The sequence below is a fragment of the Neovison vison genome, chromosome 8 (genome assembly GCF_020171115.1).
Source record: "Neovison vison isolate M4711 chromosome 8, ASM_NN_V1, whole genome shotgun sequence".
Lineage (NCBI taxonomy): Eukaryota > Metazoa > Chordata > Mammalia > Carnivora > Mustelidae > Neogale > Neogale vison.
Genome location: NC_058098.1, coordinates 26,494,869 through 26,564,563, shown reverse-complemented (window position 1 = coordinate 26,564,563; position 69,695 = coordinate 26,494,869). Strand labels below are relative to the sequence as shown.

Here is a 69,695-nt window from a genome sequence, read left to right as displayed (position 1 = left end):
AACCCAGGCCCCTGTCTCCCAGCCTAATGGCTTTCTGAAGATGGAAGACCATATGCTTTGTGAGCAGACAGCCCCAAACTCCCCAGCATAATCCTCAGGAGATTTTGTTGAAACTCTGGTTCACCGACCTCGTCCCAAACCTACCGAATCAGATCTTTGCCGGTGGGCTCAGGAATCTGCATTTTAACAAGCTCCCCCAGATAACCCTGATGCACAACTCAGACCCCTTACCTGGCCTTCAAGCCCCTTCCCAGCCTGTCTTCCCAGCCTCATTCTGCTCCCAGTATCAGTTACTAGCCTGTGAACTAACTCCTCAGAGCCAGGTCTCATTTATCTCTGACTCCCCTGGGACCCAGCACATGGTAGGACCAAAAGAAAAAGCGCTTAGCTTGAGACTAAACACAACTCTTCCTACCTTTATGTCCCCCTCTACCTGGCCCGCCTGACCCCGCCCCTCAGAGGGCCGCGCCTGCGCAGTGGTGTTCGACTGCAAATTCATCGAGACATCGGCCACGCTGCAGCACAACGTGGCCGAGCTCTTCGAGGGCGTGGTGCGCCAATTGCGCTTGCGCCGCCGGGACAGCGCGGCCCCCGAGACATCAGCCCCCAGAAGGCGGGCGAGCCTGGGCCAGCGGGCTCGTCGCTTCCTGGCCCGCCTGACGGCCCGCAGCGCCAGCCGTCGGGCACTCAAGGCCCGCTCCAAGTCTTGCCACAACCTGGCGGTGCTCTGAAGCCGCGTGCCCCTCGCCCCCAGAGCTAGCGGAACATTGGGCCGCAATCTGAGCTCCACCGATGCCATTGAGGGGCCACGACGTAATTGCCTGGAGTCTGCACAGTGGGCGGTGCCTGCCCGCTGCCCCGAGGGCTGGAGCATCTCCCCTAGCCGCAGCTTCAGGCACCCCTCCGCCCCGGGAAGCAGTGGACAGACTATGGGACCGAAGCCTCAAAGTGGACACAGAGTAGGTTTTTGTTTTTGTTTTTATGCGCCGCAAGCCTTTTTGTAAAAATCTTTGTGCCTGGGCTCTGGCCAACTCCCCACAATAAACCAGACCAGAAGGGTATCCAATCTGAATGCCCAGACCTCTTCTTTTGGGCTCTTCCAGGCATCTCCACGTCCCACTGTCCCATCTACACTGGCTGCAGACTGGGTTAGCCTGCTGACCTGGATTCAAGGTCAGTCAATCAAATCACTGGACGGGTTGCATGTTCAGGCCCTTCTCCCAACCACTGGGCATGGCCCCTGACGCCGGTCTTTGTGGGAGACCCAGTGGTGCACAGACAACCACAATTCAGTGTGATGGCCTCCTATTCTTTTCATCAACCCATTTCTTAGATTATAGGTTCATAAAATCTTATTTGGAAGGAATCTCAGCATTCATCCTCACATTAGAGTAGCTCTTGTTTGTTAGGAGCTGTGGTTTAAGCTGTCACAACTAGAAACTAGTCTTCACAAACCCTGTGTATTAATTAGAAAATTAGAGGCACAGGATGGTGAAGGTTCATACTCAAGATCATAGAGCTACTATAAGGGAAGTTGTCAGGATTCCAGCCCCAGCTTGTCAGGCTGGAGTCTGTGCCCTATCCACAGTCCTCTCAGAGAATGTGACAAAAAGCTATAGAATTCCAGGGAAATGAACTTTCAAACACAGGTTTGCTTGTAATTTAAAACAGAGGGGAATGCTAACCCCATGAAACTCAATCCACTAATCTCCAAGACAGCCACCCCATTTCACCCCTCTCACTCATTTTTCTGATGTGAAAACTGAAGCCCATCGAAGGGAAATGAGCATCCCACGGTCACCCAGCCAGTGAGAGTGAGGACTGGACCCCAGGGCCCAGCCTCCTCCTTTGTCTGCGCAGGAAGTACGAGGTAGTGAGGCATCTGGCCTGGCTGGGGCTGTGAGGCTCGGGCTGGGCCTTAGGGGTCAGGTCAGGAGTTTCCAGCTGAAGGGGAAAAGGGGTGTCACTGCTTTGAGAGAACAAGATGCAAATGGTTTGGACCATCATGTCCCTGAGGCCTGACACCCCTGCCCCCAACCAGCTGTCCGCCCACATGCCTCAGCCACCAGGAACACGGTGCCAAACAAGACGGGAGCCTGGGCAGATGGGCCATACCCTCTGTCCTCAAGCCCCCAGGCTTGCCACCTGGGCACTGCTGGCATTATTTACCCATCCAAACTCCAGTTTGGGGAAGGGAGGAGGAGGGGAGGTCTTCCCCCACCCCAAGCTGTCCCTGGCCTGCAGTCGTGGGGGAGGGGCTATGGTTGTGGAAAGTTGGCAGAGGCAGCCGGCAGCAGCCGGGGAGTGGAAAAAATGATATCAAACCCGGAAAAATGCAGGCCGGATGAGGGCCTGAGTCGGCCCTGGGAGGTGAGAGGGAGGGAGGCAGGGAGGGAGGGGGCCCCACAGGCTGAGAAAGGAAGAGGGGCCAGGGAGAGAGCACAGGAGCTGGTTTGGAGAAAACTGCAAGTAATTGCTGTCATCCCTTCCTTTCTTCATCCACAAATATTTATTGAGGGCCTACTAAGTGCAGGGCACAGTGCCAGGCTCTAGGGAGACAGATGGGAATGGAAGCAGTAGGATGCTCTCCCTGGAGCCACCCACCCCCCAATCTGGTGGGGAAAGCAGACTGGGAAACAGATGAATAAAATAATTACAAACTGATAAAGGGGCTGAAAATCAGGGTAGTCATGGAAGGGCCAGAGGATTATCCAGTGCAATCCTCAACGTCTACAAATGGGGAAACTGAGAGCCGGGGTGGGGCACTTACCCCAGGCCACTCAGAGTGTGGAAGAAGTCCTTGAGACCAGGACTGGGGGTAGCAGGGGAGGAAAGAAAGAAGGAAAAAGCGCAGACCAGGGTCAAGGGGAAGGAAGAGCAATGCAGCCAGGACGGCAGGAGAGCTCAGGGGTTGAGGCAGGTCATGGGCCCTGAACCAGAGGGTCTGTGCTCAGTGCTCCATCTCTCTGTTTCTTAGCTTTTCCATCTATAAGACAGGATTCACGGCAATTCCCTCCCTCAGAGTCAGTGTGAGGATTAAATGACTTAAAATGTTGGGCACCTGCGTGGCTCAGTCAGTTTAGGTGCCTGCCCCTTTGGCTCAGGTCATAATCTCAGGGTCCTTGGATCTAGCCCCAGGTTGGAGTCCCTGCTTAGTGGGGAGTCTGCTTCTCCCTTTCCCTCTCACCCTCCCTGCCTCTCTCCCTGTGCTAGCTTGCTCTCTCATAAATAAATAAAAACTTTTAAAAAATAAAAATAAGGGGCACCTGGGTGGCTCAGTTGTTTGGGCATCTGCCTTCTGCTCAGGTCATGATCCCTAGGACCTGGGATCAAGCCCCGTGTCTGGTTCCCTGCTTAGTGGGGAGTCTACTTCTCCCTCTCCCTCTGCCCCTCCCCTCACGTGCATGCTCTTTCTCTCTCGGATAAATAAAATCTTTTAAAATTAAAAAAAAAAATGACTTAAGATGTGTAACGTACTTAAAACGGTTCCTGTGTCTAGAAAGATTCAGTACATATTGATTCCCACTAGCGTATCTTAAGACCTTGGAGAAACCAGCCTTGTTAAGGGTAGGATATTCTGGGACTGAGAACACTTGCTTAGAAGTCTTTGCCCTGCTATTACCCCACAGGACTTTAGGAAAATCTCTTCCCCTCTTGGGCCTCAGTTTTTCTATCTGTAAAATAAAGGGATTGAATGTAAACTTGTATCCTATGTTCATGAACTCACCCATTTACTGCCTGTCTCCCCCATAGGACTAAAAGCCCCATGAAGGTAGGGCCCTCAGTGTTGCTCTCTCCCCGGCACCAACAACAGTGCCTGGCTCATAGTAGGTAATCAATCAGTAAATATCTGTTGAATGGATTGATGAACTGATCTGTAAAATGGCCCTCCCAATCCTGACCTCTCTAATGCCAGGAGTCTGTGACTAAGGCATGGCTAGAAAAACATATGACAAAACCACAATAGTCCTCCCAGGGACATGGCCCATTAGAGTTTAGAAAGCTCTTTCTCATCCATTTAAAAAAAAAAAAAATGCTGTTTTAGCTCTTCCTATGTGCTAGGCCCGTGGCTACATACTTGGTACACATTTTCTCATCTAATTATCACCACACCCATCTACTTAATAAGTGTCATTTAACAGATGAGCCGATTAACAGATCGAAGCTAAGAAAACCCAAGAAATTTGCCCGAGAAAGGTTTGCCAGGACTTGTACTCGGGTCAGGTTGCAACTGCTTTCTTCTTGTACAGTTGGGGAAACTGAGGCCCAGAGAAAGGAGATGAATTGTCCAAAGGCATGTAATAACAGCAAAGCAATTGCATCACTCTTCTGGTGTATTGGGTGCTGTCCTAAGTGCTCTTCAGATATTAAATCCTCAAGAGTGGTCATTGCCAGTTTTCGGATAGAGAACCATAACACAGAAATGTGCAGGACCCCACCAAGGCTGCACAGTTAGCAAATAGCAGAGTCAGGGTTTGAACCAGGGACGTCTAGAGGTCTGTGGTTTGTTAAAGGCTTGCCTACATTCCACCGGCTGTCAGGACAGCAAGTCCGGAGCAGGCTGGGATAAAAGAGGAGGTGGCTTTGCCCAGCACCCCACTGCCTGGACTGGGGACAGGGCAGAAAACAAAAGCACATTGACAGTATCCTCACCGCCAGCTGGGACTTTCCACCTTGAAGGGAGAGTACTGTTATGGAAAAAATGATAAAGCTCTAGAAAGATGAATGTCTCCCGAGGGGCCCCCAGTCTCTTCAGAGTCCCTCCTCTCCTTGCAGGGGGAGAGGGCCACAAAGTGTGTCAGCCGGATCCAGATGAGATGAGGGCCACCTGGAATCCGACACACCCCAGACAGGCTGCTTGAATACTGAGGATCACTGGCCTTGATGGAAAGTTCCAGTTTCCCAGCCAAAGGGCACGAAGCTTCCACTTGGGGACCCTCCTCCCCCATCCGTGTCTCTTCCCTCCCGCCCCAGCCAAGTAATCAAGATCAGGCTGACACTGCTTGTCCTTGGATGGTGGGAAATTCCCATCTCCCAGGGGCGGTTCAAGCCTCCTTAATTCGGCAAACTTTGAAAAGGGTGCGCGCTCTGAAGGAGGGTAATAGAGTAAAGAGTGTCAGAACCGGCGGCTTTATAAAGACTAAAAATCTCTCAATTCTGCCATGACCATGTGGCTTTAAGCAAATCAAAATATACAGAGTTGAAGGCATTAGGGTAGAATTCTCTACTTGACTCTCTCTGTCTCAAGAATATTTGAATATTCTATCTGGTTCAACAGCTTGAAAAAATATACTTGTTCAGTTTCAATTTCAGCAGTGTTCCCTTCTGTTCGAACCAGGGTTCAGTTAAAAATAATACTAATGATGGGATGGGAGTTTTGGGCTCAGCAATGTGTGCAATTTTCCCCAGTTCCATGTGGTTCAAGTTCAAGGTTAGGATAGGTCGCCATTCCAGTTACTAGGCTGCCTCACCAACCAGCCCAAAGCTTAGTGGCATAAAAACAATCATTTTATTATGCTTCTAGGTTTTGTGAGTCAGGAATTCGGGCAGGACAGAGCGGGTTCAGCCCCTCTCTGGGGCTGCAGCTGGGAAACTTGAAGACTGGAGTGACTGGAATCACCTCGCAAGTCTGGAGGTTGAGCTGGGATCTCACCTCCCCGTGGCCCCTCCAAGTGGCCCGGTATCTTTACTTCCTGTTGTTACTGTAAGGAAATCACCGCAAACGCAGTGTCCTAACACAGCACAAATCTATCTTCTTACGGTTCTTTATGGTAGAAGTCCAACGTGGATCTCACTGGGCTAAAATCAAGGTGTCAGCAAGGCTGCATTCTTCTCTGGAGGCTCTAGAGGAGAATCTGTTTCCTGGCCTCCCCAGCTTCTAGAGGCTGACCACTTCCCTGATTCATGACCCTCCCTCCATCATCAAAGCCAACAAATTTCAGGCCAAGTCCATCTCTTAGTTCCATCCCTCTGATTCTCCCTCGTCGGCCTCCCTCCCCACCCTTGTGGTCACATTCAGCTCACCTGGATAATCCAGGATAATTTCCCTGGGTTAAAGTCAGCAGATTAGCAAACAATTCTATCTGCGACCTTACCAGGATAACTTCCTATTTTAAAGTCAGCGTGGGGGACACCTGGATGGCTCAGTTGGTTAAGCGTCTGCCTTTGACTTAGATCATGATCCCAGGGTCCAGGCATGGAGCCCTGCATTCCCTCTCCCCCTCCCCCTGCTTGTGTTCTCTCTCTTGCTGTTGTCTCTCTCTGTCAAATAAATAAAATCTTTTTAAAATTAAAAAATAATAAAATCAGCATATTAGCAAATAATTCCATCCGTGACCTTAATTTCCTTTTGCTAACATAACATATTCACAGGTTCCAGAGAATAGGATATGGACGTTTTGGGGAACTGGTTTTCTGCCTATCGCAGCAGGATAGAATGGAGGATATAGCAAGGTAGTGGTTGGGTCTGCGCTCTCCCCCAACACACACATATTACACACACTCAGTCTTGGTCCAGTGAATAAATAGAGAAAACTGTAACCTGAAGGGCTTCCCTCCTAGGGAGGTGTTGGGGGCAGTAGAATACCATTCCTAGAATCTGACCTCGCCTCCCTTCCTCGGGTTCCTGCTTCTATCCAGGAATACCAGCTTCTTCAGACCTCCACTGGGCAAAAGAGTAAGGTTTCAGAAAACCTTACTCTTTAGTCATAGATGGCGGTCTTGCCTCAGAATTACCCCTCTTCCCCAGCACTGCATCTTCAGAAGTCTGGGTTAGGACCCCAAGTGACGCAGCAGGGCAGTTAAGGGTGCCCTTAGCTCTTCTAGTTTTACAGAACAGCCTAGAGAACAGCCTTCTCGAAATCCAGCCTTCTTCAAGATGTGCCCACCTATGTGAACGAGGATACATACCTTGTACATGGCCAGTTGCCTAGGAAGCAATTGTTGAATCTTTTTTTTTTTTTTAAGATTTTATTTATTTATTTGACATAGAGAGACAGTGAGAGAGAGCATGAGCGAGGAGAAGGTCAGAGGGAGAAGCAGACTCCCCGTGGAGCTGGGAGCCTGATGCGGGACTCGATCCCAGGACTCCGGGATCATGACCTGAGCCGAAGGCAGTCGTCCAACCAACTGAGCCACTACATATTGTGCCTTAATTCTAAACCCCAAACCCAGGGGTCACTAACACAAATGCTCACAGAGTCAGCTAGGTAATATACATCAGTGAAATTGACTGGAGAAGCAGACATTAGGGAGCACCAAGGTCTGCAGTCTGTGGGGAGGACCTGCCTTGTGTAAAGGGAGCGACAGATCGAAGCTGGCAATTACTTGCAGCTTGAAAATGAACCCAGCATTGCCTGAAACTTCAGTTTTTCCAAGAAAGCCAGCAAGCCAGATATGTATGTGAAGTATCCTAATTCTTAAATACTGATTGCTAATTTTATTTTGTTCTTTTTAATTTTTTTAAAGATTTAATGTATTTATTTGATAGAGACAGTGAGAGAGGGAACACAGCAGGGAGAGTGGGAAAGGAAGAAGCAGGCTTCCCTCTGAGCAGGGAGCCTGATGAGGGGCTCGATCCCAGAACCCTGGGATCATGACCTGAGCTGAAAGCAGACACTTAACGACTGAGCCACCCAGGCGCCTCTAATTGCTAATTTTAATTTTTAAAAATCCTGGGCAATATAAGCAAAACATGTCCACCAACCAGATTCTGACCAGAGGCCCACAGTTTGTAACCTCTGGTCTAAACCCAAACAGTGATAGAGAAATGTATTCTCAGCCATTCCCCCAATCTGCAAGGTCAACTCTCAGACCACGAAGCTCATACTTAATTATAAGGAACAGCTTGTTCCCTTTGTTTAACTCCTCCCGCCCCTCCTTTCCAAGAGTGACTCTTCAAGCCTATTGGGATACCAAAGGTGCCCAATGCCAAGTAGTATATTTTTTAAAGTGAACTTTGAGTTACAAAAATAATGCCTCTTAATGATAAGAATAAATCAAAACAACAGAAAATATATGGTAAAAAGTAAAGATGCATTTATCTGCTAAGCTGCCCTCTGCTACCCAGGACAGAACTCCTTATAAGGATATTTTCTAACAAGATGTCCGGAGGCCTTAAAAATGCCAGGACACTGGGTCTGCATCTCCATAATTATCTCAGCATTTCTTTCATGGTTACCATATGGCTGCAACAACTCCAAACATTACATCTTCACACCTGTATCCCAAGCAAGAATGGAAGGGGAAAGGTCGGAAAGAGGGTTTTTTTTTACCGAAGGGGAATTCTTTCTCCCAGCGGTTTCCCTTCATATCTCACTGGCCAAACTGTGTCTCATGACCACCACTAGCTGTAGCGGAGCTGAGAGAGACTCTGTGGAAAGAGGTTGCCACAGTGGGTTTGCGCCAGTCATGAGTCATCCCTTTGCTGTCCTGACAAAATGGCTTTTGTGAAGAAAGGAGAAGTGGGGAAAGTCGCTGGAGAGGCAACGTTAGGATTTGCCACTGAATTCCTTTCTCCCCCAGTCCCACTTCTCTCCCCCGGGGGTTCCCACCATGAAAAGTTCAGGACTCCTTATGGATTTTTCAGCCCATATACATATATAGCAGACATTTGCCCATCTTTCTTTTCTTTCACACTGTAAGAGCCACGATTTTGCTTGGTTATTCTCTTTTTGAAGGGATCAAAAATAAATCTCAATTGCTGTAAACCAGAGACTGGTTTAAAGATGGACTTACAACCCAGCTATGGCCAATAAGATGTGAAGGAAGTTTTGCAGGAAGGTTCTAGAAAAAAAAGTTTATTTTCTCTTAAAAAGGAGCTGGAAAATAAACAGAGCTACATCATGAAGAAACCGTCCTTTTCCTTCTCTTGGTCATTGTAATGTATCGATGGGATGCCTGGAACTATAGGCCCATTTCCCAGTTGCTACAGGATCTAATTAAGAGGACGGCAAGCTAGAAAGATCCTTCATGATGAAGTCAAGTCACTGAATTACCCATCACTGAATCAAGCCGCTCCACCTCTGGACTTATTGTTATGTAAGATAATATGTCTTCAGTCCGGAAGCAAATTGTCTTGGGGGTTTCTGTACCAAAGTTAAAACCATCTATTTGATCTACATATATAGGTTTGTTTGCTATTTTTCACATAAGTGGAATCATAGTTAAACATGTGGGCACTAAGTTCATTGGCAAGGAATGAAACCTTGCCAGTGATGGAAATATGTTTCTCCATCATTGTAAAGGAAGTTCAGAAGCAGGCAGCCCAAAGCTGATGTGACAGGGACGACGACTCCTTCTATCTTGTGGTTCCACCGTCTTAAGTCAGTAAGGCTGCTCAAGCTTTTAACAGTCACATCCACAATCCCGCCAGCAGGAAGTGGGAGGGAGCAAGAAGAGAGGGAGGGGCACAGCCTCTCAGAAGGTACGCACACACCTGACTTCTGATTACATCTCATTGGCCAGTGCTCAGTCACATCTTCACAGTTGATTGCAAAGGGGTCTCGGGACGCCTGGGTGGCTCAGTTGGTTAAGCAGCTGCCTTCGGCTCAGGTCATGATCCCAGCGTCTTAGGATCGGGTCCCACATCAGGCTCCTTGCTCGGTGGGGATCCTGCTTCTCCCTCTGCCTCTGCTTGTGCTTGATCTCTCTCCCTCTCTCTCTGACAAATAAATAAATAAAATCTTTTTAAAAAATAAATAAATAAAAGAAAGATGCTTAACTAACTGAGCCACCCAAGGACCCCTTTTTACTAGCTTCTTAAGGTAGGAAATTACATCATTTATTTGATAACTCTCTCTTCTAATATGAGCCTTTAAAGCTATTTTAGGAAAAAAGCTATATAATTTATATAAAGCTGTAAATTTCCCTCTATGCACTGCTGTAGGTGCAGCCCAGAATTTTGGATTGTTGCGTTTTCACAATCATTCAGTTCAAAATATTTTCTCATAGCCTCTGTGATTTCTTCTCCCATAGGTTATTCAAAAGTATGTTGTTTAATGCCCAAATATGGCGGGGGGGGGCTCTACATATCTTCATGGTCATTATTTCTAATTCAATTTGATTGCAAATTTGAGGCTTGTTTTATAGCTCACCATCTGGCCTACCACAATCCATGTTCCCTAGTGTACTTGAAAAGAATATTCATTCTGGGGGCACCTGGTTGTCTCAGTGGGTTAAGCCTCTGCCTTTGGCTCAGGTCATGATCTCAGGGTTCTGGGATCGAGCCCTCCATCGGGCTCTCTGCTCAGGGGGGAACCTGCTTCCTCCTCTCTCTCTGCCTGCCTCTCTGCCTACTTGTGATCTCTGTCTGTCAAATAAATAAATAAAATCTTTAAAAAAGAAAAAGAGGGGCGCCTGGGTGGCTCAGTGGGTTAAGCCGCTGCCTTCGGCTCAGGTCATGATCTCGGGGTCCTGGGATCGAGTCCCGCATCGGGCTCCCTGCTCGGCAGGGAGCCTGCTTCCCTTCCTCTCTCTCTGCCTGCCTCTCTGCCTGCTTGTGATCTCTCACTGTCAAATAAATAAATAAAATCTTTTAAAAAAAATAAAAGAAAAAAGAAAAAGAGTATTCATTCTGCCATTACTGGATATAGTGTTAAAACTGTCAATTAGGTCAAGGTAATTACCAATGATGTTCAAATATTCCATGTGCTTAATGATTTTACCCCTACTGTTTCACCAACTGCTGAGAAAGGCACATTGAAATCCTGATTATAATCGTATTGTATCTATTCTGCTTTCTGTCTGTCTTGTTGTTGTTTTTTTTACCTTGTTCTTTTTCGTGGGTATAAAATATTCCACATTACAGATGTACACAGTATACCCTTTGAAGGACATTATGTTACCGTAAATGTTTTGCCCTTGCAAACAGTGTGGCAGTGACTATTTTTGGATGAAGAGGGAAAATTACCAAATGCAAATCTACTAGGTCAAAGAACAAGCACATTTTATATTTCATCAGACACTGCCAAATTGCCCTCCAAAAGGGCTGCTTTTTTGTATATTCAGACCAACAGTGCCCAATTCCTCACACCATGACCACATTGGATGTAACTAGTTTTTTCTCATTTGACATTTTCTTGGGCACAGGCAGAGGGAAGGTTGGAAACGAAGGTGCCTCATTGCTTACTTTGTAAGAAAGTTTAGCAATATTCCTCTCAATGGCTGTGCCCCTTAGAGGCCCAAAACCCTAGCTGAAACTTTGAAATTACAGCTTGAAGGGCTGGATTAAAATCTCAGCCAAACCCATTCTCCTCTTCATTATCTGCCTGAAGCAAATAGGTGTCCTTTCTTCCAGTTATCAGAGCCTTGGTTAGAGAAGGCAATCTGGAATCAGTGAGATCTGAGTTTGAATCCCTCTGCTCAACCATTTGATATCTGGAACATGTTACTTAGCTTCTCTGAACCTTTGGACCCTCAGCTTTACAAAGGGCATAACAAACACTTTGCACAGGTGTTATATGGATTAGGAATCGGGTAGGTAAAGTCCTTGACATCTGGCACCAAGAAGGCTCCAATAACAATTAATTTTAAAAAACAGGTCTTCAGGGCGCCTGGGTGGCTCAGTGGGTTAAGCCTCTGCCTTCGGCTCAGGTCATGACCTCAGGGTCCTGGGATAGAGCCCCGAATTGGGCTTTCTGCTCAGCAGGGAGTCTGCTTCCCCGCCCCCTGCCTGCCTCTCTGCCTACTTGTAATCTCCATCTGTCAAATAAATAAATAAAATCTTTAAAAAAAAAAAAAAAGGTCTTCGTTGAGACTTGCCATGTGCAGGGCACTGAGCTAAACCCTTTCCGCAGTTTATTGCATTAATCCCCACAACAGTTAAAAGACAACACCATTTACAGATGGGGAAAACTGAGGCTCCAAGGTGTTGAGTATCTTGTCCAAAGTCACACAGTTAAGTTACCAGCTGAGCTAAGGATTAAATCAAAGAACATCTGACTCCCGGAATGCCTGGCTGGCTCCATTGGTAGAGCGTGCAATTCTTAATCTCCAGGTTCCAGCCCCATGTTGGGTGTACAGATTACTTAAGAATAAAATATTAGGGGTACCTGGGTGACTCAGTGGGTTTAGCCTCTGCCTTCAGCTCAGGTCATGATCTCAGGGTCCTGGGATCGAGCCCCACATCAGGCTCTCTACTCAGCAGGGAGCCTGCTTCCTGCCCCCCCTGCCTGCCCCTCTGCCTACTTGTGATCCCTCTCTCTATCAAATAAATAAAATTTTTAAAAAAAGAATAAAATATTTTTTTTTAATGACTGACTCCCAAGCCTGCTTCTCAGGGTAGCTACCCCTTTTCATAGATTCAGAAACTGAGGCCCAAGAAGATAAAATGACATACAAAATTAAGGGGTCAGAAAAAAAAAATTAAGGAGTCAGGAAGTAGCATCCAGCAGACCAAGTATCTCCCCTCCTTCTGGGTCCCGGTGACCAGCTGGAGGAGAGGCTGGAGAGAGAGGAGGCAGGGACAGCTACCCAGCAGAGGAGTCAAGAGTATGGAAAATGTCTCTTTCAGCCAATTTTCCTGAGGAACCCTGGCCGAGGCTCAGGGCTGGGAATAGAAAGTGTGCAGGGAGGAGGCAGCAGCCGCGTCCTTCCGTCCATCCAGAGACGCTGTTTGCAAAGTCCTGCTGAGAGAGACAAGCGGGCTAGGAGTGCGTGGAAAGGAACAGATCCCAGAGGCCAAGGGTTTGGCATCTGCCCAGGGCCTGGTCTCCTGGGAGAGGAGGAGCAGGCGTCCCCCGAGCTCTCTGCTTCCTCTTTAGATTCCTCTGCTCTGCCAGTTCCTGCTGTGCCCTCCCCACTGGTCTGGGCACCAGCCATCCTGGAATCGAGACACTGGCAACTCTGACCCTCCAGGGAGCGTGCACAACCCAATGAGAAGGTTCGGAGACCAGGAAGAAGGGTTTTGTTCCTGCTCTCAGATGAGGGCAGGGTTTGAGAGCCACAGACTTCCTCCATGGCCTGATCACGTGGACATTAGCGTGGTCCCTCCACTCAGAACATCTCCCTTCGCTACTCACCGTGCCTGTAATTCCACTGTTATAGATACAGCAGAGGCTCGTGTTCAGCCAGAACGGGAAGTGACAGCCATACCAGTCGCCAAAATGTTTTGGTTATTTTTCTCCTCATTGTTCATAGCCCCTGCCCTGGGTGCCCTCCATGTACCCCTCAAGCATGCCAGCCCCTCTGGACTGTCCTCTGGGACTCGCCTGCCCTCCCCACCTCTGGCCACTAAACGGGTAACCCCTGCCTAGAGGGGCAGTCCCGGCCTGGGCGGGCAGGTCAGGGAGTGTCGGTCAGAACAGTTGTTAGAACTTTTCAGATCATTCCTGGAAGCAACGCTTTGGCTTGAAACTTTTTCTCCCACATAAAGGCAAATTGATAGGAATCTAGAGTGAGAGGGCCCTTGGGCAACCTCTTCATTTTCCAGATGTGGAAAAAGGCCCAGAGAGAAGCAAAGCCTTAGTTGAGGTTACACGGCTCGTCAGTAGAAAACAAAGCACTAAGATGCAGGTCCCTGGATCCTGACGCCTCTCTAGCCCCACAGATGCTGCATTTTAGGGAGATGGAAGGAGTGACAGGGAGGAAGCTGTCTCAAGGCAGAACTGATAACCAGTCAGTTGGCTCTTGGACCTCGTGACCATAGTCATGGCGACCGTGTCCTTGGTCACTGTCTCCACAGAGATAGTTGTCACAGCAACCACCACCTGGGGCCCCAACTCCCTGACACCAAGAGCTTTAAGATAAACCAGAAGCAACTCTTTTCCAGCGCACTGACCCAGGTCAGAGCTCCAAGGAGGAAAGAGACTTGCCCAACATCACACAGCACGTTGAGGGTGAAGCCAAGCTTCCTGAGTCCCCAGGCCAAGGCTCTCACAGCTGCCCCGCCCTTTGGCTGACAACCCCACCCCCCACCCCTGACCCATTTTTCTGCCTGCCTTGGTGCTTCCCACATTCCTCCAGGCCTCAGTCAGGATCTCCTTCCCACGGCATCTCACCCTTGGCTGCCTGTCAGCCAGATCGTCCTCCTGGGAACAGGCCGACATCAGCTTAGTGTAGGACTCCTCACTGGGCTTTTCATCATTAGTTGGGGCCCCCTAGAGACCAAAAAGTCTTCAACACCCCTTGCCCCCCAAAGGAAGTGATCTCCAATGACAGAATTTCAAGCACTATTAGAATTGAGGAGCTTTCTTTGGCGGGGGGGGGGGGTGGTGTCTGCGTAACACCAGAGTTGCTGCCCCATGGTGGAAAGGGCTCTGGACTGGGAGGCCAGGAGCCCAGAATCTAGCACACTTCTGAATCTGATCCCCTGCTTTGCTTTTACCAAGTCCCTTCTTCTCTCTGGGACTCTGCATCCCCACCAGAGAGATGGGCACGAGGACACTACTGGTCTTCCGGCCTCCTTCTGCACCGCCACCACCGTAAGGCTGCCGGAGACCAGACGCAATCCAGTGTTTTAGTATTACCCGGGAATGACGTGGCTTACAGACATGGCCTCCCTTCCCAGTTGCTCCTTGTAGAAGAATGGAATCTCAGGATTGGGAAGACGGTGCCAGCTCGAGTAAGAGTTTGAGCCAAAGCAGGGAAGCTAAAAGAATCTAGAAACCTAGCGTCATTGGTATGTTGACGTGTAGGATGATTCTGGGGATGAAGAGAGAAGAGGCAAGAAGGAGAGGCCAGATGTGACGAAAAATGATCAATCACCATTCTAAGGTGAGGACATGGCCTCAGGGACTCTCTGACACAGTCCCCTGCCTGGGTCTGACCCTTGTACTTCCAACCTTGTGGGACACAGCCGTGTAGGATGAGGGAAAGCCTAAAGGCCAGCGAGAATATTCCAGGAATCAGACCCTCAGGTGTTCGCTCATGAGTATTTATTAGGCAAGAACCAGGCTATGGGAACTTGGGCAAATGACTTAGCTTTTCTGTACCTCAGATTCCTCAATGTAAATTAGGACTATGAAGATGCCTGCCCACGGGGCGATGTGAGGATCAAAGGGGCTAGTTATTTCCACAAATGTCAGGCCCCATACATGGGAAGTAAGTGCCCCCCAGCATGTGCGCTATAATTACCGGGATGATGATTGAGCTTCTGCTCTACGGCCGGTGCTGTCTAGACAGTAAAGGTGCGGAGCGAACGCTGGTGAACTCAGTACGTCATTCTGGCATCAAGGGGCTCCCAGTCTAATGCAAAACACACACCAAAAAAGAAAACTTCATAAAAGCAGAATTTTTTTTAAAAATTACAGATTGTTGCATCATATCTAAATTTCAACCCCCAAACTCAGGTGTGCAAGAAATACTCATTTCTTTATTTTCTCAAAAACTGAATTAATTTCAGGGTGCCTGGCTGGCTCAGTCGGAAAACTATGCGACTCTTTTTTTTTTTTTTAAAGATTTTATTTATTTATTTGACAGACAGAGATCACAAGTAGGCAGAGAGGCAGGCAGAGAGAGAGAGAGGAAAGCAGGTTCCCTGCTGAGCAGAGAGCCTAATATGGGGCTCGATCCCAGGACCCTGAGATCATGACCTGAGCCGAAGGCAGAGGCTTTAACCCACTGAGCCACCCAGGCGCCCCAAACTATGCGACTCTTGATCTCAGGGTCTTGAGTTTTTGAGCCCCTTTAGGGGTTACTTAAAAGGAGGAGGAGGAGGAGGAGGAAAAGAAGGAGAAGAAGAGGAGGAGGAAGAAGAGGGGGAAAAAGGCATCTGCAGTGGGTTCAGGTCATGATCCCGGGGTCATAGGATCAAGCCCCATGTCAGGCTCACTGCTCAGCTCTCTCTCCCTCCGCCACTCCCCCTGCTTGTGCTCTCGCTCTCTCTCTTTCTCTCTCTCTCTCTCAATATAAATAAAGTAAGTAAATAAACACATCTTCCTCAAATAAATAAATAAAATCTTTAAACAAACAAATTAAATTACCTTCCTTTCCTCCTACAGCTCCTAGAGTTCCTTTGTGTCTGTCTCCCGCTGTCCTTGGCCTCAGAAGAAATGACCTACACTCTCTACAACAAGAATTTACAAACTCAACAACAACAAAAAAAAGTGTGAACCTTGGTAACTAGAAAACACACGCCGTACCTAGAGCGAGGAGCTCAGTTCAGCCCACAAAAGTGCTATCAGGCAGCATGGTCTAATGGTTAGGAGCCCACATTCTAGAGTTTTGCTCTCTGGGTTCACTTCTGGTGCGGCTGTTAACTGCCTGTGAGTTCTTAGGCAAGCCACTTAAATACACTGTGCCCGCTTCTGTAGCCACAAAAAAGAATAATACTTGTCCCTGGTTGAATGACAACCTCATGGAAGAAAGCGCTTTGAACAGGGCCTGGCATCAGTAGGTAGTCAATAAATATTAGTGCCCATCCCATGGAAATGCAAGCCTGAGATGGCCAAGATGAATGTCCAAGAGAAGCCAAATGTCCAAATTTTTGTTTTGAAATTGCTCTGTTTTAACTTTGGCCACAGAGCAAAAACAGTTGTTGAACCTGTGAAGGTAAAGTTCACACAAAACACATCTGTGAACAGGACCGGACCTAGGGAGCCCACAGTTTCCCTATCTGTTCCCCCTTGTTTAAATGTATAGAGAATGGAAGCCAGAAAAGAAAGAGTCTTGGAGCAACTTCTGCTTTGAACACAAACCTTCCCTAGGCAAGAAATACAGAAAGGGAAGGAGAAAATAGAGACAAAAAAACACAAGTTGATTTATCAAATTATCCTGGTACCTAGCATAGTGCCCACTGCTGTGTTCTGTGCTATGAGGATTTTTTTAAGACGCTGAAATAAAGACTTTAAGGTAATATTTAAGCTAAGACTCATGAGAGGTGTGCCTGGGTGTCTCCATCCAGTAAGCATTCAACTCTTGATCTCAGTTCAGAACTTGATCTTAGGGTCCTGAATTCAAGCCCTGTGTTGGGCTCTGTGCTGGGCAGGGAGCCTACTTTAAAAAATGTAGGGAGCAGAGGGGAGAAAAAGAAAATTGGAGAGAGAGAAGACCAGGAAGGGAGGAACAGCCTATGCAAAGGACCTGAGGCAGAAAAGAGCTAGATGCAAGAGGGGAGCAATAATGGATGAGCTAAATAAACATCTTGGCGGGGGCTGTGCATGCAAGGCCTTGAAGGCCATGGTAAGGAGCATGAGATTACCATGAGGGCAGAGGGAGCATTGAAAGGTTTCAAGCAAAGAGACAAGATGCAGAGGGGTCTCCAAGAGATAGATTAGAAAGCTATTGAAAGGGCGCCTGGGTGGCTCAGTGGGTTAAGCCGCTGCCTTCAGCTCAGGTCATGATCTCAGGGTCCTGGAATAGAGTTCCGCATCGGGCTCTCTGCTCGGCAGGGAGCCCGCTTCCTTCTCTCTCTGCCTGCCTCTCTGCCTGCTTGTGATCTCTCTCTGTCAAATAAATAAATAAATAAAATCTTTAAAAAAAAAAAAAAAAAAGAAAGCTATTGAAATAGCCCAGAAGAGATGACGTGGCCTGGATTGTCCAGGAGCTTTGGACAGGGACAGCCCTCGGATTTCTGTTTCTGGACTGGCCTCAAAGTCAAAGGCTGGATTTAAGCCTCAGAGCAGACCTAATGTTTTTCCATAAGCCAGGCAACCTCGTTCCTGTAGTCCGCGTCCCTAAGACCATCTGGGTTATCCTGGTACCACCAACTCTGTGCCCGTTCATTGACCTAGGCTGCCCTCTGCTGGCAGGAGAGGACATTAGCGCAAGGGAAGCCGCCGTCTCCCAAGGAAACAATACCAGGTTGAAAGAGAAGGATGGAAAACACCTGGCACACCCCCACCCCCATCTTCCCTCTCTCCATTAATGGCATCTTTGTCATCCAGTAGTTCAGTTTAGAAATTGAGGATTCAGTTTTTCCTCCTCCCTTACACCCCATCAGGGAGCCGTTCTGATTATATTTTCTAAATAAAATCCTAATTAAGAAATTTCCTGGGGCGCCTGGGTGTCTCAGTGTGTTAAAGCATCTGCCTTCAGCTCAGGTCATGGTCCCAGGGTCCTGGGATCGAGCCCCACCTGGAGCCCCACATGGGGCTCTCTGCTCTATGGGGAGCCTGCTTCCTCCTCTCTCTCTCTGCCTGCATCTCTGCCTACTTGTGATCTTTGTTAAATAAATAAGTAAAATCATTTTTAAAAAAGGAAGGAAGGAAGGTAGGTAGGTAGGTAGGAAGGAAGGAAGAAATTTCCTGAGTGTATCTTAATCACACCCACTTGTCTCCATCCCCACCAGCCCAGCCTAACCAAAGCCACTACCATCTCTTCTTTGGTCTATTTCTCTTATTCTGGGCAATCCATTTCCCACTCAGCAGCCAGAGCTCTCCTGTTATCCTCTGATTCCAAAATTCTTTCTCCCCAGTTGGTAGCCCGTCACTCCATTCAGTGTGGAGCTCATCGTGCCTGCTCTGGGTATTTTCCCCTCTCTCCACGTAGTGTCTCAGACTCAGGCCATTTCACTGGCTCCTCTCCTTCCTCCACTTGCTCCTTCATTTCTGCTTATCTCTTCCTCCCCATCCTGTTCATTTCTAAAGCAGAGCAAATTTGCCATTTCTGTTTCTTTTTTTTTTTTTTTAAGATTTTATTTATTTATTTGACAGAGAGAGATCACAGTAGGCAGAGAGGCAGGCAGAGAGAGGGGAAGGGAAGCAGGCCCCTGCTGAGCAGAGAGCCCGATGCGGGACTCGATCCCAGGACCCTGAGATCATGACCCGAGCCGAAGGCAGCGGCTTAACCCACTAAGCCACCCAGGGGCCCCACCATTTCTGTTTCTTCCACACGCTTGCCATCCAGGGTTCTTAGGTTCTCCCATTCAGATCACGCAGATTGTCCAGGTATCTTCCCACACTCAACATATACACCCTGCCCTCCCTAGAAAAGTACCAGTGCCAAGATGGTGACATTTGAACCCTGAGCACATTGTGATGTTTACATCCTGTGGCTCAACATTTCATCACTCCAACATGCTACAGCGTGGCTGGTGATTATGGAAATCCCCACTGACCCTCGACTCAAGATCATTGCATTGGAAGTCTCACCCACCCCAGAAGCCTTTTGACAGTGGAGCTGGACATCATGACCACGCTGAACCAAGAGGGTTTATGAATCCAGGAGCCTCTGGGTTCTGGAGGCAAATCGTTACCTGTTAAGTCAGCTCATGGGGGTGCCATTTGTAGCACACGGGTTTGCTGTGAAAGAGAATAAAGGCAGAGACAAACAGAGAGAAAATCCGGCAGCATAGATGCCCTGGTGGCTGAGGGTCACTGAGGTCACTCTGTCCCTGCAGGTCCCGTCCAGTTGTCCAGTGGTTTGGTTATTTACAACATCCTTGGAGTTCAAGAGCCTAACAGTCCCACCTTTGCCTAAAATGCTCTCCAGCTGGGCTTTCAGTTCTTGCAAACCATAGAACCTGACCCACTGTCAGAAGGACACTTGTCATTCCTTTTGTAAATCCATCCTCTGCCCCCAGCTCAACAAAGAACAAAGGGAACTCTGAAATGACAGTTTTTTCTTAAAGGCTTCAAATATCTTGTATTTTCTTTTCTTTTCTTTTTTTTTTTTTTTCTCTTTTTAGTAGGCTCCATGCCCAATGTGGGCTCGAACTCATGACCCAGAGATCAAGAGTTCCATGCTCCACCGACTGAGGCAGCCAGGTGACCCATGTATTTTATTTTGAATCTCAGAAGCAGAGGGATGAGTTCATTAGACTCATTCCTTCAGGGCAGACTATCTTCACCATTTTCTGGCAAAGCCCCTGTTTTGTTTTACTTATGTACATTTTGTCATCGTTGTTGTTGTTTAAAGTTTATTTCTTTTTAGTAATCTCTGCACCCAACGTGGGCCTCGAACTCATGCCCCCAAGATCAAAAGTCAATTCTCCTCCAACTGAGCCAGCCCCGGCTGTTTTAATCACCAGTTCCCACTCTCATTCCCATCCCTCTATAGGGAGCCATTCTAATGTGTTTGATGTATATTATTTAATATGTAAATATTCTTGTTAGATTTTCAATGTTGCTATGTGATCTGTACTTTCAACTTGTGTGAATCATCTCACACACTTCTTAATGCTCAGCTCCACATTTTAAAGTTCTATCATGTTGTTGAAAGTTAGGGGGATCATAAGGAAGGCATTTGGTGCCCCACCCACATCCCCCACCCGCATAGTGGCACAACCCCCAGATGTTGAGAGTGTTAGCTGAAAACCACTCACCATGGCCACCTTCTCAGGAGAACTGCCCTTGGTCACACAGGAGCCAACTATCCAGGACACCTCGCTCCTGGACCCCTAGACCGTGGCCAGTGACTGACAGGTACAGGGTACAGGAGGCCTAGCCTCAAAGCAGGAAAATTCTGTAGGGCAGTCGGTGCCCCAGAGCTCTCCTTGGGGTCAAAGTGAAAGGGGTCTCTAGGCAAGACCTGCTCCTCATTTAGCCTTGTATCTCCTGCTTTCCTTCATACCCTTCCTCCCAAGAGCACTCCCCCTCAGAATCACTTAAACAAGAATCCTCATCTCAGGCTCTGCTTCTCCTTGACCCATGAAAGTGACCATACATGATCATCCCACCCAGTACCCATGTGAGAGTACAAGGGATTCTATTAATCATCGGGCCAGGGCAAAGGTCATCTAGCATGGCCATCTTCCCCAAATGAGGAGGCAGCACCACCTCGCTGAGCATGCTCCGAGACAGTTGCTTCTCGGTGCTGCCAGCAACCCATCGCGTATATCCAGCACATCTTATCAATCCCTTCACCAGCGACACACACCTTGGTTTGCTCTAACTTCCTGCTACCAAGAAAAATAACAAACATTCCTGGAAATCCCTGGATATGTCCCCTAATCGACCTGCGCAAGAGTTTCTCTAGGATCGTGGAGCTGAAAGTAATTCACAGGAGCCGTTTGGGTCTCCAAAAAGATTTTCCCAAATGAGGATTCCAGTCCGAAAATAAGGAGGTATGGAGACACCAAAAAGTGTTTCTCCCTGTTTCTTTGACCTTAGTAAAATCCCTGGGGCACTCATGCCAGCTCCACCCTGCTAGAAATACAGGAGTTCCTTGGGGTTCCCTGACATTGGAACCCGACACCAAGCTGACATATGACTCAAGCTTGTGGGGTGAGAAAGTGAAGGTTGGGTGGAGAGAACAATATATTCACTCATTCACATACAAACACTAGCTGCGCACCTATAAAGAGGGCCCTGTGACTTCAGCAGGTAATAAGAACAGTAATCAGGCACACAGTTTTGTGACTTGCCTGCCCATTCTCTCATCTGGATCAAGAACATGGGACTACCTGGGCCCTGAGGCAGACATGGATCACCCACGAATAAGGAGCTTCTCCCGGTGCCTCAGTGGCTCAGCGGGTTAAAGCCTCTGCCTTCGGCTCAGGTCATGATTCCAGGGTCCTGGGATCGAGCCCCATGTTGGGCTCTCTGCTCAGTGGGGAGCCTGCTTCCTCCTCTCTCTTTCTCTGCCTGCCTCTCTGCCTACTTGTCACCTCTGTCTGTCAAATAAATAAATTAAATTTTTTAAAAAAACAAATAAATAAGGAGCTTCTCCTACACCAGCATTTCCAAAACCAAGTGTGCGTGTGGAGTTCCAGAAGGTCCTGGGTGGAGTGGAGATTCTGCATTGCTTCCAGGCTCCCAAAGGATGCTGTTGGGGGGGAGCTTGGGCACCACAGCTTGATTAGCAAGATCCTACAGTCACGATACAATGACACCCAAACAACCCGTATTCAAATTTCCCCATTCATCTGAAAACTTTCTTTACAGCCTATTTTAAAATGTTGTGACCCAAGATCCAATCACAGATGGTACTTTACACTTGTCTCCTTTCATCCGCAACAATCCCCATGGGGATTTTTTTTTTTTTTCTGAGGAGTTGACGTTTTTTTGAAGAGGCCGGCTAGTTGTCTTGTAGACTGTTCGACAGTCTGTTTTTTTTCTGACTTTTTTTTTTGATGTTCCTTCCTGAGTAGCTGTGGGTCAAACATGTTTGGCAAGAAGACCGCACAGATGACGTGTCCCGCACGTTGTAGCGCAGCTTGTCATTTTGTCCCAACCCATCCTTTCCTGTTTTGTCGCTCCATCATAAAGGAAACTTCTTCCTTTTGTAATTAGCAGGTAATCCGTGGCGTGACGCTCTAAGACTGTATGGCAGTTGTGTTCCTCAACCTTATAACAGTTTCAGCATCCGTTCATGATCTTTGCTTGTTATTTTCAGGAATAATTAAACATTTCATAGTATATGTAAGTGTGGGTGAGTATGTGTGTGAGCATATATGGGGAAAAGGTTGGAAAATCTGAAATCCATTCACAGTGACCGGATACAGGAACAAGTGAATAAGAGAGTGGGGACCCATCCTTCTCTGGAACAAGTATTTGGTAATTTAACTATCCCAGGCTCTAAACAAGCTCCATTCTTGACCTCAGTTCAGACATCCTCTGGGAAAGTAACCCCATATAGGAGGCTCCAGTAGTTAAAGCCACAGGACACCCACCTGCTGGCGATCTCATTCCTGTTTTCAAACAATATCAAGACAGGTCTGGGGAGGTGCCTGGGTGGCTGAGTGGGCTGAGTGGGCTAAGTGGGCTAAAGCCTCTGCCTTCAGCTCCAGTCATAATCCCAGGGTCCTGGGATCGAGCCCCACATCGGGCTCTCTGCTTGGCGGGGGTGGGGGCGGGGGCTGCTTCCCCCTCTCTCTCTGCCTTTCTCTCTGCCTACTTGTGATCTCTCTCTCTCTGTCAAGTAAATAAATAAAATCTTTAAAAAAAAAAAAGAAAGAAAAGAAAGAAAAAGGTCGGGGCATCTGGGTGGCTCAGTTGGTTGAGCAACCGCCTGCTTAGCAGAGGGTCTGCTTCTCCCCCTGCCCTTCCCCCTTTCATTCTCTCTCTCTCTCTCTCTCTCTCTCTCTCAAATAAAAAATAAAATCTTTTTAAAAAAAGATAACATGGGGCGCCTGGGTGGCTCAGTGGGTTAAGCCTTCAGCTCAGGTCATGATCCCAGGGTCCTGGGATAGAGCCCCGCGTCAGGCTCTCTGCTCTGCGGGGAGCCTGCTTCCTCCTCTCTCTCTCTCTGCCTGCCTCTCTGCCTACTCGCGATCTCTCTCTGTCAAATAAATAAATAAAATCTTTTTTTTAAAAAAAGATTTTATTTATTTATTTGACAGAGAGAGATCGCGAGTAGGCAGAGAGGCAGGCGGGGGCAGGGTGGGCAAGGAAGGCTCCCTCCCAGCAAAGAGCCCAATGTGGGACTCCGTCCCAGGACCCTGAGATCATGACATGAACCGAAGGCGAGACTTAACCCACTGAGCCACCCAGGTGCCCCATAGATAACATTTAAAAAAAAAAAAAAAAAGACGGGTCTGCTCCAAGCCAGAAATCCAAGCCCCCAGAGGATCTTTCTGAACTTGGGTCACGCCCTTAGTTCCCTGGGTCATTTTTACAATCTCCCACTCTACAATGTAAAGAGTAATGGCTGGATCTGCCCCAGAGCGAACTAAATCAAATGCTTAGCCTTGGGGGAAGCAGGACTATCTCCAGTTTCCAATCCTGTCCTCCCCAGTAAGGAGGCACAGAGCCATGAGGCTGGTTGCTGGGCGAATCCTGTGGCTTGAATTATTGATGGGTGAATTCATCAGGCACACTGCCTTCATCCATTCATTCCAGTCATGTCCAGCTTATTGAAAAACACAGGCTGAAGCTGGACACCATCTGCCCAGAACTAAGTTATTCTGATCCATACTCCTTAGCCTCCCATGTAGCTGGAATGTTGCAAAGAGCAAAGGCTTTGGAGTCCCACAGACCTGAGTTCAAGAGGCTCCTGTTCCACTTCTGGCTGTGTAACCTGGGCTGGCTAGTTTAGCTTACTTCTGTGAGGCTCAGTTTCCTCATCTGTAAAATGGGACCAGCATTACTAATGTTATGGAGATAAAACACACACACACACACCTATACACACATGAAGTTACTAGTTCAGTGTCTGGCATGTACTAGGAAAACAACTCTTTCTTTTTTTTTTTTTTTTTTAATGTAGGCTCCAGGGGCACCTGGGTGGCCCAGTGGGTTAAAGTGTCTGCCTTCGGCTCAGCTCATGATCCCAAGGTCCCGGGATCGAGCCCCACTTCGGGCTCTCTGCTCAGCAGGGAACCTGCTTCCTCCTCTCTCTCTGCCTGCTTCTCTGCCTACTTGTGATCTCTGTCTGTCAAATTAAAAAAAAAAAATGTAGGCTCCATGCCCAACATGGAGCTCAAAGTGGGGCTTGAACTCACAACCCTGAGATTGAGAGCTGAGCTGAGATTAAGAGTCAGACGCTTAACCAACTGAGCCATCCAGGTGACCCCGAACAACCTATTATTCAAACTCTTATAGTCTGGGACACCTGGGTGGCTCAGTCACTTAAGTGACTTGACTCTTGTTTTCGGCCAAGGTCATGATCCCAGGATTGTGAGACTGAACCACACATGGAGGCCTCCCTTGGCCTCCTTGTTGGATGTGGAACCCACTTAAGATGTTCTCTCTCAGGGCGCCTGGGTGGCTCAGATATTAGGCGCCTGGCTACAGCTCAGGTCATGATCATGTGGTCCTAGGATAGAGCCCCACATTGGTCTCCCTGCTCAGCAGGAAGCCTGCTTCTCCCTCTCCCATTCCCCCTGTCTGTGAGTGTTCCCCATCTCACTGTGTCTCTCTCCATCAAATAAATAAATAAAATCTTAAAAAAATAAAAAGGTGCTCTTCCCCCTCTCCCTCCATCCCTGCCCTCTAAAAACAAAAACAAAACAGAACTCTTGTAGTCTGACTCATCTTTGTCTGCTCTCACCATGACTCCCATGCTCCAACCCCACCTCACCGCCTGTCAAGCTTGGACCAGGACATGTGATTTTATAACATCTGTGTCATTTATCAACTCATTGTGTCTCAGCTCTAAATCCACTCTTTTTGCCTCTCTATTAATGGAGCTGGGCCTTCTAAGCAGTTCTCCTTTTCCAGCTCACATAGTTAAACTTTTTCACTACAGGGTACTTAAGGGACATTGGAGGGGGAATGGACCTTCCTTTCCAGGTTTCAGGTTGGCTTACTTCCTCAGTTCCTGGAGAGCATGATTTTTTTCTCCACTACTTGGCCCAAAATTTCTCCAGTGCCTGGTGTCTGCATGGTGCAAATTTCTCAGTTTGCCGGCCACATACTTCCTTCAGCTTGTAACTAGGGTAGCAGTTGCATAGCCAGGAGCCCCAGACAGCATGGGTCTGTGCCCAAATTCAGGTTACTCCTGCCCACACCTCCTCCTCAGCCCTACACACCTATACACTGGAAACTCCTCAGGACTTCCCATCTGCATAGCCAACCCCCTGATTTTTGTCCCCTGGCCCAAGCTAAATGCAGAAGTGAACTAGATTCCTAGAGAGGGAGGTCTGTCTGAATTTTTTTTTTTTTTTAATTTGACAGAGAGAGATCACAAGCAGGCAGAGGCAGGCAGAGAGAGAGGAGGAAGCAGGCTCCCTGCTGAGCAGAGAGCCCGATGCGGGACTCGATCCCAGGACCCTGAGATCATGACCTGAGCCGAAGGCAGCGGCTTAACCCACTGAGCCACCCAGGCGCCCCTGTCTGAATTATTTATGTCCATTAACATACTATAGAATACATAAGTACATACCAATATTCTACAGACTCCATATTTTTATTTATTTTCTTCATTTTATTGTTTTCCTAATCCCTTCCCCTACCACCGCACTAAAAGTGCAAGCCTCACGAGTATAGGGACGAACTTTTGCCTGTATTGTTCCTCTCTGCGTCCCCAGAGCCTGGGGCAGCGTCTGACATATAATGGGACACTCAAATATTTAAAGAGTCAAGGAACAATTAAATATCGGATGAATCATGCATGAATGAACAAATTCTGAGTTATCAGGATGAGGTCTTGTGGGGAGAGGAAAAGGCGATTGAGGAAGTCGTCTGGGACCGGGGTATGGGATCCTCAGGTCCCCCTCGGGATGGATGCCCCGCACAGCGGTCTCAGAGTTCCTTTCCGGACCCATCGCGAGTTGCTTAGCAACTGGTCGCCCGGCCCTCCTCTACCATTAGAGGGCGCGCGGGCGGGGAGACGTGAACGCGCACGCGTGCGCGGCGCGGACCGGCGAGGGCAGCACGTCACTTCCTGTTTCTTTAAGGGAACGTGGCTTTTCCCCGCAGCGCCCGTCTTAGCGTCTGCGTCTCCGCTGCGGCGGCCGGAGCTGGAGTCGGACCCCGAGCGCAGCGTCGCCATGGACTCGGCCCTCAGCGACCCGCACAACGGCAGCGCGGAGGGAGGCGGCGCAGCCAACGGCACGACGCGGCCGCCTTCCACGCCCGAGGGCATCGCGCTGGCCTACGGCAGCCTCCTGCTCATGGCGCTGCTGCCCATCTTCTTCGGTGCCCTGCGCTCGGTGCGCTGCGCCCGCGGCAAGGTAGGGTCGGAGGCAAAACCGCGCGCGCTTTCCATCTCCCACCTGGGACACGCCTGACACGGACCCTCCCTCCCGCCCTTGGCGGAACAGACCCCTCTTCTCCCCATACACTGACCCTTCACGGCATGGATCGCCACCGCTTCCCCATCCCGAGACCATATCCGGGAGCTGGCCCTGGGTGCCCCGGAATCTGACACCTCCCCTCACAGGGACCGGCTTCTGCCCCCGCTCGGACCCTGACACATCCCTGCCTCTGTCCGTCATGCTGCAAACACTGTCATCCTCACACCGGGATTCGGGCAGTGTATTATTCTGAGCCTGCTGGACCCAGCGAGGCCGGCCCCACCCTCTGCTCTGGCTGCTTATCCCATATGGGACACCTCTTCTTGGGTTCTGGGTCAACCCCCGTCTGTACCTGCTGGGGCGCTGGTCCTCACAACTGAGTGGTACAGTCAGTCCCCTGTCATTCCTCTATTCGGAACCCTGCCTCATCCACCCTAGGGCAAATTCTGGCATCCTGAAACTGTGACACCTGTCTAACTGGAATCTGTGACCCATAGTGTACTCTTCTAAAACCTCCAGATCAGGGACGCCTGGGTGGCGCAGTTGGTTAAATGACTGCCTCCGGCTCAGGGCGTGATCCTGGAGTCCCGGGATCGAGTCCCACATCAGGCTCCCAGCTCCATGGGGAGTCTGCTTCTCCCTCTGACCTTCTCCTCGCTCATGCTCTCTCTCACTGTCTCTCTCTCTCAAATAAATAAAATAAAATCTTAAAAAAAAAAATTAAAAAAAAAAAAAAAATAAATAAATAAAAAAAAAAAAAAAATAAAACCTCCAGATCAGGCCCTTGAGCCACCTCAAAAAAATTAAGCCAAGGATATAGCTGCAGCTCAGGCACCAGTTTTTGGCTTCACTTCTCAGACCAGTTTCACTCAACCAGCCCCTCAGAACCTGGCACCACAGTGCCTCTCTTTTTAACCAAGCATAGACCCCTTCTTTTGCTGGTTTGGTCTTCCTGAGTGGTAGACACTCCCAGTCTTGGACCTGTCCTAGCCTGAGCCCAGACCCTGTTCCTAACTCCTCACCCTGTTCCCACCCCCCAAACCCTAACCCTACCTTGAAGTAGCATTTCTCTCTGTGCTCCCTAAGACAGTCTCTCCACCAAATTGAGCTCACCTACTGAGCTGCTGTTGGGCTCCCTTATGAGACCAGGCCAGACCCATTCCTGATCGTTCTCAACATATGTCCCATTGGACACCTAGAAGGCACCATCATTTCCCCCTCTCTCCATCTTCTACCCTATTAAGCCTTCTCCAGCCCCTTGAACCGATTGCTTCTCACTTCCTGGCACCCTCTCCCCTCCTAATCTGTAGCTCCTCCCCCACCAAAACCTGAAGCTGAACCTAAGCGGAAGCTGTCTTACCCAAAGAGGGCAGGTCCGCAAGGCAGCTGCCACTTTTGAAACTGTTCAAGTGCGGGTTTTCAAACCATTACACAACTTGAGGTCTGCCACCTTCCTTACCCAAGATCAGAGAACTCTCTGTTGGGTCCTTCTTTGGGCAGACACAAAGGGAAATAGTCAGGGCTTAGATGGCTCTATTTGCCTTTCCATTCTGCCTCTTCTAAGCAGGGTTCAGGCGTCTGACTTTTACTTTCTGCTGAGATCGTGATCTCGATCTTGTGAGATTAAGCCCTGCGTCCATCTTTGCGACGAGGTTGGGGTTCTCTGCTTGGGGTTCTCTCCCTCTCTGCCCCTCCTGCTCATGCTTGTGCACTTTCTCTCTTCCTCTCTTTCGCTCTCAAATCTTTTTTTTTAAAGATTTTATTTATTTATTTGACACAGAGTGAGAGAGACGGAGAGGGAATACAAGCAGAGGAAACGGGAGAGGGAGAAACAGGCTTCCCGCAGAGCAGGGAGCCCGATGTGGGCCTCAATCCCAGGACCCTGTGATCATAACCTGAACCGAAGGCAGACGCTTAATGATTGAGCCACCCAGGTGCCCCTCAAATAAATAAATCTTTAAAGAAAAAAGACAGCTGAAGAGTTGGTCAAAGCTCTGGTGTGGTGGGAACAGAGGATGTGCATAGAAGAGAGCTCTCCATCCACCATGGCCTCTAGAATACCTTGCCCACCATCTCCTGCAGGCTGCGTGAAATTGCAGACAGCCAGACCCACCACCAATAACCAGGATGTTCTGAAATTTACAAAGCCTTCACCGTCTTTGGTTCTCCCAGCAACTGAATGTTACAGATGGAACCAGTTTTATTTTCCCTGTCTTATGGAGAAAGAAACTGAGAATCAAAGAAATGACTACTCTTGATCCCTCTGCCAATAAGGGGCAGAACTAGGTGTTGCTAAACCTAGTCCAAGGCTGTCCTTGATATATGTGCCTCTAAAGACCCACACAAGTGGCATTTGGGCCTGGGGGAAAAAAAGCCAGCAACTCCCTTTTTCTACCCTGAGTCATGTTTCCCAGTCATGTGGCAAGGAGAGAGAAAAGTTAGTGTGGGGGCCCAGGAGTTTTGATTTCCCACCAATGTTAGACCTTAAAGCCAGCTGAGAGAGGGCATGTGAGGACAGAATTATCTCTGGAGCCAAGTTGTCCATAACAGGCAGGGCAAATTGTGAAATCATGGAGAGAAGAAGGTGGAGCATCCAGGAGTGTGTTGGGAAGAAGTAGCCATGGGAGGAGCAGTCTTAGAGGGGTGCCCATCCCTCTCAGAGACCTGTGTTCCCAGAAGGGAGCAAATCCCAACCCAAGCAATAGCTGGGGATCAGATTACTTCAAAGGCCCTTGGCCTGTAACTCAGAGGAGCCCCTCAGCCAACTGGACTGGGCTTCTGCTCTGTGCCAGGCCCTGGGCTGGGTACCAGGGGTGCTGGGACAACAAATGCCAGGCCTTGTCTTCCCAGAGCTCAGTGCCCCACGGAGAAACAGATGTGTAAGCCGCCAACTAAACCGAATCCTGATACGCCTTCCAGAGGAGGCCGCAGCTGCCTTTGCAGAGACGGGCGAAAGTTCAGCAGGCAGAGCAGGAGAGAGGGAGGCATGGCTTTGCAGGGTGCATTCAGAGGGGCAGCGAGCAGTGCGATGAAAGCCCCCGGGGCAGGGCCCTGGAGTCCATAACAGAAAGATGTTCAGGCAGCCTGCAGCCTTTCTGCATGATAGAATCCTGAAGGCCACACAGTAGTTCATCTTCATAGCTACAAAATGACCACACACTTGTAAAAAAAAAAAAAATTCCAAGCCATGCAGAAGTATAAAGGAAAAGCCTCCTCAGTACCACTCCTTGACGGAACCTAGTTAGCTCTTTGGTGTGTAATCTTCCAGAACTTTTCTATGTATATATAAATGTGTGTGTGCCTGTGTATATACACAGATGTAAATTTATTTTTAGAGCAGTGGATTTTTATATTACATACTGCTCTGTAACTTGACATGGTTTTTTTGTTGTTATTTTTAACGCTGTGTCATGGTCATTTTCCTGTCCATATCTGCAGATCTGCCTCATTTTATGTCAGGGAGGGTAAGTAACACATGCCTGTGGTATAAAATTCCAGAGGTGCAGAGGGCATCGTGAAAGCCTCCGTCCCACCCAGCTACTCAGCTTCCCTCCCCAGAGGCACCCCCTGTTACCTGTTTCTTGGATATCCAAGAAGTTCTGTGCCTTTACAAATAAATAAGCATATGCTTTCTCTGCATTTTTGCAGTATAACTTAACATTTTGTTATAAGTCCACTTTTTGGCACCTGGCTCTTTTCACCAAGTATATGTTGGAGATCAGTATATCTGTGCGTACGGAGTGGTCATGTTCTTCGACAGCTCTGTGGGATCCAGCCTGTGTCCCACAATTTGTTTAGAGCACTGGTCTGAGTATGATTGCTGGACCAGCAGCAGCGGCCACAGCGTCACCTGGGAGCTGGTTCGAAATGCAGATTTTGAGTTAGAGACTCACTGTGGGCCGGGCAGTCTGTTTCACAAGCCCTCCTGACAGTTCTTCTGGGTGTTCATGTGAGAACCTCTGATTTAGAGTTCTCCACGGGTTGTTCAGATGAGTGTCCGTCTTTTGCTATGACAAGCCATGCTGAAATTCATCTCCTTATATGTTTGTTACGTCATACTTGTTTGTATTTGTAGGATTTTTTTTTTAATTGATTTGTGGGGTTAAGGGCCATGTGTATGTTTGATTTAGATGGATCTTACCAAATTACGCTCCCTAGAGGTTGTATAAGTTTATACGCCCACCAGCAGTGACCTCAGTTCCTGTGTGATGGCTGCGCAGCAGTCCAGTCCCAGGGCTTTCTGAGCCAGACTGGGGGATCCATTCAGGTCTAGGCTTCACAAAAGAGCTCCTGGTAGAGTCAGTGATGGGCGGGAGGGAGAACAGGAAGGAGGCTGGTGATGTGGTCACCGTGAAGACTGCAGTGGGGCACAGGATTTGGTTGGGGGGGGATGCCAGTTTGAGTTCTAGAAATGCTTAGGAAGCAGAGTGAGGTGAATGAGTGAATGTGGTGTAAAGAGGAGGAGACCCTGGGGTCTCCAGCTGGGGTGAAATGAACAGAATGGTCCACAAGTCCCAGATCATTTCGAGGACATGGCCTGGAAGCAGCACTCCCAGAGCTCGGGCTGAGCCAATGACTCGAAGCCGGGCATCTGTCTTCCCTTGATGCTTTTGCTTCCGCCCTGATAACTGAACATCCACAATGTCACTGGAAGCTAAATTTATTTTGGCTATTTGTGTCAGCTTCTCTCTCTCTCTCTCTCTCTCTCTCTCTCACACACACACACACACACACTCACACACTCTTTCTCTCTCACTAACTACGTTTTGTGTTTTGGGAGCTCTTGCATTTGCTTAAGAGCATCTGGCTTAAAAACCCACATCGAATTGGTAGAGAATCCTAACAACTTTTTATGTTTTTGTAACAACAAAGGTTAACTGTTTGGGGTGGGGGGGTGTTTGTGAGGGGAGGAGCAGAGCGAGAGAGAATCTTAAACAGGCTCCATGCCCAGTGCAGAGCCCTACATGGGGCTCCATCTCGTGGTCATGACCTGAGCCAAAATCAAGAGTCAGATGCTTAACCAACTGAGCCACCCAGGCACCCCAAAGGTTGATTGTTACATTGTCACAAGCTCCCTGAGAATCTTGTCACAACTTGCTAGCACAAATTTCCAGGTAGGAAAGGTAGAGGTCATCTAGGAAGTAGTGGCTAAGAGTTGGGACACTGGGGGGCACCTGGGTGGGTCTGTGGGTTAAAGCCTCTGTCTTCAGCTCAGGTCATGCATGATCTCAGGGTCCTGGGATCGAGCCCTGCATCAGGCTCTCTGCTCAGCGGGGAGCCTGCTTCCTCCTCTCTCTCTGCCTGACTCTCTGCCTACTTGTGATCTGTCTGTCAAATAAAGAAACAAAATCTTGGGGCGCCTGGGTGGCTCAGTGGGTTAAGCCGCTGCCTTCGGCTCAGGTCATGATCTCAGAGTCCTGGGATCGAGTCCCGCATCGGGCTCTCTGCTCAGCAGGGAGCCTGCTTCCCTCTCTCTCTCTCTGCCTGCCTCTCTGCCAACTTGTGATTTCTCTCTGTCAAATAAATAAATAAAATCTTAATTAAAAAAAAAAAAAGAAACAAAATCTTTAAAAAAAAAAAAGGGGGGGGGGGACACTGGAACCAGACTGCCTGTGTTTGGATCCAGGCTCCACCACTCACCAGCTGTGTGACCTTAAGCAAGTTACTTTACCTCCCTGAGCTTCAGTTTCCTCATCTGTAAAGGGGAGCTTTTAAAAATACCTGCTTCACAGAGTTTTTGTGAGGATGAAATCACATATAGCACCTAGAGCAGGGCTTCGCACATAAAACACTCTCCTAAGTGTTAACCTTTATTACTGTTACTGTCAGATTTCCAGTCTCACATTCTGACTCAGCATGGCAGCTTGGATATTTACACAGTCACCATAGAGGAGCCAGAGTCCTTTGTATAGTGGGATGTGTGTCCAACCTTGGCTTGTCATCAAGTAATTTTAAGCTTCTTTCCACCCAGGATACAGGGCTGAATTGAAAGGATTATGTGGAGGACACCTGGGTGGCTCATTCGGTTAAGCATCTTCCTTCGGCCCAGGTCATGATCCCAGGATCCTGGGGTTAAGTCCCACATCGGGCTCCCTGCTCAGTTGGGGAATCTGCTTCTCCCTCTGCCTGCTGCTCCTGCTTGTGCTTGCTCACTCTTTCTCTCTCTCTGACAAATGAATAAATAAAATCTTTTTCTTACAGATTTTATTTATTTATTTGTCAGACAGAGATCACAAGTAGGCCGAGAGAGGAAGGGAAACAGGCTCTCCGCTGAGCAAAGTCGATGTGGGGCTTGATCCCAGGACCCTGGGATCATGACCTGAGCTGAAGGCAGAGGTTTTAACCCACTAAGCCAGCCAGACGCCCCTAGATAAATAAAATCTTTTCAAAAAGCAGGGGGGGAAGGAAAGGAAGAAAGGAATATGTGGAAATGAGCCCTAACGCTCGTTTGTAGGTGAGACCAGAATCCCCTGTGCTCTGCAACTGCAGTTACCTCTGCCTCCTGTTTCCCTGACTTGTACACAAAGCAAATTCCTCAACTCTGTATATATTTGGCTCCTACACCCTACCAGAACCCATGCTTGACCTTCAAGGCTTTGCCTAAGTGCCATCTGCTTTCTTGTGATTCTTTATATATCACTACTACTACTACTACTACTTATAATAGTACAGAGTCTAGACAGCTCATGTGACAGCTCAAGGCACAATACTAAGTATTTCCAGTGCAAAATTCATAGAATCCGGGGCGCCTGGGTGGCTCAGTGGGTTAGGCCGCTGCCTTCGGCTCGGGTCATGATCTCGGGGTCCTGGGATCGAGTCCCGCATCGGGCTCTCTGCTCAGCGGGGAGCCTGCTTCCCTCTCTCTCTCTCTGCCTGCCTCTCTGCCTACTTGTGATTTCTGTCAAATAAATAAATAAAAATCTTTAAAAAAAAAAAATTCATAGAATCCTGGGGCACCTGAGTGACTCAGTTGGTTAAGTGTCTGCCCTAAGCTCAGGTCATGGTCTCAACATCCTGGGATCAAGCCCCGCATTGGACTCCCTCCTCAGTGTTGAGTCTGCTTCTCCCTCTCCCTCTCTCTCACCCTGGCTTGTGCACATATACGTTCTCTCTCTCTCTCAAACAAATAAATAAAAATCTTTAAAAAAAAAAAAAGAAAGTCATAGAATCCCGAAATTCACCATACAGCTGAGGAGATTGAGGCTCTGAGAGAGAGAAATAACATTGCTGGGCCCCACAGCTGGAAAGAGGCAGAGCTGGAAGTCACTTTCTGGCATCAGAGCCCTCTCCCATCCATTTGGCACTCAGGCTGGGTATCGCAGCAGTATATGTCTTGTTTTGTCACGTGTCACACTGTATCGTGGTGTTCTCTCTGCATGTCAGGGTCTTGGCCTGCCTGCCTGTGGACTCTGAGATGAATAACTGTCTAATTTACGTTTGGGCCTCTGCTCCTGCTAGAGGGACATACGTTGAACTTGTGGAGGTACACAGAGGGGTGGGGAAATTTTCCCCAGCCCCACAGCACCCTGTTGCCAAAAGCAGACACCCAGGGCTGGGGGAGATGGAGGGAGTCAGTACTGCTCACCCACCCCACCCCTTCCTCCCAGCAGAGCTGCCCCTGGGTACTCCAGAAAGGTGGTCTCCCTCCCCGCCACCTCAGTCAGGCACATGCTGGGGTTTGGGGAAATGCCTCCCCCCTCCCCCTCTCCCTGACAGTCCCAGCTCCTCATACACAGTTACAGCACTTTATACTTTGCCAGGCTGTTGTGCATCCCATATCTCATTTAGTTGAAATCTCTCGGCCCTTTTAGAGGTAAATGAAGCTAGAGACTATGATCCTATTTGACAGAGGAGTAAACTGAGACTCTGAGAGGAAAGGATGTGCCTCAGTCACCCAGCAAGCCGTTTACTAGAGCACTGAATGCCTTTATCATACTTTATGTGTATTGTTTGCATGCGTGTGAATTCTGTCTGTAGGAAAAATTCCCTGAAGTGGAAGTGCTTGGTCAAAGGTGTATGCACTTGTGATTTTGACAGATACTGACAGTGTGCTCTCTGCAGGAACCGATTTTACCCTCCTGAAGGTACCAAGGGTCAGCACCTATTTCCCTGTAGCCTCAACAGCTCAGTCTGTTACCCAGTGGGGACTTCCGCCATTCTGACAGATGAAAACTGGAATCTCAGTGCACTTCACTTCGAGCTTCTCTTATTAAGAGTGAGGGTGGAAAGAAAGAAAGAAAAAAAAAAGAGTGAGGAATAAGAACTTTTTGTGGTTCCTGCTCTGTGAACCTTCTCGGTGCCCTTGGGCACATGTAAATTGCAGTTTGGTGCATCTGCTGAGTTGCCCTCCCCAAAAGGCTAACCATTTTGCACTATAACCAACAGTGTATGCACATCCCTGCTCCATTTCGAGGCCATTGCATGGGCTTACTGCTCTCTGCCCTGTCTCCTTCCCTTTCTGCATTTTTCCTTCCTTTGTTGGGCAGAAGGTCTGCCTGACCCGAAATCTGCCCTCTCCAGGCACCTTCCCCTTGAGCATGTTTTGTCCTGTTGGTTTTTAAGAGGCAGCCGTGAGCCAAAAAAATTAATGAGACTCTGCAGCTGAACATGATCCCTTGTCCCCAGGGTGCTGGTGCCTTATTCACCGGATAGACATGGTGATGGTGGAATCTTAGGCATTGAGATGAGCCTGCGGAGAGAGAACTTGACTTTGACTTGAGCAGAAGTCTCATCTGTCATTACTAAGACCTCTGGTAGCTAGGATATAAAGTGGAATAGACATACAAAGTGCAGGGAGAATTGCAGTGGGAGAGGAGGCTTAGCCAGTGGGAAATCTGGAAATGCTTCATGGCAGTGACATTGGCAAGGTCCTTGATGACTGAGGATTCTGCTTAGCTGAGAGGGCATGGAGAGAGAGCATGATGGTCTTGAAAGCTTTCAACTTTGTGTTTTTTAGTATAAATTTAAACCAGAATTATACTGCCACTGGTGGATTCTCATTAGAAAGTTTTCTGGTGGGTGCCTGGGTGGCTCAGTCGGTTAAGCGTCTGCCTTTGGCTCAGGTCATGATCTCGGGGTCCTGGGATTGAGGCCCACATCGGGCTGTCTGCTCAGCAGGGAGCCTGCTTCCCCCTCTCTCTCTGCCTGCCTCTCTACCTACTTGTGATTTCTCTCTGTCAAATAAATAAATAAAATCTTTAAAAAAGGAAGAAAGTAAGTAAGTTTTCTGGGAGGGGCAGTTTTTTTTTCAGTTAAGTGTCTGTCTTCGGCTCAGGTAATGATCACGGGGTCCTGGGATCGAGCCCCGCATCGGGCTCCCTGCTTGGCAGGAAGCCTGCTTCTCCCTCTCCCACTCCCCCTGCTTGTGTTCCCTCTCTCGCTGTGTCTCTCTGTCAAATAAACAAATAAAATCCTTAAAAAAAAAAAAGTTTTCTGGCTGGAATTCTATGAAGTTGATAAAATCCCTATTCTGTGCTGTTGCTCCACTCCCATTTTTTTCCTTCTTTAAAGTACTGAAATTATTTTGACTACATCCAGGTTTTTTCATGTAAATATTTATCCTCTGTTGTGTCTTTACCCAAAGCACATTGTCGCCAACAGTAGCATCTGCCATTGTGGATTTAATTGTGGCTTTTACTCTTACCAGATTCAGTTTCCCCAGTCAAATTTCTTAAGTGTAAGTTTTGTCAAGATTTGCTTCTCCTTGCAGTTGGCGTCTGCCTGTGTACAGTTTCAGTTGCTGTCAGTTTTATCAGTTGTTGGGTTGTTTCTACTCAGACCTATTGAATAACAAATTCATCGTGTTTACCTGGTAGCTAATCCATAAGGAAACCGGCAATAGTTCTCATGAGGTCTAGGACTGCTCTGTTGTCACAGTATCCAGGGTTTTCTCTCAATTATTTCATGCCATAACTGCCTCTGCCATCACTCTTGTCCCCAGATATGCCACACGTGCCCTGCTGGGGCCCAGATGGCCCTCGTGCAAAATGGCAGGGTGAGGTATCTTGCCCCAGGGTGGGCAGAGGGAACCGCATTGCCAAAGCCTGGGGTCGGAAAGATGTGGTGGGAAGGTGAATGAGCCGCAGCCCCAGAGGCCACAACTGCACCCCCGACTCACAGGCACCTTTCTTGACTGCTCTAGAACGCCTCGGACATGCCGGAGACTATCACCAGCCGGGACGCCGCCCGCTTCCCCATCATCGCCAGCTGCACGCTCTTGGGGCTCTATCTCTTTTTCAAAGTAAGTCCTTTACCACCCGTTGTGTTATTTGGTTTAAATAACTCTGTTTTGTTTTGTTTTTCCCATCACAGGAGATATGCATGTTCATTTGTAGAAAATAAAGAAACCAGGGGGAAAAAAAAGTCCTGGTAATTCACCTCTAGACCAACTGCCAACACAGAGATAACCACCGATGGCGTTTAGGACTCTTTCCCATAGTCATTATTTCTTTTCTCTGTGTGGCTTTTTTGTTTTGTTTTCATGATACCATTTTGGTTTGCACTGTACTGTTTATGCTGGGACGGGGTATAGCTTGTGTCTCCAATGCGCCTCTACCATACTAATTGCCTTTTTTTTTTTTTTCTTTAATTTACCGAGGTTTATTTTCCCAATAAAAGTTACACAGGCTCAGTGTTGAAAACGTGGAAAACACAGAAAAGTAAAAAGGGGAAAACAGCAGTCATCCAAAACCCCACTACCAGAGACAATCACAGATTCCCTTTGGAGGTGTGTCCTTGCGCTGTTCTCCCGGTGCATGGTTTCTCCGTAGCTGTGGCCACGTGGCGTACTCAGTTTTGTAGCTGCTGCTTTCACTCCCCATTAATAACATCATAAGCATTCTCTCATGTTAACTGCAAACTCTTCTGAAGCTTTTCTTTTCTTCTTCTTCTTCTTTTTTTTTTTTTTTTTGACTATAACACATACTATTTTCTGATTATGGAAGTAAGATATGCAGAAAACTTTTAAAGAGCGGGGGGGAAAATACGTAGAGGTAACAGTCACTATTAACGTTTGGGCATGTCTCCTTTCGGGCTTTTAATAAGCTTGCTTGTCACATAAGTATGATGCCATCCTAGCTGTAGTGTTGTGTCCTGTGTTTTTGCAGTCGTGCCTCACAAGCGCTTTTTCCCTGGTCACTGAAAAGCTCTCAAGGACGACTTTTAATTAACGTGTTAAAAACACAGGTAGATGGCGAAAAAAACATTTTCGGTCTAAGGGAAGACATAAATGAGCCATAATCTTCTCCCCAGTGTGGTTTTTCCTGGATCTTCCGCGTAGATTTACGTTTATGTTAAAACTTAAAAACAAATATATGTATGAGATACAGGGTGTTTACTGTAGAGATTTTTTCAATCTGTGCAGTCACGTCTGCCTCATTAATCTTAACACCTGCCTGTGGCTCTGTTTTACGGCTGCGCCTCTGAGGGATGTCTGGTGCTGGGATGTCACAGCGGTGCTGCTGCGAGCGCCAGCCCCGGGGTACAGGATCTCCGCCTGGGCACGTGTGTTCAAGTGTATTTGCAGTAGGAGGAACAGGTCATGTAGCATCTCCATTTGTAGTTTGAACAGATAGTTCCAAATCCCCGCAAAAGATGGCACCCTTTTCCGTTTCCCCTGATGGGGAATAGTGGGCTGGCTGCCTTGACTCTCACCAGCATGGGGTGGCATCAGAATTCCTCATCTTTGCCAGTCTGTGAGTGAGTCCACGACGTAATATTTAACACCTGCTTCCTGTCCCATCGTTCCCTCATTGTTGGATCAGAACTATGCTGCTTAATGGTTTCAGAATCCCCCCACAGGCAGGTTGACCACAACTCACCTCCAGCTCCCCCCGCACCCCACTTTAAACAAAAGAAATCATTCCAGTTTTTACTCTTACAAACCAGCGTGCATCAAGTAACATTAGGTATTCATGGATTTTTTTTTCCCTGGACCTTGGGTGAAGAGTTGGATTTACTCCATGCTTCGGTTCATAGCATCCCGTCATCAGTCCATGCCAGGCGCCCCTCCACCCCTAGTGCCCGCCTCCATGTCCCACCTCCATGTCCCTGTCCACAAGAAACACCTGCTCTGATGCGTTTGCTTTGTCTTCAGATGTGTGTCTCCTTATAAAACGTAAGGTGTCGGTCTGTCTGTGTCTACTGAGAGTCCAGCTTCCATAAACAGAGCTGTGCGGTGCATCTCCCTCTGTTTGCCTTTTCTCTCCCCTGTACTTTTGAGATCCCTCTGAGGCCGTCTGCACATCTGGCCCATTGCCTCCAGCTTAGCTTTTGGCAGAGATTTCTCAGGTCTCTGCTATGCTGAGTGCCAGGGATACATCCGCAGGCCCTTGCCTCAAGACCCTCTGACATTTTTAATACTTGGGATTCTTTCCTTTAGCTAGGTTCCCTCAGAAAGAAATTTTTGGCAGTGGAGGGTAGGAGCATTTTTCTTTAAGCCACTGTATGCTCTGCCTGTCCCCCACTGCAGGCGGGTAAGCCCCAACCTGCCATGCGCCAGAGGACACAGCATACCTCTTATTCGTGTCTTTAGAGGGTCCACACTGGGATTTCTGAGAGGGGGCCATCTGGACAACACAGCCAACAGATTCCTCCCAAACTCCAGGCTGGCGGCTTGTGAATTGGTTTTCCGAATGGTGGGATCCCTTGGCCCCTTTCCTCCCCGCCACCATGCTGGTTGGGATGTTTCTCAACATTATAAAATGTATCTGATTCCACCTCATTTAAAACTGATTGCTCTGAGGCAGCATACAAAAATTCTACCCAGCAGCATAAGCATAAAAAAGTAAAGGAAGAAATTGGAGTGAAAGAGCAAATTAAAATAGGATAAAACAAAGCCTTGGGTGAGGGCCATACCGTGAACCCAGGCCGTAAACTTGAAAGACATGTACTTTTGTCAGAATGGCTCTGATACTGGGGTTGCTCTGCGCTTCCAGCAGCTAAAACACAGAGAAAGCCAGGCTTGGTGAGACTGGGTGCACAGTCCATAGGCCACACAGTCCAGCCAACTCGCTCTAAGTTGCAGCCAGAGAGATTTTCCTAAGGGCCCAGGGGAAAGGAACACTACTGAGAGGTAGACCACATCGTCATAAAACTTGGCCCACGTGCCTATGAAGTATGTTCATAGGGCTTTTTCTTACGGTAGTCACATTCTAGGCCACTGCTTTGCTCATCCATCCATTCTGCAAACATTAACTGGGTGCCTGCTGTATACAAGGCCCCAAGTGAGAAAAACTGACCATCCCTGCCCTCCAGGAGTCTCTTGTTAATTGGTGGAGATGGACACCAGTCAGTCACATTGATAAATGTGAAGCTACAGTCCTGAGAAGTGCTGCAGAAGCAAGGCGTAACAACAAGAAAGCACAGAAGAGCCCCGCAGCTAGCATGAACCTCCGCCCCTGCCCTGCTCCCACCTCCAACAGCAGCACCTTCACCTACCTCACTGCTCAGCCGGCCGCAAACCCGGGGAGCCGTCCTCCCTGCACTTGCAGTCAAGGGCACCGTCTTCTGTCCGCCAGAGTCTGCAGTACCCTCCTCACCGGGCTGTCTGCTTCCACTCTTGCCCTGGGAAGTCTGTCTCCCACACAGCAGCACAGGAATCCTCTCAGGACATCCAGTCATGTCACAGCCCTGCCCTTGGTCTCCACTACTGGCCTGACTCACCCAGAGGAATCTAGATTTTCTCACGGCACTGTAGGGTCTCTCTGCCCCTCAGCGGTCCCAGCCTCATCTCCTCACACTGGGCCCCTAACTCTCTCAGCTCTAGGCTCACAGGCCCTGACTCTTCGCCACGTACATAAGCAACATACCCACCTCAGGACCTTTGCACTCACCTTTCTCTCTGCCCCAAATGCTCTCCCCCTCGAATACCCTCACAGTGGCTCCCTCACTTTGTTAAGGTTCTATTCCTGAACAAGGTGAGTATCTTCCCATTGAGAAACTTTCAACTGACTACTAGTCTAAAAGAGCAGCTCTCCCCTCTTCTCTCTGTTTGCCCTGCTCTGCTTTTCTTCTGAGGACCCATCACCACTTGACAATATATTACATACTTGTATCTTTTGAGATTCTTTCTCTCTTGCTGGCACATAAACTCCATGGGGGCAGGGACTTTGATGCCTCATTTCTTGCTGTGTCCCCAGAGTTCACACAATGCCGTTAACATGGTAGACAGTCAGTACACGTGAGCTGAGTTAATGAGGGGTGGTTGTATCAAGGAAGGCTGCTCTGAGCTGAGAGTCGAAGAAAGAAGGGTGGGGAGAATGTCCAGGGCAGCAGAAGAGTGTGTGCACAGGCCAGCTGCCTAGTGGTGAGGCTGTGGCACAGACAGGGCCCTCAGAAAGGCTGGTGTGGCCCCAGTGTGCTGTGAGCCACAGCTGAGAAGGTCTTTGGTGGCCATCGCAGGGGCTGAGGCCCGGGGAGGGTGTGGGCCTTGAGCTTGTGAAGGCGAGGCTTTAAGCAGGGGAGCAGTGTGGACAGACAGGCTTTAAACAGATTCTGTAATGGCCTCCTTGAGAGCACCCGGTGCCCCTGTGCCCCATACCACAGCACATGAATCCCCCCCAGCCAGAGACCCTTAAGAGAGCAAACTCAGGAAGGAGAGGATGACTGCGGAAGGAGATGGCAGAGCCTTCCCCAGAGTCCAGGATGTCCAGCAGTGACAGGCAGCTTTGGAGTATCACAAAAGAGAACATATCCCAGTTTCACTTGACAGTAAGACTGAGAAGCAGCAGCAGGCAGGGTCTCCTGTCACAGCTTGTAGCCATCACCATTGGACGAGTCCTCCAGAAGACCATCATGTAGACGATGGGGCAGGGCACAAGCGACTTACAAGTAGCGTGCTTGGGGCCTTGGTAGCCACCATAGGGGGCTCCCTAGATTTTTGAGCAGGGAGAAGGAAACTTGGAAGAGTGCATTCTGAGGCTCCCTTGGGGGGTTGCACTCAGGACTGTCCTCCCACATGATTCCATGCCAGGACTCTGAGCACAGACATAGTATTGCCCGTCTCCAGATAATGGAGCTACCAGGCACACACAGACTCTGTTGGGTGTCCCTCCAGGGGCCTGAGGTTGCTCCCTTTTCTTCTGTAGCCACAGAAGCTAGAAGGCCCCTAGCACTCTCTGAGATTCTTCCTCCCACTGTTCCCTAGCTCCAGAGGGATGAGACCAACCTCCAGAAGAGAAGCGGGGACTCTGATTTCCCCATAGCCACGGGCAACCCTGACTTCCTGTTTCTTTTTTTATTTCTGCCTCAGATATTCTCCCAGGAGTACATCAACCTCTTGCTGTCCATGTATTTCTTCGTGCTGGGGATCCTGGCCCTGTCCCACACCATCAGGTCAGAAGGCATCTCTGCAACATTTGAAGCAGCTTTCTCAGGAGCCAGTACAGGGTCCTGGATGAAAACATGACCTTTGGCGTCATTCAGAGCCAGGTTTGAATCCTGGCTGTACAATCCAAGGGCTTCTTTCCCCTGCGGTACAGCGTGGGTGAGCTAGAACAAGACCTGTAACCTCTATGGCACAGTCCCCTCCCAGGGACTGACAAGAGTATCCAGGGGGTATTTCCCACCACCGCCGTTGTTGGGAAGGTTAATCACATTGTAGTACCAGGATGTCACTTGTCACGGTGCTGAGACGGGTAACAGCAGCGCCACCTGCCAGGTGTTTTAGGCTGCTGGCACCTCGTGGTAAGCCCGGCTTCTCACGCGTGACCTTGTTTCCTGCTGAGAGAGGGGCAGTAGAGTGAGAAGTTAGGAGTACAGCCTCTGGAATTTGATTACCTGAATTTGAATCCAGACTCTGCTACTTAATAGCCCTGTGTCTTGGGGCAAGTCACTTAATCTCTTTGGCCTCAATTTCCTCAGCCGAATGTGGAGGAAAATAACTGAACCTTCCTCATGGGTCATGGGAAAGCTTTTAGCCCAGTATCTGACACCTAATGTGTCCAATAATTGTTAACTGTTGTTGTTACTATTACTTCCTGTGCTAACCTGCCAGGTGACTTACAAGGTTAGCTTTTGCTTTTATTTATTTATTTATTTGAGAGAGACAGAGACAGACGGCAGGAGAGGGAACACAAGCAGGGGGAGTGTGAGAAAGAGAAGCGATTTCCTGCTGAGCAGGGAGCCCAATGCAGGGCTCGATCCCAGGACTCCGGGATTATGACCCCAGCGGAAGGCAGACACTTAATGACCGAGCCACCCAGGCGCCCTTAGCTTTTGCTTTAAATCTTCTGTTATCTTTGGAAACTGAAGCTCAAAGAGATTAGGAATTTGCCAAGATCGCACAATGGATAAGCAGCAGAGCCAAGATTCAAACCCAGGTCTGAGTGGCCCCAGAGCCGTGTTCTCATTGCCACCTGCTCAGACAGGCACGTGCTGTGTTTGTCAGCGGGGATGAAGGACCTAGGCTGGGACCCTGAAGGGGTACTGCTCTTCATGTCATGGACAGGCCAATTCTCTGTGTGTTGTAAACATTTGGCATTGCCTAGCCCTGTTTCTAAATCAGAGTTATGTTCCCAGTCTGCCCCCTAGCTTGTGACTCCAAAAGTTTCCCCGCCTGTTTCCATCTGGTCCCTTTAGGTGGATACAGTGTCGGGTTGAGAATCACTGACCATAAGGTGGCCTGTAGACTATGGAGGTTCCCAGAAGGAAGGAACGCAGCTAAAAGTCAGCCTTGAAGGGTGGGAAACCTGGAAGAGGCACAAAGGAGAGGGGAAAGCTAGGAGTAGAAGATCTGTGTGCAGTGAAAGCGCATTTGGGATCTTTCTGCAGTAGTCAGAGAGGAAGCGCCGGGCCTGTTCACAAAAGGCATCAAAAGCCAGTTGGGTTTGGCCTTGTTTCCCTAGGCACACTGGCAAGACATTGTGGTACTCAGGAGGGTGGGTTCAGGAGATGTTGGCCCTGGAACCGAGGCCTAGCTCTGCCAGCTCGATAATTTGTGTAAGCTTCTCAAGTCCTCTGAGCATCAGTTCCTATAAAACGGAGACACTTTAAAAAAAAAAAAAAAAAAACATAGACACTGCAAGCACCTCCTCACTGGGGCGTGGGAAGGATCAGGTGAGCCACGACTATAACATGGCTCAAGCACCGTACCAAGTGCGCCATGAGTTGTGCTTCTGGTCCAGGATCATACAGCTGGGACTGGAATTCTAGTCTTTTGACTGAGTTCAGTGTTGTCTTCAACACTACCTGCCCTTTCCCCATGCAGCTTTGTTCTGGCCATCTGATAAGAATTTTAGTCCAGCCCCCGTCCTAAAAAATGAAGGCCTAGAGAACCTACTTGAGTGATTTGGACCTCACAAAACCGTGGCAGACCCAACCTCACAGGGCAGAGCTCTCTGATGGATCTGGGGGACGGTGGGGGCAGTCACTTCCAAGCACTGGGACCCCTCCTTCCCCATGCTGATTAGGGTCCCCCTAATTCTCATCCATCCCACCCCTTCATCTGTGAGAGGCTTGACATTCCCGGGCCTCCCCGTGACCCAACCACCACCTCAGAGAACCCGGTGTATTTTATGTCTTTTTTAACTAATTCATAATTTTGACTAGTAGAAATTACTTTTTTATTTAATTTTTTTTTAAGATTTTATTTATTTATTTGACAGAGATCACAAATAGGCAGAGAGGCAGACAGACTGAGAGAGAGAGAGAGAGAGAGAAGCAGGCTTCCCACAGAGCAGAGAGTCTGATTCGGGGCTTGATCCCAGGACTGTGAGATCACGACCTGAGCCAAAGGCAGAGGCTTTAACCCACTGAGCCGTCCAGGCGCCCCGACTGGTAGAAATTATTGACAGAGAACCAATAGCAACTGAAACTGCATATGGTAAAATAGATGAGTGACTAAAACTTACCAGAAGAATCATCTTCTTGATGAAATTTATAGCACAGTATTTGACCTGGCAAAATCAGACCTCATAAACACAACAGGTAACCTTGGGCAGGAGGGGCGCTCACCACACGGCATCAGAGCTGTCCTGTGAAAAATTTCATACGGACCAAAAACGGTGGGATGAGAGAAATTGTTTTGAAAAATTTACATGGAGAAAAACTGAATCAGATGCACATAATTTGAGCAAAAAGGGAGGAAAGCATAATTTAATCATGTTATATGGAAAGCTGAGCCAAAAACTATTTTTCTTTTTCAGTCAGATTGAGTTTTCTGAAATACTTTCTCAACGAAAGTCTACAGTGTAGTTAGAATTTCCATAAGCTGTTTATATTCACAAACTTGGAGGCAGACCTCTGTCAGGATCCAAACCAGAGGGTCCGAAGGTGGGGTTCAGGGAAGGCGAGGCCCTGAGGGGTTGTGTAACCAGGGTTGTGTAACCACCAGGATTCGTGGCTGGTAGAGGCAGGGGGTTTGAGCCCAGGTCTGTCTGACTTCGAGGCCCATATTCTTCCCAGTTTGGCAGGAGTGAGGGGGAAACAGATTATAGAGGGTGGGCTGGCCACTGCTTCCCAGCAGTCCTTCAGTCCCCAGAGGACTGGGGGAACAGACCTGATAAGGGACTGGAAGAGCCTGGCCCCGAGCCGAGTCAGCCCCTGGTGGGGATTCTCGTGGATCTTTCCACCCCTGCTGCCACCCCCCAGCCTGCCGCCTGCCTTCACCTTGTGCAGCCACCAAGATTTACAAGCCCACGCCAGAAGCCTTCCTGCCAAGGGAACCTCAGCTTATTTTTATCATCTCTGAGCTCATACCCCATCCAGCTGACCTTTAGAGGGAAAAGGACCCATAAGGTCCAAATATACCACCCTAGGAAGAAAAGGTCAGTTTTATCGACCCTTGCTTTCCACTCCCAGGGGAGAAGGACACCAGGATGTGGTTTCCCAGCAGGAAGCAGTGACCTTTAGGTTTGATGTGAGCCACGAAGGCTGGAGAGAGTCTCTGCCTACTGCAGAGGTCTGCCTTCAGAGGCACTCAGTGAGCATTTACCAGCTGCCACCCAGGCCCCAGGCCTGCCGTAGGTGGGGGTAGGTGGTGAGACGGGCCCCCACTCTCAAGTTCAGGCTCACCGGCCAGGTTGCTTGACTCTTGCCCTGCATTATCCAGCGACCCTTCTTTGCTCGGGATAACCACGTCATTAGTCTAGAGAGTTCTTACCTGAAGTCAAAGCGGCAGTTAAGGTTACAGGTTGCTGGGGCGCCTGGGTGGCTCAGTGGTTAAAGCCTCTGCCTTTGGCTCAGGTCATGATCCCAGAGTCCTGGGATCGAGCCTCACATCGGGCTCTCTGCTCAGCAGGGAGCCTGCCTCCTCCTCCTCCTCTCTCTTTCTGCCTGCCTTTCTGCCTACTTGTGGTCTGTCTGTCAAATAAATAAAAATCTTTTAAAAAAATAATAAATAAATAAAAATTTTAAAAAAAGAAAAATGTTACAGGCTGCCAAGCATTCATTTAATCATCTTAATAACTAAGAGAAAGATCTTATTGTAGTGCTCCAAATGAGGAAACACACAGAACAGTTAAGTAACTTTCCGAAGATCACACAGCTAATCAGTGGCAGAGTCAGGATTTGAATCCACGAAGTCTGGCTCCAGAGCCACTGCACTCTGCTGGTTCAGAAGTGAAACATCAAGCTCCTACGGAAGAGGCCAGTCTGCAGTGAAGGCCTTAGCTCCTCGGGCCTTCTCTCTGTCTCTGCCCACACGCTCTGGCTTCAGGATCTCCCAGACGTGATTCAGTGAACTGAGCTGAAGGTGGCTTCCAGCCTCATCTCTCCCAGCTTCTGCCCCCCACTTCTCAGAGCCCTCCTGTGGAAGCCCACTCCTGGTTGCATACTTGTGCCTGCCACATTTGGGTTCAATGGGCTCTCTTGTTTGTGCCACAGCCCTGCAGATGGGGAACCTGTTTGATAAGTGGGGAAACAGGCCCTGAAATAGTTCTTAACTCCACATCTTCTTTCTCCAACCACCAGGGTCTTAGAAAGGGAGCTCTCTTTCCCTGCCTTTCTGCTGTGCCCTGGGTACCTCTTGGCCTGCCTCTGTTTACCTACCAGGTGGGAGCACCATTCTGGATTTGCCCACCTCATCAGTCACTGTCAGGCTGATCCAGTGTCGCTAAATGCCTTTGAGCTCAGGCTCTGGACAAGTGCCAGCATTGACAGACGCTCAGAGTTCTTTACATCCCTGTTGTGGATCCAGAGTTGGGCTAAGCCTCTCTCCCCTGCCTTCTCGCTCACTTCACAGCAACGGTTTGAGACAGGTGGTATTGTTACTCCCACGTAGAGCTAAGGAGATGAGCCACTGCAGTGACTCGCCCACAGCCACACCGCTAGCGTATGGCAGGGTAGTCTTCTGGGCTGAGCTGCCCCCAGGGCCAGGCTGGGCCAGGAGGCCCTGATTTTTTCATCTTTGTCTGAAGGTGATCCAGAAAAGAAAGTTTCTGTTCCCTGCCTGGCCAAGGCACAGAGTACACCGGGTGATCTGAGACCATTTTCCAGAGATGAGGCTAGCCCATCCTGAGCAGCGGAGGCCTCTTGGAAGGAGTGGACGTGAGGTGCTCCTCCCCCCTCCACCTCGGGGCTGTGATTCATTGAGCTGATTGAGTCCAGCTGAGTTTATAAAACACTCGGGCCTGACGAGTCATGGAGTGGGGGGTAGGCAGTAACCATCAGATCATCTGACTTGATAGGTGTGGAAGAGTCGAGGAATATGCATTCTTGACAAGGGACTCACAGAGCGTGCACGGACCAGACTGTGGCATCCGTTCCTGTTCTAAAGCTGCATTTTACATGGAAGTCTGGCCTAGCTTTGTGTTTCTTGGACGAGAACCAAGAGGCAGCGCGGAAGCACTAGGATTCCAGAGACCTGTGTTTGAGTCCCTGCTCAGATGGGGAGTCAGCCCTGGGCAGTCCCTTACTCTCTCCGGGCTTCCGTTTCCATCTGTGAAATAGGGCTGGGAACTCCTCCTCGTCAAGAGGACTCACCGTCATGGCAACTGCGAGGGTGCCGGGAGGAAGGACGTGTGAATGGGCACTTCTGGGATGGTGTTGGGGCTGCGGTAGCCCGTGGGGGTCCTGTTTGCCGACCTGCTTTGTCTTTCCTTCCAGCCCCTTCATGAATAAGTTTTTTCCAGCCAACTTTCCAAATCGACAGTACCAGCTGCTCTTCACACAGGGCTCTGGGGAGAACAAGGAAGGTCAGTGCCGCCTGCTTTTCCTGGCCTTGGGGTTCTCTCACCTCTCTTCCCCTTTGTCTCCAATATCAGGGTTCTCCACTAGAGCAAGGGATGGAAAAGGTGGGCTCTGCAGTCACATTGCCTGGGTGGGAACCCAGCTCTGCTGCTGCCTACACGGGGGGCTCTGGGTGAATGCCTTTACCTCTCCGAGTTGTGTTTATTCCAGCTGTAAAATGAAAACAATACATCTGGTACCTCCCTCACAGCACGTTGTTAGGACTGGGGGTCAGTGATGAGGGGCGCACTCAGCACATGGCCTGGCCCGCGGCAGCACGCGGTGATGTTGGCCGGCGTAGCTCCTTGTATCATACCTGTGTGTAATGTGATGACTCTCCCACCTGAGACCCGGAACAGGGCGTCTTTGTTTAAAAAAAAAAAAAAAGAAAGAAAGAAAAGAAAAGAAAACTCTGGGACCTTGGGAAAAGCCTGGGCTTTGTGGGTTGGTTCAGATAGGCGTACTGGTGCTGTAACACGATTGGCGAGGGCTTGACCAAATGAAAAGTATTTCTTGCATCAAAGTCTGAGCTTGGGAATGTCACTCTGTCTTACGGGTGCCTGACGCATTCTGCCTTATTCCCAGAGAGGGGTGAGTTTAAGTCATTCCTTTGCATTTCAAATGCATCTGTGCCTAAGAGATGACTGTTGAACTTAAAAAAAAAAAAAGAAAAAAAAAAAGCTAAGCTTGCACCACAGAGTCTTTGAGGTCCAAGGCTCCATCTGTCTTGTGCTCTGTCACATTCGGGTGACTCTTGGGCCCAGAGTGGGGTACTGTCACCATATCATGGTCCGTTTGGCTCTAGGGCACATCAGAAGATGTGGCCCTGAGCCGATTGGCTTCACATCCAGTTAAAAATCACCAAGGTGCTTCCTGAAAATAATACTATACTATGTTAACTAACTTGAATTAAAAACCAAAAAAAATTCCCCAGGATGCCATCACCAGAGAGGAAAGAACAAAAATTGGGGCCAACCAGCAGTCCATTCCACTCGAATCTGAAAGAAATGGCTGCGCTCTCTCACCCCAGGCAAGCCCCACCACCTTCCTGCGCTTCCTCACTGGGAAACTTGGAAGTGATAGGGAATGTCTGCCTCAGAGCCCCCCTCAGGAGAACACAGGGGCTCCCTCCTACTTTCTCCAGGCTCCAACTGTCACCTTCTTCCTCTTCCTCTTTTGCTGGTGATGTAGGGCTGCCAGCAACCTTCTTGCTTTCCTTTGATGGCAAAGTAGGAAGATTCCCGAATGGACTGGGACCTAGCTAAAGACCTGGGTAGCAGCTGGCATTGACCGAGCACCCACTGTTTGCCAAGCACTGTGCTGAGTGTTTCGTGAGGACCACTTCCCTTGCTCCCCAGAGCAGCCCTGTGGGGGAGGTGCCGCAGTCCCCTTTTTACAGAGGAGGAGACTGAAGCTCAGAGAGGGAATTGCCTCCCCCAAGGTCACCCAGCTACAAATGCAGAGTCCGTGCTTCTGACACCACGGACTACCTCCCACTGACCCTGCACCAGGCCTGTGTTCTCTCTGGGCCTCCAGGCCCTCCTCTAGGAAATCGGGGCGGGGAGGGGGTGCTGGGGAGGCTCTGACAGTGCCCACAGCCATGCCCTCCTCCGTCCAGGGGCTGACAGGTGGGAGGGGCAGCCCCGCCCCGGGGAGTGGACTTACCCGGCCTCTCTGCCCAGAGATCATCAATTATGAATTTGACGCCAAGGACCTGGTATGCCTGGGCCTGAGCAGCATCGTTGGCGTCTGGTACCTGCTGAGGAAGGTAAGGAGCCAGGGCCTGGGGCAGGATGAGGGGAGCGTGAGAGAGGATGCGGGAGCAGGGTAGACAGACAGCCAATCTCACTCCCGCCTTTCCCCAGCACTGGATTGCCAACAATCTCTTTGGCCTGGCCTTCTCCCTCAACGGGGTGGAGCTCTTGCACCTGAACAACGTGAGCACCGGCTGCATCCTGCTGGGTGGACTCTTCATCTACGATGTCTTCTGGGTGAGTGGGGCTGGGGCACAAAGGGCCCCTTGCCAGGCGCCTGGGTGGCGCAGTTGGTTAAGCCTCTGCCTTCGGCCCGGGTCATGATCTCAGAGTTCTGGGATAGAGCCCCACATCGGGCTCCCTGCTCAGTGGGGAGTCTTCTTCCTCTGTGCTCTCTCTCCCTCTCTCAAATAAATCAGTAATTTTTTTTAAGGGGGTTTGCTTGCCTCCTCTGTCCCTGTCTTACAGCAGTCATCTGGTAGAAGGCGGTTGCCTCAGCCTGGAAATTAAGACCCCAGAGCAGGTCTTCTCTGGGCCCACTTGCCCTCGTCTGTGAAACAAATGAAAGAACAGATTCTCCATGTGGCTGAGAGCCCACGCTGTGCCCCAGGCCTTCTAGCCACCAGGCCTTCTAGCCACCATCACTTCCTCTCCCAGTGGTCCTGGCAGAGCTGTTCCTTTCCTCTTTCTTTCTGGCAAGCAAGTTGGGACCCAGAGAAGTTGAGGCAGAGGAGGTTAATACTGGTGAATGGGCCCAGTGCGGGCACCAGTCTGAGGACAGAGGCTGCTGGGGGGCAGCACATTCTGGCACACACTGGTCCCTCACGTGCCACGCTCACTCCCAACAGCCATCACTGAGGGATCAAGGGCAGCCTGACTTCGGCACCTTTCCCTGGCCTCAGGCAGCCTCTTTCCCCCTTAAGTGGGTAGTGCTGGAGGACTTCATGGTGCTGGAGAATTTCATCTCCTAGGAGGAGCAGAGCCCTGAACATACAGGAGACCCAGCCTGGACCATCAAAGGCCCTTTCCCAGCTCCTTCAAATTGCCCTGTTTATTGCCCAGAACCAAGAGTCCCACGAGGTATCCCTATGACCAAAATCAGTAGCCACCTAATCTCGGCTTCACATCTAATCTGGAGCACCTCATCACTCCCTGCCCCTTTCCCTGTGGGTCTCAGGCAGCATTGTGTCAGGACTGGGGCGCATGGGTGGCTCAGTCAGTTAACCATCCGACTCTTAGTTTCGGCTCAGGTCATAATCTCAGGGCCTTGAGATCGAGCCCTACCTACATCAGGCTCTGAGCTGAGAAAGGAGTCTCCTGGAGTTTCTCTCTCTCCCTCCCTCCCTCCGCCCATCCCCCCGTGCTCTCCCTCTCTCGTTCTCTAAAATAAGTCTTTTTTAAGAAAAAAAAAAAGAGAGAATGGGGCGCCTGGGTGGCTCAGTGGGTTAAGCCTCTCCCTTCAGCTCAGGTCATGGTCTCAGGGTTCTGGGATGGAGCCCCGCATCAGGCTCTCTGCTCAGCAGGGAGCCTGCTTTCTCCTCTCTCTGCCTGCCTCTCTGCCTACTTGTGATCTCTCTCTGTCAAATAAATAAATAAAAATCTTTTAAGAAATAAGATAAAAAAAAAGAAAAGGAGTTCCTAGGACAGGGTTCCTTTCCTGTCTGGCCCTCACCTCCCTCCAGACTCCTGTCTTCTCCTCCTAGGTATTTGGCACCAACGTGATGGTGACAGTGGCCAAGTCCTTTGAGGCACCAATAAAATGTAAGTGACCACATCCACCGTGGGGAGCCCCTCTCTTTCCACCTCATGGCCCTTCCCCCCTCGTGGTCCCTGTTTTGGTCCATACCTCTCCCTTGGCTCTTCCACACGCATCTCTTCCTTCTCCACGCTGTCCTGTGTCTCCAGCCTGGTTTCCATCCCCTCTTTGATTCATCTGGCTGTGTTCACATGCAGCCACGCTCTGCCCAGGCCCTGGCGTCCTGCCGCTTGGCCCCAGTGTAGTGTGTGAAGGGAGGAGACAGCGAGGCTGTCTAACAGGGCCTGCAGCGGGGCCCGCGGGGGCTCTCCAGGAAAGGAGGTTCCACACTAAGGCCCAAAGCCGCTCCTGGGCGCGCTATCCTGTACGGTCTGTCCCGCACCCCTCACACGGCTCAGGTTTTGTTCTTCCATGTAGCTACCCATTGTTTATAAAGATGAGAAAATCCAGTGATGGGCATGTAGGCATCAGTAAGCCGCGCAGGAGTGTCGTCCCTCTCTGCGGCGGGCCCGCGGCACAGCGTCTCGGCCGTGCATTACCGGCCCTCACCGAGTGCCGTCACTGAGAGCTGGCTGGCTTCAGTGTCTACCCCACCATCTTCAGCGTGGCCACCTGTCCCTGCAGCTCATGGCCTCGTGGTCCCAAGCTAGCTGCCACAGCTCCTAGTACTGACTCCTCACTCAGCCATGCCCAGAGGCAGAGAGAAAGAACTTCATGCCTCAGTAGAGGCATGGCCACAGACCCAAACCCAAACTGGTATTGGGGATGGCGGGGGAGGAGTCATGATCAGGTTTGAGTTTAAGGCTCCGACCACTCAAGGGTCCCCTCCTGGGATTACGAGACCCAAAGAAGAGGATGGAATTAGTCAGGCTGATAACAAGAAATAAGGGGAGAGTCTTGTTGGCAAGGCTTTGGTCTTGGGAAGCGAGCACCGTGAGCACTGGGCAGCCAGGGTGAAGCTGGCCTCAGAGGATCGAGAAAGAGCTATTGTCCTCAAAGCCTTACTGCTGCTGCAGATGGACTTCCGTGAGCTGGACAGACACTCCTGGATGCACACTGCTCCCTGGTGCGATGGTCCCAGCTCAGTGACTGGAGGGAAACGAGTTTCAGCCAGCTTTGGTTTGAATAAACCAATGGGCCCATGAGCCAGGCCCTCCTGCTGGGGAGACGGAGGATCACAGTGGACGGGCCTGGGTCATGGCCCTCCTCAGTGTCTGGGAGCAGAGTATTTGAGTTGGCAGCCCCCCAGAACCAGGGGTGTAAAAGCAAGGCTGTTCTGTGGCAGGAGAACAGGTGCTGGGCCAGGCAGGGCGGCCCCTGGTCCCCACGTGCCATGATGGATGAAGCCAGCCCGGGTGCCAGGAAAGCTTTCATGAAGGATAAAGAACACGTGTTCACCAAGGAGGCTGGGGCAGGGCAGGCCTTTGAAAGAGAGAACAGGGCTTCAGCGAAGGGCAGAGGCAGGAAAATGCACGGAGGGCCCTGGGAGCAGAGAAGGATTGGGGAGGGAACGTGGCTGAGTTTAGGAGAGGAGCAGAAAAGTGACCGGATTTGGGAAGCCAAGAGTATCATTCCAGGAAGCCTGGACTGCCCAGGGGGCAGTGAATGAGCCATTGGAAGGCCCTGAAGAGGGCAGTGACACTGTCAAACTTGGGTTCTGGCGTGGGGAGAAGGCCCATTGCCCTCAACTGCTAGGCGTGGTGCTCAAGCAGGATAGCAGAGTGCGTAAGCTGAGCTGCCTGGATTGGAATCTCAGATATGACGCTAGCTGGTTGGGTGGCCTTAGGCAAGATCTTCATTCACCTATCTGGGCCCTGGTTTTCACATCCGCCTCTTAGAATTGAATGGTACCAGGACTGGGAAGATCGAATGTGGGGATCTGTAAATCACAGTGACTGAGCACTCAGGGCGGGAAGAAGTAGATGGGGAAGGGCATCTGTGTGTTCGTTAGGGAGGCACAGGCTCACCTAGAAACCCCGGCATACCTCTGCTTACGTATCCTTGGCTGGAGCTGGGTCATGTGGCCACCCCTAGCTGGAAGGGAAATCAGGAATTCAGGAGCCGGGGTTGTCCAGATTGCCCCAATCTTGTGCCACTGGATTCATCCCGTGGGAAGGCTGCTGCACCCCAAGTCAGAACTGGGTTGATAAAGAAGGCATGGGGTGACAGTTAACAATGTGTGCAAATCATCTCGATTTTCACAGTTCTGTGGGGTCAGTTCTCTTATACCCATTCACAGGTAAGAAAACTGAGGCACAGAGCAGCTAAGTAACCTGTGCAAAGTCACAGAGCAGAGCCAAGATTCAGACCCATGCAGTCTCACCTTGGAGCCCGCACCTAAGTGCTCTTCTGCTCACAGGCACTATGGAGGGGCTCCCGGACGGCTCCGTCGGCTCAGGCCACAATCTCAGGGAGCCTGCCTTGCCCTCTCCCTCCACCTCCCTGCTCTCCCTTGTGCTCTCTAGCTCTCTTTCCCAAATAAATATTAAAAAGAAAAAAACAGCAAGGCGCTATGGATGAGATCCAGTTCCACCACCTCTTGCCATTAACCGGGCACAGAGGAGGCGTCTCTGTCCATCCGTGACTGACTGTCTAAACGACTGGGCCTGCATGATCTCTGAGTTAGGGGCTCTGCGTAGGGAGTCTGTAGGAGTTTGGCACATCCAGGAAGGGCCTCCAGCCCAGGCTCCCCTTTGCCGCAGAGTAAGGCCACCACCTGTCCCCACCCTCGCCAGAGTGAGATGGAAAGCCAAGTAGATGTCAGCACCGTGTGGGCTCTTTGGTCCCTTTCATCCGTGTGGCTTTAGGGTCAATCCCACATCACCAGAGGCTTCCATAGCTACCAAAGAGCACTGGAATGGTGTGTTGTGTGAGTTCTAGCTCCATGAAGGCAGGCAGCATTTGATCTAGGTGACCCTAGATTCCTCCCCCTCTAACCTGCTGTGGTTCCAGGTGGAGACTTTGCCCTTCAGCCTGTCCCCGTTCTCTTGCCTCCACGCTCGCCCATCTTTAAATGCAGGTGTGTGCGTTTCATGCAACAGAGGTGGGGGATAGACAGTCTAAATTTGCCTCTCACCCATTCCTCGCATCCCTGCCTCCCCCCACAGTGGTGTTTCCCCAGGACCTGCTGGAGAAGGGCCTAGAAGCGGACAACTTTGCCATGCTGGGACTCGGAGATATCGTCATTCCTGGTGAGCGGGCCGGGATGGGGGCCCCGGTGTGAGTGCTGGAGGGACCTGGGGGGCGGGGGAGGAGGAGGAGGAGTACTGCTATGCAGCATCACCACTGGGAGTGGGGAAGGGACGGAGATTCCAGACACCCAGCCCCGTGTCAGCCCATGGTCGAGCACCAGTCACATGCCAGGTGCTGAGCCGGGCAGCTGGGACGGGGGCGTGGGTGGCGGGGGTGCGGGAGGACAGCAGTGAACAAGACCGTCCTCACAGAGCTTCTGGTCTGACTGAATGAATAGTCCTTACTGCAGAACAGCTAAAAGAAGTGTCTGTGACAGACTGAAGTATATTCTGTGAGAAGCACATCTCATGAGCCTTCACGCGCGTGCCTGTCCCTTGCCAGTGTTTCTGAGTAGGACCTATCCACTGGGACTGCCACCGTCCCCAGGGTCCTCCTCCCCCGGTCCCAGGGACAGCGTGCCTGCGTGCAGGAACGCGGGGCACCATGAGCGGGCACTCCTGTCCTCTCGGCAAAGGGCTGGTTCACGGGAGCAGACCACAGAGCCGTCCACATGTGGGTGCTCATCTGTGCACCTGAGCTCCGGGCACACAGCCCTGGGGGCCTGCAGCATGGCCTGACCCTGGGGCAGCCTCAGCTACCATCCCAAAGCCTTGGAGCAAAGCCGAGCTGCTGTTCTGCCAGCCTCTGCCATGGCTGATGTGTGTCTCTGCAGATCTGGGCCTGGTGGCAGGTATCCGAAGGGCACACTTGTTCCTGTAGTCCAGAGGCTCAGAGTCCAAGGACGAGAAGCACCCCTGGTGCTTGCTTAAAAGAAGAAAGTGCAGAGCAAATGAAAAGCCAACCTATGTTTCACTCTAAGAAACGATGGCAGTTCTAATATTCTGGGATGGTGGCACAGCCACTTCCCTTGCGACACTTTGGTGTTGTGTGGCCGTGAAGGAGAGGTGATCTCTTACAGCAAGGAAACTGAGGCCTGGAAGTAAAGGGACTTTCATAGCTTCATGCACTAGCAAGCCCCCACCCCAGGTCACCCATCTGCAGAAAAACCTCCCCTGTCAGAAATGGCCTGTAACAGCAATGGCAGCAGTAGGCAGGTGATCGCCCCAGCCACTGTGGCTCTCGGGCATCTGCTGGGCATCCGCCCCTGGGCCAGCTGCTTCTCCTACATTGTTGATTTGCTGCTCCTCAAAGCCCAGTGAGGTAAAGGTATTTCAGTTTTACAGATGAGCTAACCGAGACTCGAAAAGACTTGCTCGAGTTCCCAAGACTCTCCATAACTCGCAGGGCTGGGGGGGGGGGGTGGCGCAGCTCCATCGGGCAGAAGAAGTTGAGTCCTGGAAAGCAGCCAGCTCGCTGTACAGGGCGTGGGCTGCCCCAGGCACCCCCACAGCTTCCCCAATATCCTGGGTGGTCATGGTTCTGGACTTGGGGTGTGCACAGGACACCCCTGCGTGTACCTACTTATCTAAGTCTTCTGGTGATTTCAGTAGCTGAAAGTCAACTGCACCCTCGCAGCGCCCCAATGACATCCCTCAAAGCATTGGCTGCCGCAGAGCACTGCTCTGAGGACCAGGTGCCTGACAGGCGGTAAAGGCTCTGAGTTGGAGAACAGTTGTAGAATTCGTCCGCCAGGGGGATGCTGAGTCCCCGGCTTTGTTTCCAGAAAGGTGGCATTTGTTTCCAGAAAGGTGGCATTTGTCCCTTCTCCAGCCACCCACTTCCTCCTCACACACAGTCCCCAGGTCTCTGGGGAGACTCCCTCACTTCCCGATTGAACATCAGTCATCTGCTGAGGCGCCTGGCTGGCTCGGTGGAGCGTGCAACTCCTGATCTCATGGTTGTAGGTTCGAGCTCCACATCAGGTATACAGCTTGCTTAAGGATAGAATCTTTCAAAATAAATAAATAATAACATAAAGTAAGTCCTATGCTGCCAGTCAGTGCTTCTGATCAGCTCAGCCCTTGCCCTGTCTGAGCCCTGAGACCAGCAGGGGACAGACACAGATGGTCGTCGTATGTGAGTAGCATACAGAGGCTGGCCCGGCTGGCTGTGTCTTGTAGAGTCTTGGGCTTTTGGGGTGTCTGGGCTGGGGTTGGAAGTGCCAGTAGGGGTGCAGTGGGTGAGCAGAGTGAGTCCTTCTCCCCCGCCCTCCCGCAGAACCTCCTGATGGTCTGCTTGCCCCTTCTCTGCCCTCCAACTAAAAGTTGCCACAAGGTCTGTTCCCAGAATCTGTTCAGGTTGTTCCCCTGCTCGGAATTCTTCCATGTGTTCCCTCACTCAGGGAAGAGACCCAGTTCCTCCTTGTGCCCCACAGCCCCACTTGGCTGGTCCATCTCCTGCATCTCCTGCTCCGGGCTGCAGCCTTCCTGGCTCCTTGGCCCATGCCACACCCTAACCCCTCTTCCCTCAGGACCTTTGCATGTGCTGTTCCTTCTCCCTGGCAAGCATCACTTCCTTAAAGAAGCCCTTCTTCCTCTTCCACCCACGACCGCTCGCCTGGCATATCCCCAGATATACCTACCCATGACATAGAAAGCACCCTTTCACAGTTAGGATCTCCGAGTGAATTTTGTTCCTGTTTGATCGCCATGTCCACTCCTGTCACGTTGGTTGAGTTCTGTGGGTACATTGATTTTGCTTCCTGTTGTCTACAGGGCCTGGTACTTAGAAGGCCTCCATAAACATTTGGGTAGATGGGCCCAGTGTGACACAGTAGGGTGCTATGAGGTCAGTGTAGTCCCAGACCAAAGCTAACTCCTGGGACCTTCTTATTGTTCTGAGGAGGCCTGATGATAGACAGGATTTCTGCTGGTGGTCGGCAGTGTTGGCCCCGGTGACTGCTCCATGACTGGGAACACCAGGTTGATTGTTCGTCCACTACCCCACTCCTCCCCCTCCTCCCCATCCCAGGCGGGAGACTCCATCCCCAGGCCTTCCCAAGGTACTGGCTTCCCTGCCACTAACCCTGGCTCTCTGCCCTCAGGGATCTTCATTGCCTTGCTGCTACGGTTTGACATCAGGTAAGCTACTTGGAAACCCTAGCCCTCAAGCTCCATGAGTGGGGGGGGGGGCTTCCCTGGGCAGGGTACCCCAGGGGATCCTTGGTGGCTTTCAGGAGCCTAGAAGAGATGACCTCTGATCAGACCTTCTGCTGCCGCAGTGGCCCGTGCGTTTCTGATTTATCTGCACTTTGACGTATTGACTGTTCAAAGACCCTCTGGCCAAAAAGAAAAAAAGGATCACACTCCCAGTGGATTTAAACCCAGAAGGTCCTAGTGGTACTCATAGTGCTTTCTCACTGCGTGACCTTGGCAAGTGATCTGACCTTTCTGGGCTAAGGTTTCTCATTCTTAACTTTTGTGGTAAACAAGAGCTCAGACCTTGGCATTACCAGGAAAACCTGGAGGGAGCGCTGAGCACAGGGCCACAGGGAGACCCAGCTGCAGTCCAGTCGTCATCATGCATTATCAGCCCAGGCTCAGGTCACTGTGTCCCAGCTTCTCTGGCTGCTCCCTGCGTGCTCCCCTCACTCAGATTTTTGGAGTCCATTGTGGAAACTGAGCAAGGAGCGGGAAGGGGGCCAACTCCAGTCACCACTTCCAACAGGAAAGGTTCCACTGTTAATGCAGTTGGGCGTGCCACCAGTAGGTGGCGCGGTCTTCCCAGTGGAAGGTTCACAGTATGTGCACCGAATTTCAAGGTGGTTTGTGAACTTTATTCTTAATCTCCTTGTGCCTCATAATTGCAAAAGCAGTAATAGTGTTGACAGTGGTAACAAGAAACTGTACCAGTGTCTCTGAAATCGGGTTTGTCTGTGAAACTTGCCTCTGCTTATGTCCACGGGCTTATTAGCCTTTGGGAGGGACCTGGCCAGTCAGTAAATAAAGGCACGTTTGTGCCAGCCAGCTGTACTTCTGGCTGTGCAGAGGTGACGCAAAGAGAACCCACAAGCGTCCCTGGGCTACTGGCTAGCGACACAAAATCATGTTTGGCTGCCAGCACCCTCAGAAGCAGAACCTCATTCCTAGCCTGGATGGGCAGGATTGGCCAGCCTTTCCGAGATGGTTCTGCAATCTGTGCCACATGCCCACAGTGGTCGGCTTCACCCCAGGCTCCACGGCAGCAGAACCAGGCTCAGCGGTAGCTGGGGTAGGGGTGGGGGGTGGCGAGGGGATTGTGCTGGGTGCCAGGGACACGCAGAGGTCACAGAGCTGAGGTCGTGAAGGGGAGTCTGGTAACGGCAGTGCAATTCAGTCCTCTCAGATGGCTGGTCTCCCGGAAGCCCCTGGCACTTTAACCACATGATCAGCAGCTACTTAGCATGTGCGACAGGTTCGCTGATCTTTTACGGCCACTGCTCTGGAAAGGAGTAAGTCAGTGGTGCAGCTTCTGCATCAGTGTCGCCCAAAGTGTGACTCATAGCTTCACCGGGGTGGCTTCTCAAAATGCAGATTCCTGGACTTTGCCCCGGCCCTAATCAGTCAGACTCCCCAGGGAATTGGACCTGGAATTTTTTGTTTTGGGGGGTTTTTTGTAAGCTCTCTAGGTGATTTGTAGGGTAGCTAAGGCCTTAAAGCCACTGTTTTAGGTTATGGCCCTTGATATTCACAGTCACTGAGCAGATGGATCACGGTTTTCCCATTTTGCAGATGAATAAATGGAGGCCTAAGGAAGGAAAGTGACTTGTCCAAAGACCTATAGCTGGGACAGTCCCGGGATGCATGCCCAGTGCCAGCCTTTCAGCCATCGCACACCTCCAGGGTCTTCCCCAGCTCCCCCTTCCGAAGAGATGGTGCTCCTCCCATGCCTGCAACTAACCCTCCTCCTCTTTCTCCCCACACCTTCCTGAAGCTTAAAGAAGAACACTCACACCTACTTCTACACCAGCTTTGCAGCCTACATCTTCGGCCTGGGCCTCACCATCTTCATCATGCACATCTTCAAGCATGCCCAGGTGAATGGGGCTGTACTGCGTGCGGGGGGGGATGCGTGGTGAGTGCTCCCACTGTGGCTAGCAGGGACTTCCGTATGTAGGGCTTGTTTGTTGTGACATGCACAAGCAGTCCAGGGGTAGGTGCTCCCCAGCAGTGTCAGCGGGGGCACGTCTGTGACCCTTGGCCTTTCACCTGCGGCCGTTGCAGGATGCCAGTAGCTGCTCCAGGTAGCACAGGCATGTGAGTGGCAAGGGGGAGGAGCACAAATACCAACCATGCTTGTTGCCTTCATCAGGAAGACAGAACCTTCCAGAACCCTCCTGGCAGATTGCAGCTCTCATCTCATGGGCCAGATCAGTGTCCTGTGGCCCCCACCGCAAGGAGTCTAGGAAAGAGGGGCTCTGGCTTCTGCACCTCCATAGTGGGGCAGACGTAACAGTATTGGGGTGGATGTTGGGTGTTCTGGCCCAGTGCCTACCTTACCAGATGAGTGATGAGGTGTCAGGGGCCCTCTCCTCTGATTCCCCAGGCAGGCCAGCCTCTGCGCCCTCCTCCCAGCACGCTGGGTAGGGAGCTGCCGTAGAGTGAATCAGAGCAGGATGAAGGCTGAGAGTGGTCCTTGTGGCCCGAAGAGGGTAAGACTGAGAGGGGACAGCCAGCAGACAGGATTACGTCTTCTGGAAATCAGAGCACGTCCCATGTGTCAGGCTCTGCCGAGTTCTTCATGGGGGCCCTCATGAGTGGATGAAGGGTATGTGCCACACGGCCAGCGCGTGGTAGAGCCAGGAGCCAAACCTGTGTCGCGTGACATCCAAACCCAGGCTCTGGACCCCTGGCGGTGGGAAAGGCTGGGTGGAATGAGGGCTGAAGGGACACAGGTGGGAGGAAGTCCACACTCCTCCATCTGTTCACTGCAGGGCTCTGGGCAGCTTGCTGAAGTTATGCTTGATTTCCCTCAGTGATTAATTTTTTAAAAAATCGGGATAGTAATAGTAGCCAGCCTGGGGCTTTTTTAGGAGGTAATGAATTAGTATAAGGAGAGTGCTCAGAATTTTGCCTGGCCCAGGTCATATTCACTGTCATTCTTGGCACTGTCCCCTCCATCCTCCACTCCCTCTGGTCTCCCCCTTCCCAGGGCCACCAGCCACTGAGAAACCACCTTTGAATTCATCACAGTAGCTGTTCGTTGAGCAGCTACTGTGTGGCAGGCACTATGCTAAACTCTTTTGCTCATTAACTCACTTACTCTCTATAGTATCTGTGATACTTAAAAAGTAGATAGTATTCTCTCATTCTACAGAAGGTCCAAGGTCCAGGATCCCCCCCAGCCTATAGGTGGAGGAACCAAGACTCAGTGAGAAACCACCTCTCATTCATTTCTACTCCAAATAGCCTGGAGAGCTGTGTCAGCCAAGAGTGACACTCAACAAGGAGGTCACCGAGTTATTGGACATGGCTTGGGGGTACTAGCTTAGAGGCCTCTGGGAAGTCTCCGCTCCCAGCCCCATCTGTTCCAATCTGAGCGCCATTCCCCCCGTGGCCACCAGGTGGCAGCCTTGCCTTCTGCCTGGTTAGACTCTGAATCCCACCCCACATTGGGCACTCCCGCGGTGGCTGGAGAGGCCTTCTGTGTGGGCATTATGTAGCCCAGAGAGACGAGACTTCCTGGGTTATGCAGCAAGTCGAGCTAGGCCCCAGCTGGAACCCTGGATTCCTAACCCTGGCCCCAGGCCTGTGCTACACCCCAGCAGCAATCTAGCCATTGTCCCATCATCCACCTTGGCATCTCCCTGGAAGTCTTGGAAAAAAGATCCAGGACACAAGGGGACCTGTTTCTTGAGGACCCTCTTCCTTTCTAAGACACATGCAGTCCCAGTGCCAGCAATTCCCTAGGTGGGAGTCCCCACTGCCCATGTCTTCAGCCCTTGTTGCCTCTATCAAAAACCTACTCCAGGGGTGCCTGGGAGGCACAGTCAGTTAAGTGTCCTACTCTTGGTTTCGTCTCAGGTCATGATCTTAGGGTGCTGAGATCGAGCCTTGGCATCAGGTTCCATGCTCAGTGTTGAGTCTGCTTAAGACTTCTCCCTCTCCTTCTGCCCCTCCATGTGCTTGTGCTCACATGTGCGCACTCTCTCTCAAATAAATCTTTTTTTTTTAAATCCCACTCCAAGCCAGGGGTCTGGCAGCCACCTAGAAAGGCCCTTCAGGATGATCGGGTGTCTTCATTGTACAGAGAGGGAAGCAGTTTAGTCGGGGTCACACGGCAGAGCCGACGCTGGGTGGAATGTCAAGAGCCCTACCACCCAGCTTGCTGTCTGGAGCTGTACATCCCAGCCTCTGCTCAGCACTGACCTTGAAGCAGGCCCCTGGTGCCTTGAGAATAGCAACCTCACCACCTCCCACAGCAGCCCTTCGGTGACTCCTGGCTCTCAAGGCCTTGGGGAAGCTAAACTTGTACCACCTTTCCCCTACCCCTCCTCCCATGGAAGCCCTCTACTTTGCCTGGCCTGGCCTTGATGAAGACTTAGACACGGAGAGGTACTTAAAGCCACATCCTGGCCAACTGTGTGAGGAGTTCCCTCTTCTGATCCTGTCTCATTGTTTGCAAAGTGGGTGTGAGGAGGCCTTTTGAGAAATTAAATTCTGATAAGTTTATATTTGCTTTATTTTCTGTTCCATCCATTTGGGGTTTTTTTTTTCTTTTTAAGATTTAATTTATTTATTTGACAGAGACAGTGGTAAAGGGAACATAAGCAGGGGGAGTGGCAGAGGGAGAAGCAGTCTCCCTGCTGAGCAAGGAGCCTGGTGTGGGGCTTGATCCCAGGATCCTGGGATCATGACCTGAGCCGAAGGCAGTCACTTAACTAACTGAGCCACCCAGGCGCCCCATTTGGGCTTTTACCATCATTATTTTCTTTCTGCTTTTTGGTGTCTTATTCTTTTTCTGGATTCCCCCCCCCCTTTTTTTTTTTAAGATTTTGTTTATTTGAGAGAGGGAGATGAGAAACCACACACAGAGGGAGAAGTAGGCTCCCCACTGAGCAGGGAGCCTGATGCAGGGCTTGATCCCAGGACCCTTGGATCCAGAGTGTGAACCAAAGGTTGAAGCTTAACTGACTGAGCCACCCATGTGCCCCTCTTTTTCTGGCTTCTTAACTTGAAATCTAAAATTATTTCAAGTCTTATTTTCTAATAAATGCATCTAGAGTTATGTTATAAATCTCCCTCTGAGTACTCCTTTGGCTGCCTCTCACATACTTTGGTGTAGACTTTTGTCATTGTCATTCTGTTGCCATCCAAAAGGCCTAAAACCTGACCTACGCAAAGCCTAACTCATAGCAAATCCCCGATACAGTGGGAGAAGCTCTGCCACTTTTACATACCTCATGTGACCTTGGACAAGTCCTTATCCCTATCTAAGCCTCAGATTATGTTTTTAGCTCCAAGGGTAGTACGTATGAAGCAGTGTGGCTCACAGGCCACACATAGCAGGTGCCAAGAAATGGTCTGAAGGTCAGGCTTGGTGGGCTCTAGAGCCCTGTTCTCTGACCTCACTTGCCTTAGGAGTGGGGTCTCCTCACCCTTACCCCAGTCATCTCCAGAACACCCTCTTAACTTCGTGAGCACCCATGAGGAAGCCATTTGCTTAGTACTTACCAGGCCCTCTTCTGAACACCAGGAATAGAGCAGTGACCAAGACAGTCGTGGACTCTGCCCTCATGAAGGTGACAGCCTCGCAGCAGAGAGACTGACATCTGTAATGGCAGAGCAATGTCCCGCTCTGGACTGCCAGAGAACGCTGCAGGGAATGGCAAGGGGCCTGGAGGGTAGGCAACAAGAGGGCCGGCTCCCTGCCAGGGAGGGCTTCCTCACGAAAGTAGGAGGGAAGCAGAAGCCTGAAGGAGGAGGAGTCTAGGCAGAAGTGGGAAGAGCGTCACAAGCAGCAGAAACTGCATGTGCAGAGGGCCTGTGGCTAGAGGTGACAAGAAGGACCAAAACATGGTCATTGTGGGATGCCTGGGTAGCTCAGTGGGTTAAGCATCTGCCGTCAGCTCAGGCCATGATCCCAGGGTTCTGGGATCGAGCCCCATATCAGACTGCCTGATTGGTGGAGAGCCTGCTTCTCCTTATCCCTCTGCCTGCCGCTCTGCCTATTTGTGCTGTCTCTCTGTGTCAAATAAATAAATAAATAATCTTTTTTTTTTTTTTTTTTTAAAAAGGTCATTTTCGCCAGAGTAGAGCCAGTCAAGTAATACTGGAGAAGGAAGCAGGGTCACGTCTCACGGGGGACTTTGGGCCACTGGGAGCAGTAGAGGTCACAGAGGGTTGAAAAGTAATGTTCAACTTTCAGGGGCTACAGGGAAAGGAATAGCTTTAGAATCCAATATTCCTGAGGTCCAGTCCCCCGTTGACCATTTAGATATCTGAGGTCTGTACTGTCCCCTATCCTCCCAAAGCATCAGCCTTCCTCGTGTGAACAAGGAGGGTGGTCATAGGGAATGTGGAGATGGACTGAAATGTTCCTCAGGAGGCTGAGCTCAGGCTAGTATACACCACAGGCTCTCCGTCCTGTCCTCTAAACCCAGCTTCACCAGGACTCTCCGCACAGGCTCTAGAGCCGGACTGCCTAGGTTGTCTTACTGTAACGGCATCTGACAGCATCTCCTGGAGCAAACTTCCACCCCCAGATTAGGGAAGCGGAATCCCTGGGAGTTGGGCGGACTCAGGAGGTTGCTTGACTGAACCTGATGTCCCAGGACATTAAGATACTGCCAGCCAGACGCCTGGGTACCTTTAAAGCCCTGCATGCTTGACTTTCTTGGGTTCCTTGCATTCCCTCCCAGGAACGAGCAGCTCTGCTCAGGGGGTCAGGAGCCCCAGGTGTAGGCCCAGGCACCCACTGACTAGCTCTAGGAACCTGAGCAGTCATTCCCCGGAGAAGGCTGGAATGATGGTCATGGCCCTGAGCAGGTGTGCCACCCAGCAGTTGGTCACCAGCTCTGTTCTCTCACAGCCTGCCCTCTTGTACCTGGTCCCCGCCTGCATTGGCTTTCCTGTCCTGGTGGCACTGGCGAAGGGGGAAGTGACGGAGATGTTCAGGTAAGGCAGGGCGGGGGGCAGACACCTGCATGGCACAGGTGCACTCGGCAAGCAGTTCGTGGAGCCTGCCGGGCTGCTTGTACACGTCTCCAGGGGAACACTGTTCCTGCCACCGGCCCCACCCCTAGTCCTTTCTGCCAGCACGTGGGTGCCTGGCCTGTGGCACCAGTGGGAACCTTTCTGCAGGGCTGGGAGCCAGGGGAGGGCAGCCCCCACATCCAGATGCCTGCTGGGTCTTCAGAAGGGACTGGCTGGTGTAGTTCCCTCCCGCCCCAGGCTGCCCCACTGTCAGAAGCCCCAGGTTCCCAGCCTGCCTGTGACACCATGTGACTTCAGGCAAGTCTTTCCCTTTCCCAGCCTCAGCTTTCCCATGTGAGTAATAGGGAGGATCCTAGTGTGGTAGGAGGTGCCCCAGATTGGAAACCAGGTGTCAGTCCCTGTTGAGCCGCCTCAGTGGCTCTCACCCATAGCTCTGTCTCAGTGAGTGTCTCACTTGCACTCATACCCCTTCCCCGTGGCCATATGCACTTCTGCCACACCCTGTGCACAGCCCCACCCATAGCCCACGGCCTGCGTGACTCCAACAGGTGTCTGCTCCCCAGCACCACTGACCCCGCCTGCCAGGGACCCAGAAATAGCTGCCAACTGCAATTGAAGCTGCCCACTCCACCTGCCTGGCCTCCAGGTTGTCCCTCGAGTGCCTGCCAGGGCCATCTGTGCACCTGGCTGCCTACAAGGGAACCTGTGACTCACCCCTCCTCCGTACCTGCCTCTGCCCTCCCTGTCTTGCCTAGAAGCCCCAGGCTCCCAAGCCGCCTGCCCATATCTCCTGGCTGGCAAAGCCCTATGGACTCTGAGGCCAGGCTGGGGGGTGAACTTGGGGGCAGATGTGGGGACGGATGGGATCTGATCCCTGAGCTCAGCACCTACCCTCACCCTCTGGCTCGTCCATTCTCAGCCACATCCCTGCCTTGCGGTCACCATCCCCCCATCAGTCCCAGTCCTGTTGTGTCCACATAGGGTCAAGCTCTAAACCCCCAGAGCGAGGGCACCTGCTCAGTGCTTGCTTTCCGTAACTCTTCTGCCACATGGGCACTCTCTGCCCCTCTGCCCCTGCTCCCAGGAGGTTCTCGGGTTAAGGTGAAAGAGCGGGTTGTCTCTCTCTTTCTCCAGCTCTCTTCCTAATTCTCCACCTTATCTTTTGTTTTACTTCACCCTTGAGAGATGCTCTTTTTCTTTAATTCACTTAGTTCACACACTCACATGGCTCAAAATTTCATGGCCAGGAGAGGGAAAACCCCCTCGCGCCGCAGCCACCCCGGAGCGCTGTCTCACAGACACCACAGCACGCATGCGCATTCCTGCATGGATGGAAGCACCCTTGGAGTGTTCTGCATCTGGATTTTTCACACAAACAGCAGGTCTCAGAGGTGTTTCTGCAGCAGCACCTGCACATCTCGAACATCCTTGCTCTTTTGCACAGCTGCATGGTGTCCCTTTGTATGGATGCATCTTTTTTTTAATACACCTAGTAAGTCCAGCTGCTTTCGCACTGAGTCTGAAAATGCAGAGGAAGATAAAAATAAGATAGCTCTGCTCCCTGCTCCTTCCAAGAGAAGTCTCTGTCCCCTTCCCTTCCCCCCCTAGTCTTTTCCTCTCCATCTCTTTTTTTCTGTCTCTCTGTCTCTCACACAGCTACGAGTCCTCGGCGGAAATCCTGCCTCACACCCCGAGGCTCACCCACTTCCCCACAGTCTCGGGCTCCCCCGCCAGCCTGGCCGACTCCATGCAGCAGAAGCTAGCTGGCCCTCGCCGCCGGCGCCCGCAGAATCCCAGCGCCATGTAATGCCCGGCAGGTGCCCACCTGCCCGCTTCCCCCCACTGCCCCGGGGCCCAAGGTAGGGCAGACACCCCAGCTCCAGTGGATGGGGCCGGGAGCATTGCCAGGGGTAGGCAGCAAGTCCTCCACTGTCACCAGGCAGTCACCATACCCAGCTTCAGGGCCGGGAGCTGGGCTCTAGAACCTCATTGTCCTCGCCAGTGGTGTGGGCTTCATGTGAGAGAGCAGAGAGCAACGGCCCTCATCATCCAGGAATAGATGCTCTTATTGTTGCCCTCTATAAGAAACCCTGGGCAGGTCACTTTCCTCTTCCAGAACCTCTCTCTGTTCATCTAAGTGGGCACATTCCTGCCTCCTGGGGTTGACCTGGGGAAGAGATACAGGTACTGTCCTTGGCGTGAACTCAATTGCTCAATAAATGGGGCCCATAGCAAGACCTGAGGCAGGGTGGCAGCCTTCGAGAGTGGCACCTTGCCACTTCCCGGAAGAGCAGCCCCCTGCCTGCCTGCGTCGTGGGGCTGAGTTGTTTGACACCTGCCACGCACCCTGGGAAGCAGCCCCCCCTCCCATAGCCTCATCCTGGCTGCCCCATTTTTTTCCCCACTCTCTCCAGTGGAAGGTCCAAGAAGCTTAAAGTTAATCCACCCAAGCCCAACCTCTCCTCCATCTGCCGCTGCCCTCCACTACCTCTTGGCACCACCAGGCACAGAAAAAGGAGAGCAACCTGTCTGAGAAGGGCATACGGTGGGGCCGGGGCCAAGCCTGGAAGATGCTGGGCCGTGAATGCCAGGCTGGTGTTCCTTGTGTGCCCAGGGATTTTCCTGGGATGGTGGGGAGGTGGGGCCTGGAAGTTCTGCTCTCCCCCTCCTCTAAAGGTGTTGTTCTTATTGTTTTGTTTTTTTGGTCAGTTATGAGGAGTCAAATCCTAAGGATGCAGCAGCAGTGACAGAGGGATCCAAAGAGGGAACAGAGGCCTTGGCATCGAAGGGGCTGGAGAAGAAGGAGAAATGATACAGCTGGGGCCTGACCCTCTGAGGGCCAGGCCAGGCAGGCGGAGGCAGGCCAGTACAGGCCTGCACGGGCAGAGGGCGCCGGAGGCCGAGGGTGCGGGAGGCTGGGCAGCTCCAGCAGAGGGGCGGGGGCAACAGGATCCCTCCTGCGGGGACTCCCATGGCCTGGTTCCCTCATCCCCCTTCTCTGGCCTTCCTCTGCCCCTTCTCATCCCCTGCAGGCAAAAGAAGCCCCAACTCCCCCACCCTCCCAGATGCCAGGCGGGAAAAGTGGGTCTGATTTTTAGATTTTTGTATTGTGGACTGACTTTGCCTTACATTAAAAATTCATCCCAGGATCCCCTGGGTAGCTCAGTCGGTTAAGTGTCCAACTCTTGATCTCGGAGTTGTGAGTTCAAGCCCCATGGTTGGGGCTTGAGTTCCATGCCCAGTGTGGAGCCCACTTAAAAAAAAATGTCATCCCATTGCTCAGATAGGCCACTGTGCCCCTGGAGGGGTTTCTTTGCACCCAGCATCTTGCCTTTACTAGCGCTCACCCTGCCACTCAGAAACTTGCCTGGAAGCCCCTTCCTAAGAACTAGGAACTCACAACCTCAGGGAGAGACCCTGACCTCCCAGGTCCTAACATCTTCACGGATGCCCGCCTAGTGCCTAGCTAGCTCAGCACGCCAGGGATGCCTCCTGCCAGCAGAGGGGGCCCACGAGCCCTCCTTCATAACCACCACCCCCCCACCCCGTTTAGTTTTCTTCACATTCTTCCCAACACTTGGGTGCAGTGAGGCTGTTAGATGCTCCATGTATCGCCCACCTACCCTGGCGAGACAAGGGAGGGTACCAAAAAGCTGACCTGATTCAGCAAGAGGACCAGTATCTGCAAAGCTAGAGAAATGGGCAGGGCCTCATGGATCCCAGGGAAGAATTTAGATTTTATTCCCAGGCTGGCAGGAGCCAGGTCTTTATGGCTTCAGCTGGAGAGCACATGGACTCTAGATCGCCCTGGAGATCACAGCCCCATCATTCCTATTCTGCTCATTCCCAGCATTCTTCCCAAAATGACTATGCAAGGCCAGAAGGATGCTGATGCTAGAAGCCACCCCCTCCGCACACTGAGGCCAGTCACAGCACAGGGCCAGGGCCCCTGAGAGGCTGGAATGGGAAGGAATGGGGCCCAGTGAAAGTTTGCTGAAGACAGCAAGGAGCCATGGCCTGCAAGAATCCCCAGTGGACCAGGCAAGGGGTGGGCCCAGCCTTTATCCACCTGCCTGCTGTGGGGTCACTGGGTGGAGAAAACAGGTGGAAGGGGGTGACCACCAGCCCAGGACTCGGACCTCCAGCTCCCAACCCAGGGCTCGCTCATGCCCAGGCTTCAGGTTCAAAGGCTGAAAATAACTGGTTTCCAGACAGTTCGGAGGTGGCCAAAAGACAGGTATGAGCAGAGAATGGGAAGTATCCGTGTATTAAATTGTTCCCAAGCACCTCACTCGAAGATTTCACCTCATTTCAGTCTTAGACTCCAGGCACTAGTATGAGCCCCACTGTGCAGATGAGACCATTGAGGTGGATTACCACAGATGTGCACTTGACCTCAAGCAGTCCATGTTGAATTCCCAAATTCCTAAGGACTGTGCAGCTCCCCTCTAGGACCCTGGGCCCTAGTCCCTGGCTAGTGTTCTGGACACCTTTGAGATAGCTGCCCCACTTCTCTGGGCCTATAGAGACAGAAAGGAAGGCTAGGAGATCTCAAAGGTTTCTCCCACCCAGGGGGTCACTTTCAGGGGCTTGTCGGATCCCTGCCGACCCCTGCCACCTCTGGAGGGGAGACCGTGTGGTCCTGGAACAAGGCCTCTCTGAGGGCAACAGATGGGGCAGGCAGCCCAGGCACACAGCATGGTTGGCTCAGCGGCCCAGGGCCTACAAAGGCCTTATTGAGTCACCGCCGGCCCCCGGCGGAGGCTGAGGTGGCAGTGGCGCCGGGCGCCTGCCACCTAATGACCAGCCCGGCCTGGCCAGATGTTCCACAGACCTCGGCAGCGGCCATCCAGGGCCCGCCCGGCCAGCCGGCACCGCAGAGGCCACTCTAATTCCAATTAACCAGCTTCAGCTGAGCAAACAGCGGGCAGCGGTGGCCCAGCCCGGGCGGTAGGCCCGGCCCGCAGAGCCTCCGAGTCTAGACTCCAGATGTGAACCGCCACCGCCAGAGTCCCATGGAAAAATGGCACCAGGCCGGGCATGGATTGAGCCTGCACGCTGGAGAGGTGGGGGTGGGTGGCTGGATAGGGTTCTGGATGGGCCTAGTGCCAGCCTCACCCTGGGGTGGGAGTGGATTCTTGGGAAACTGCTCCAAAATCCCCAAGTCCTGTCCCTGATTTGTTAGGTGTTCCCCTCTGGCCTCAATCTCCCCTGGCCACAGGAGGTGGAAAGGGACTCCAAGGGGGAAGACCAGTCCTGCT

The 69,695-nt window shown here is 50.9% G+C and overlaps 2 protein-coding genes across 10 annotated transcripts in view; both read left to right on the top strand.

The window, feature by feature from the left end:
• Nucleotides 1–6,201, top strand: part of REM1 (RRAD and GEM like GTPase 1) — a 14,636-nt gene extending 8,435 nt beyond the window's left edge. For 2 of the 3 annotated variants that reach the window (XM_044263292.1, XM_044263291.1), the window contains exon 5: nt 460–1,066. In XM_044263292.1, the coding sequence (XP_044119227.1) occupies nt 460–731 (272 nt within the window). In that variant the 3' untranslated portion in view covers nt 732–1,066. Of the gene's footprint in view, nt 1–459; nt 1,067–5,524 lie in introns of those variants that run through there. The other variant, XM_044263293.1, reaches the window with a different exon arrangement.
• A 19,949-nt stretch (nt 6,202–26,150) lies between these two features.
• Nucleotides 26,151–67,599, top strand: HM13 (histocompatibility minor 13). Of its 7 annotated transcripts, XM_044263284.1 has the most exons (15): nt 26,151–26,431; nt 36,636–36,734; nt 37,092–37,220; nt 41,745–41,827; nt 47,537–47,625; nt 49,342–49,427; nt 49,525–49,650; nt 51,117–51,174; nt 54,277–54,360; nt 57,345–57,381; nt 59,213–59,315; nt 64,310–64,395; nt 66,091–66,237; nt 66,849–67,025; nt 67,144–67,599. In XM_044263284.1, exons 1-15 carry the CDS (start codon nt 26,249–26,251, stop codon nt 67,244–67,246), a joined length of 1,590 nt encoding a protein of 529 aa, XP_044119219.1. In that variant the 5' UTR covers nt 26,151–26,248; the 3' UTR covers nt 67,247–67,599. The 7 variants fall into 7 exon arrangements, 6 of the variants coding, with proteins under 6 accessions (XP_044119219.1, XP_044119220.1, XP_044119221.1 ...); XR_006386141.1 differs by lacking the exon at nt 66,849–67,025 and having other exon boundaries at nt 66,091–66,293; nt 67,144–67,226; XM_044263285.1 differs by lacking the exon at nt 37,092–37,220.
• The last annotated feature ends 2,096 nt before the right edge of the window (nt 67,600–69,695 follow it).

What these genes read in the sequence shown, in the direction of transcription:
- HM13 (XM_044263284.1), top strand. Translation starts at nt 26,249, where the DNA reads ATGGACTCGGCCCTCAGCGACCCGCACAACGGCAGCGCGGAGGGAGGC. An exon ending in CTCTGGGGAGAACAAGGAAG is followed by an intron (nt 47,626 to 49,341) that starts GTCAGTGCCGCC and finishes CTCTCTGCCCAG; the next exon opens with AGATCATCAATTATGAATTT. An exon ending in TCTGGTACCTGCTGAGGAAG is followed by an intron (nt 49,428 to 49,524) that starts GTAAGGAGCCAG and finishes GCCTTTCCCCAG; the next exon opens with CACTGGATTGCCAACAATCT.